General features: G+C 41.5%; 4 protein-coding genes across 8 annotated transcripts in view; 2 read left to right on the plus strand and 2 right to left on the minus strand.

Moving 5' to 3' along the window:
- The first annotated feature begins 562 nt into the window (after positions 1–562).
- On the plus strand, positions 563–30,127 carry pabpc4 (poly(A) binding protein, cytoplasmic 4 (inducible form)). 3 transcript variants are annotated; one of them, XM_017707795.2, is made up of 14 exons: positions 563–1,312; positions 8,503–8,696; positions 9,404–9,519; positions 13,768–13,907; positions 15,175–15,269; positions 16,797–16,934; positions 18,129–18,224; positions 19,935–20,204; positions 22,263–22,476; positions 24,914–25,047; positions 25,518–25,608; positions 27,073–27,203; positions 28,940–29,059; positions 29,720–30,127. In XM_017707795.2, the coding sequence occupies exons 1-13, from the start codon at positions 1,117–1,119 to the stop codon at positions 29,033–29,035; spliced, it is 1,911 nt and encodes a 636-aa protein (XP_017563284.1). In that variant the 5' UTR covers positions 563–1,116; the 3' UTR covers positions 29,036–29,059; positions 29,720–30,127. The 3 variants fall into 3 exon arrangements, with proteins under 3 accessions (XP_017563284.1, XP_017563285.1, XP_017563286.1); XM_017707796.2 differs by having other exon boundaries at positions 28,940–29,038; XM_017707797.2 differs by having other exon boundaries at positions 22,263–22,461.
- Positions 30,128–30,895: 768 nt separating this feature from the next.
- ppie (peptidylprolyl isomerase E (cyclophilin E)) lies at positions 30,896–39,463 on the plus strand. Its single transcript, XM_017707798.2, has 10 exons — positions 30,896–30,988; positions 31,897–31,995; positions 32,082–32,125; positions 32,825–32,851; positions 33,988–34,069; positions 34,885–34,988; positions 35,108–35,231; positions 36,385–36,570; positions 37,854–37,996; positions 39,286–39,463. The coding sequence occupies exons 1-10, from the start codon at positions 30,958–30,960 to the stop codon at positions 39,352–39,354; spliced, it is 909 nt and encodes a 302-aa protein (XP_017563287.1). The 5' UTR covers positions 30,896–30,957; the 3' UTR covers positions 39,355–39,463.
- A 6,299-nt stretch (positions 39,464–45,762) lies between these two features.
- Positions 45,763–52,766, minus strand: LOC108433321 (kelch repeat and BTB domain-containing protein 11). Its single transcript, XM_017707800.2, has 2 exons — positions 52,117–52,766; positions 45,763–50,737 (listed from the first exon to the last, which is right to left on the minus strand). Exon 2 carries the CDS (start codon positions 50,360–50,362, stop codon positions 48,356–48,358), a length of 2,007 nt encoding a protein of 668 aa, XP_017563289.1. The 5' UTR covers positions 50,363–50,737; positions 52,117–52,766; the 3' UTR covers positions 45,763–48,355.
- A 2,696-nt stretch (positions 52,767–55,462) lies between these two features.
- The window catches only part of arhgef10 (Rho guanine nucleotide exchange factor (GEF) 10), a 143,986-nt gene continuing 127,867 nt past the window's right edge, over positions 55,463–71,581 (minus strand). For all 3 annotated transcript variants that reach the window (XM_017707802.2, XM_017707801.2, XM_037542203.1), the window contains 3 exons: positions 59,615–59,737; positions 57,390–57,961; positions 55,463–56,584 (listed from right to left, as the gene is read on the minus strand). In XM_017707802.2, the coding sequence (XP_017563291.1) occupies positions 57,423–57,961; positions 59,615–59,737 (662 nt within the window). In that variant the 3' untranslated portion in view covers positions 55,463–56,584; positions 57,390–57,422. The remainder of the gene's footprint in view (positions 56,585–57,389; positions 57,962–59,614; positions 59,738–71,581) is intronic.

Consider the following 71,581-nt stretch of genomic DNA (forward strand, 5'->3'; position numbering starts at 1 on the left):
GAAATGGGATTGGGCCTTACTGTGGCCCGACTGTGAAGTTGGGAATCTTTTTATGATCCTAAAAATGGCTAAAACGGCTCGGCGTAGCACTAAATGCTGCATAACTTAAGAAACGTTTAGTGCAGGGGAACTCTGTGTGGTGTTGGTTAGTGTAGTGGGTAACACCTCTGGCTTCTGTGCTGTAGACTCAATACCCCATCTGGGTAAGCACCCTACACTATACCAGTAAGAGACCTTGGGCAAGACGCCTAACACCGCCTTCACCTTGCTGTGTAAAATGATCAAATTAAGTCGCTCTGGATAAGAGCATCAGCCATAAATGTAACTCTAGGCCAGTGGTGTATTTTTCTGGGAACGTCCTGCTCGTCTCTGCCCCCAGGGGGCGCAGTAGGAACCGCAGAGCAGCAGCTGTGAATGTGCGCAGCTCCTGCTCCCTTTTACAGCACATGGCTCAGACTTTTCCCTTTTTTTAATCCCCCCGTGCAGCGTATGTGCGTGCGCGACCCTGCTGGCTGCTCTTATAAAGCTCCCATGCGTTTCCCACGCGCCCTCTTTCCCCGGCCACCCAACCGTGAGTGTGAAACTCACTCTTCTTTAGTATCTTTAAAAAAAAGACAAAAAAAAGAGATAAAAACTACAAAATCCAGAAAACATCAATAAAAAAAACAATAAGCACCTCGCGGAAAAAAAAGGAAAACAACTTTTTTTTTTCCCCAAAAAACTTTTTTTCTTTTTTTCCAAAGGAAAAAGAAAGCAAAGCAAAAGCAGGCCTCGGTATTCGGCGACGATTTTTGATTTTTAATATTTTGAACGAAAAAAAAAAGAAGAAGAAGCACCCAGCCCTCTTGGCTGAAAGGCTGAATCTTTCTCCGCGTGGCGTTTTTCTCGTTCGCTCGTGCTCATTTATCGGGTTTCTCCGGAGGGAAACTTTTCCACCAGCGCCCCTCGCCGTGCACAGCTAAAGAGGGGAGCCGAGCTAAAGCTCCACCGGCGCACTCTCCCCCCGCCTCTCTCTCTCTCTCCCTCTCTCTCTCCCTCACTCGCTCGTTCGCACAGCCGGGTCCTCTCGCTCCTCCGCCGCTCCGCTTTCCCACCGGACACCGAGGACTAGGAGCCATGAACGCGGCCACTGCGGGGAGCTACCCCATGGCTTCGCTGTATGTGGGCGACCTGCACCCGGACATCACGGAGGCCATGCTGTACGAGAAGTTCAGCCCGGCCGGCCCCGTGCTCTCCATCCGCGTGTGCAGGGACATGATCACGCGCCGCTCGCTCGGCTATGCCTACGTCAACTTCCAGCAGCCGCCGGACGGTATGTAAGCACGCGGGGACCGAGGCTGAAGTCGGCTGCCCATTCGCCAGCTCCTTGTTCCAGTTTTCCCGTTCCACCTTAAATGATGCAGCAGCAGCGGCATTGTGTCTGTAGTGTGGCTGCTGCACCATTTAAGGTGGAACGGGGGAAACAAGAAGCATGTATGGCTTGGTGGTTGGGAGCACATGTGTATGGAGTGTCAGCTGGTGGTGGGGTGGGGTGGGCTGGAGAGGGAGGGGGCTGCTGCGGGCTGGTGTGTGTGTGTGTGAGTGCTGCATGTATTTATGCCTCTATTCACTTCTAATTAAATATGTATAATATATAGTATTATAAAGTATCTATAAATATCTAAACAAGTAATATATTTCTATACATGTATATGCATTTTTGTTTATTACAGTATATATTTGTATACATTGGACAGTAGTAGTAGTACTGTTATTTAAAAAAAAAACCTTTAATACAGGTGATATTAATCCTAACATAATAACGTATGTACATTATGAGGAAGTAACATAGATATGTCATATACATCCATATGGTTCTAAATGAAATGAAGTACTTTAATATAACTTGGACATAAAGTATTTCTGTTATTAAAATACACACATCATTTTAGATGCTGTATACACTATGCAATATTATTGTTTGGTTCAATTAGTCCTGCTCAGTTATTATCGTTATTTAATTATTGTTATGTGCAAAAAAAGTATAATAATAATAATAATAATAACCAACAGTAATAATTCTTAGTATTTATTTATGTTCTTTAAATATTTATCTTCTAAAATGAGGCTTTGTACGTAAGTTAGGGGCTCGTTAATAGGACGAGCTGACAGCCAGTCCCCCGGGGGGCAATCTGACAGCCTACGCATGCTCTGTTTACAAAGCTGTTATACCAAAACAAGTCACCCTCCTGTGTGGTGTGGTTAACATATCCGCCAATATGTGTCAGTAGAGTGAACTAGTAACTAATGTAGTTTAAATTTGCTCAGTTTAAACTGGTGAAGTGTGAGGGCCTCGGCTTGTGCGGTTGTTCTTGTAGAACCTCCTTTGTGCTGGCGTTCTTGACGCGGTTCGCGCTGCTGAGAGGAACGAGAAGACAACGTAACAATCGTTTGCGTTTTAACTGGAAACTGATGCCAGTGCTCTCCCCAAAGATTCACTATAGCAGCATTGAGAATACAAATTTAGCCCCTAACCTTGACAAATCTTCAGCACAGTGATGAAGAATTAGATGGGAATTTGAACATGTGGTATTTGACCCACATAGACAAGGTGTCCTAGTTCTACCGTATAACCAGAGTATCGGGGCACATTGGCGTGGATATTGGGGCTCACTGACAGTGTGGCGACCCAGGCTTTAGTATTTAAAACGGATATATTTGCAGAAGCTGCAGTCGAAGGCCATCGTGATGGCCCACATTTGGCAACCTGACGTGACCCATTTGCGCTATTTAAAGAGTCATCAAGGGGGAATGTTATCGTGAAATTAATATTTTTCTGCCTTTGCGACAGCTCATGAAGAGAAGGCATAATGAATGACGTCTGAATCTGGTGCAGGTTCATTGCAGAGCTGCAAGGGTGAAGGTGGTAGTTTGCAGGTGTGACTCTCGGCATGAAAACGCGCCTCACCATGTCTCTCGGGTTATTTGAAGAGACGCAACCCGCTCTGGTGGTGTCATGTAGTCACTAAAGGCCTTCTGTGTTTTCCCTAATGGGTTTCTTTCACAGTGTAAAGCAGGGGTGTTTAATTAAAATTCAGTACGGTCCAGTTTGGGACAATTTCCTCAAGCAACATCTGGAACATCATGATGTCTATCTTGCATTATGATTCAGTGCCGTATGCTGTTTACTGAAGTAGCCTAGTAGGAATATTAACATCTTATACAGTCGACAACTGAATATCAAATCAAATAAAGTATAATTCAGTCATATTTCAACAACATTTGTCAGTTTTCTCTTTTAAGATTATGCCATGTGAAATAAATTTCCTCAAGCTTGCTTTCTTCTCCAACTGCTGTGTCTCTCCCCTTCCGTACCTGTGAGTACGTTGCTCGTTTGAGTCTCGGTGCTCATCGTAATGCACAGATCTGAGTGGCTGAGTAGCGTCACATGTGATATTTACAACCCATGCGATTGGTCTGTGAGTCTCCTGGGCCACTAAAGCTGCTGTAAAGGCTAGAAAAGCTACGCCAAATAAAATAAGACCACCCGTCAAAATTGAATAATTTTCCACACTTTATCGGTTATACGTTTAGGTCCACATAGGTCAGCGTCTTGGTCTCGACTCGGCCTGCAGTCCACCTGTTAGTGACCTCTGGGGTAAAGGGTTCTAATGGTTTAACAGGTGTTCCTGTGATCCTGTGATCTTTAAATGAAGTGTTGGAAAAATGGTTTTAATAAGGAACAGAGAAAAGTGGAATTGGTCAAAGTAAACCTAAGTCAGCTACTTGTTATAATGCACTTACTATGCACTGGTTGTTGCTAACATGGTCTTTTATGATCTGGAAATAGTAAAATTACCCTTTATTATAGAATGTGTAGCCCACCTCAAGGTCTGTTTACCTTGAAACTGAGGCTCCAGATAACACATTTTCATATCTTAAGATTTTCTGACCTGATTCCATTCAAATATTTGATATTGTAGTTTTGAAATCTGTCGACAAAGCCAGCCATTCAAGTTGCACCATCCAGTAATACAAACTTCAATCCAGTTGGTGCAGATATTTCATTACGTGGTTCTGCATAACAGCTCCAGCACCACTAAGATCTCCCGTCTGCTAATGACAGCCAGTCCATGACACACAAAATGGTCATGACCCAGTTTGTTGCAGCATCATGAAGGCCCAAAAGCTAGGTCATAGTCATTGACACAGCAGTATGTCAAGCAAGTTGTTAGAATGCAAATTTATGCGCTGAGGATAAGAAAATGGATGTTATTGTGTTAGATTTTGTTTTAACCCCTTTTCATAGCAGCCGAAAATGCCATTTCCTCCTGTTTTGGAAGTAAATGGATGTATTCATGTGGTGAAAAGGGTGTATGATTTACAAAACTGGAAGCAAACTAGATTTGTGTCTTTGTGCGTGAGCAAGTCATCATTTATTTTATTTTGTGGTTAAATGTTACTTTTATCATGGCACTTGTACATGATTAATATGAAGAAAGCTGCAGTTGTCTGTTTTATCTCAGCATGGCCAGTATGAGTTCTCACCCCCCCCCCTTCAACACCCATTGCTCGCTAGCAGCTCAACACAGGGTCGCAATATTTCACACATAAAGAGACAACAGTGTCCCTCTTTATCTGAGAGTAGAGTTACGGGGAAGGTGCTTTAGATGATTATATCAACATAGAGTATGTGGCAGCTTGTTTTCTGCAGTTTGTTTCGTAGTTCATATAAATCTTAAAATCCAGTTTATATAATTATGTATAGAGCTAGCTGACCCAGGTCAACCTTCTCTGTGAAGGGCTTATGGTTGTCCTTGGTCTAAAACCTGTTATCTTTTATTATTCATTAATTTATGGGTGATTCATTACAGCCTAAGGCTACAAATAGGGATCAGCAGTGTGGTAATATTTATAATTATTGTACTAAATCATGCTTTTTGAGCGTATTGATAATATCGTCTGTACTTGATGACTGACCGACTTCTCATAAAAAGATCATAATTAGTCCTGTTTCACTGGCACCTCAGTGTGTGAAAGATAAAACACAAATTTAGGTACTCATAAGAATGGATAATATTCTTAAAATCTGGAACTTTTTAAGGCAAACCAGATGTCATGATGCATATTTTGTATAGAGAAAATTTCTTTAGGTATCGTGATGTTTCTTCCATATCGCCCCCCACCCAAACATGTAAACTTGAAGAATTACAGTAACATCCTCAAGTGTATCTGTTGTTTTAATGCCTGTACGCCCTCTAACAGTAAAGGCCCGATGGTGTGAAGACCCTCGTGCTCTCATGTCATGTGGCACATTGCATTTAGCCCTTAGCCCTTAGCCTAGCCACGTGTAAAATTCCCCAAACCTTTTCCACAATCCTGCAAACACACATACAATGTTGTGCTGTAGGCTCCATAACACCAACCGGCCGCCAGCTCCAGTCCCTTCGATTCACAAGTGTCCTATTCAGAGTGCAGGGGTCAAAAGGTCAGGGCCGAACTCCACGGCCTTGGCTGAAAATGTGGAACGTCAGCTTTTTTTAAAATTCACGCATGGGACAGGTCCGCGGCACGGCTTTGTCCCAGAGTTGACTGGGGTGACGTACACAGGTTAGAGAACTGTAGAGTGACCTGAGAGTGTGACATTAACAAACACACATTAAACGAGTTAACATAAAGCTCTTTTGAGCTTCCCTCAATCTTTAAGGGAGGGTGACGTTGGACGGTTAAATTGTAGATCTTCAAAGACGCGCCCACTCGCTTTCCTTCTGTCTCCCTGAAGATAAAGCTACATCTACGTGCCCTTCCCCCCTCCACGAAAAGGCCAGAAACTGTTGGCATTCCTGCTAAGTTTGAAGGCGGCGTCCTCAACGCTAACCAGCTGTGTGCGTACGCAGTTGTCGGAGCCTCAAAACACATTTTTGTCCAAGGCGTCTGAGCTCCATCAATGGGCAGGGATCTCTCTGCTGGCCCTGGCTGCCAGCGCATAGCTCACAGGACCCCACCGGGCTAAATATAGACCTGCTCAGCTCTCTGGCTGCCTGTCTGCTAACTGAGCTAGCGCAGGATTCAAATGAAACAAATGAAAGCAAGGAGGCCAGCTGGACGCAATCACCGTCTGGCTGTGACATTATTATTGACGTCTTTTAGGGCCAGAATGTTTTTGTTTTTCCTCAGAAAAGTTCAAATCTGCTTGTACTTTAGTCTCTGGATTGGACTAGTGGATTAGCGATGGAAGCTAGGCCTTTCTTTGGCTATTTCAGTCCACAAGCCAAAATCTGATTGGATAACTTTAAAAAAAATCTGCCCCATGTCAGATTCTTGTGGACTGTGCTGAAATGGGCCAACTTAAGGATATATTTTTGACAAGCACCTATTTTTGAGTTAGCGCAAAGCTAGCCAGCAGTTTGGTGTTAGTTAAGCACTAATGCTAGTTGTGGTGTTAGCTTTGCATAAAGCTGAAGATGCTTTGCTCTAGACTAAAGCTAGTGAGGGCAGGTGGGAATGTTCCAGTTTGCCCCCCCACCTCTCTCTCTCTTTCTCTCTCTCTCTCTCTCTCTCTCTCTCTCTCTCTCTCTATCCCTCTTTGCCTCTGAGCTCCATGTTAAACACAATCACACTGCAAACTGCTGATGCCAGCAGAGCCAAGGCTGCTCTGTGTTGTTTATCGGGCATTTCAAACTATGTGAGTGTGTGTGTGCGTGTGTGTGTGTGCGTGTGTGTGTGTGTGTAGTTGTGGAGTGACTGGAACAAAAGTGACGCTGGCATGTGTGATCAAATAGACATGAGAGTGACAACAGAAAGTGAGCTGCTGATCATATCATGTGCAGGGCCTTTTGATTAGACTGGAGAGGCAGCTATAAAAGCACTTGGTAAACTAAATAAATGCTCTCTGTATGTGTTGTGGTCATAAATCTGCCACTGTGTGAAGAGCTCATCATTCCAAAAAGCAGCGTAGTGTGTGTGTGTGTGTGTGTGTGTGTGTGTGTGTGTGTTGGGGGGAGGGTGTCTGGGTCAGTGTTGAGAGAGCTCCTAGCACAGAGCAGTATAAGGTGTGTGCAGTATGATTCCATTGCACAGTGGAGTAGCAAACCATGTTAGCATGCTGTACTAAACTCATTGTGAAGGCATCTACACTGAGTTTGGTTTGTATCCGAGTTTGGATACTTTTCAGCACTATAGCAGTTCAAACTTTCATAAGGTGAATTTAAATACAGTTATGGTTGTAGCAAGGATTCTGTATCCTTATGCTAAGACCAAAACAAGTATTAGTTCAACAATAGATGAAATTAATACAGTTTTGTTGTACCAATACCATATCAGTGGTTATACTGACATTTAAATGCAGTATCGGTATTGCTGATATGGATACCGATATCTGTGACCGATACCACATAGTAGTTTCTGACACATGAATATGTGCCTGTAGACAGAACGTAGCAACTTGTCGGCAATAGACAAGTGTAACACACCCAAAAAGAAACCCTTGCCTCCGTAATCTCTCATTTCCTGCTGTGTCGTCAGTCTGACTTGATGTTAGTTAAGATTTTTATTGTGGGTGTGAACATTAAGAACCATACGGAAGGAACCACTGGTCTGTTGATGTAATAAAAGCCTATACCCTTGCTTTAGCCTTTAGCATAGCAGCCCACTAGCCAGGCCTGTGAGTCCAGTCACACTGCTTGTGGTGTATCAGTCAGCTGCATCACACAGCGGCGAGGTCTCATGGCCTTTTGCTTCAGTAAAGCTGACAAATATGCGAGTCAACCTATTGACTCGTCAACTATTGACAGCGTGAACGATTGTAGTATTCTCTAAACTCCAGCACAGTTTTTATGTTCGATGTTGTAGCATGAGATATTTTGAGATACATTTGAGATAAATGACTTGAGAAATTCAGACGTGAAGAGCATTCAGCACCGTTTTTGCTGAGGTAGTACAGACCACAGGCATATCTATGTATTGTTCCATTCTGTTTTTAACTGTTTTACACAATCAAATATTTTATATTTATTTAATTTGTTAAATATAATTATATGATAGTACTACAGTAGTATACAAATAGTAATATGGTACTATACTAATAGTAACACAAAACACTCTTTTACCAACATAAAATATTTAAAAAGTGGAGCTGTATAAATATCAGGATAAGTTAGTTTTTATCTGTACTGGTTTGTATTGGGACTGGTCTTTGGAATCAACCAATGCTCAAGTACCAGGTAATGGTATTGGTATTGAAATGGAAAAACTGGTATCGGTGCATCTCTTTCTCCGTACCTCAGATGTAGTTGGTCGGCCACAGCCTGTCAATTGTCTGAAGTTTGTTTCTTTAGTTTTGCACAAGGCTAACACAGCTAACAAGTAATTGATATTTATAGCTACCTATTAGCATCATGCAACCTACATGCCTAAAACGTCTCTCTTGCCTCAAACTGTGTTGAGTTGTTATGCAATGTCATATAGACTTGTTCATCTGGAAGCAAGTGTAAAAGCCCAGTCTTATTTGAGTATGTTTTGTAGCGGAGAGAGCTCTGGACACCATGAACTTCGATGTGGTGAAGGGAAAGCCAATCAGGATCATGTGGTCACAGAGAGACCCCTCACTCCGGAAGTCAGGAGTCGGAAACGTCTTCATCAAGAACCTGGACAAGTCCATCGACAACAAGGCCCTGTACGACACCTTCTCAGCCTTCGGAAACATCCTGTCCTGCAAGGTAAGGGGCCAGCAGCAGATAGTCACCCGCATTAACTGTTTCTCTTGCTCTGAGGCACATTAGACAAGCGATTTAGAATAACTGTTCACATCATGTATCATGAGGGGGTCGGGCGCTTAAGAACTTCTCTACTACAGGTTTGATCTCCTCAGCATTTTTCAAGTGAAAAAACACAAGTGTCGAAGTGCATAGTCCAAGGCCTTAGATGAAAAGCTGCTTGTTGTTGAGTATGGTGGATTTTGTGGTTTTGTGCTTATTTTGTGCTTATATACTGTAATAATTTTAGTAAGTTTTATGGAAACTGACTTGTTTGTTTTTGTTTTTTGAGCATTTTTTTGTGGATTTTTTTTTTTTAGTTTTGGCCAGATACGTCTTGAATTTCATTTCTTTTTTTTTAAATTTTGCACATGGTTTTACGTATGACGTTTCAGACCCAAACTAAATATTTTGCATGACTGCTTGACATGCGCACACCATGAAGCAAGAACAGTTAGAGTTACATAGCTGGCTACAATTACCATGAGCACTAGGACATAAAATATTTTAATGGATGTATTTACACTACAAAAGTTCTTTGGCTCGCTGCAATTAATATCGGTGTAGTTTTGCTCAAGATTAATTTCTCCTTGCATGTGCGACAGTATTGTCTGTATAGTGTTACTGACCTCGACACTGGACACTGATCTGACAGCTCTCCCCTTCTGCAGGTGGTGTGTGATGAGAACGGATCGAAAGGCTATGCATTCGTCCACTTCGAGACACAGGACGCTGCTGACCGCGCCATTGAGAAGATGAATGGCATGCTTCTGAACGACCGCAAGGTGTGAGTGTCCAGACAGGGTGATTAAGGGAGGGGAGCAGGATTTAACACCCAGCATGATTTGATGACCCGTTTTGTTTAATTCTACCTATGTGTACAACTCTTTTAAAGCAAGAAAAAAGAAGGTTTACAAACATTCTGCATTATCACAAACCCTGTTGTTAAAAGTGATGGAGCAATGGCCAGTTAGCATTCATTCACTCAGAGCAGGCTTTTCCTAATAATGATTTAAGTTTTCTTTTCCAAAAGCTGATATTGGATTTTTTAAGCTGTGCAATTTCTCCATTATAAAAGCTACTCTTTACTATATAATATAATATATAATTATTTTTCTCTGGAACAGCAAAATATGTACAGTGTCTTATAGAAACTGTCCATATTTGTCCTCTTTCTTCAAGTGGGCAGTACCCAGCTTCAAAAATCAGTGTGAAAGGAATAGTTTGGTAAAGAAAACAACAAATTTACATACTTATTTCTAGATTTTGTTCTAGATCTATTGCTTATAGTATTCTGCAGCACAGCATTGTATCCCTCCACCTCAAAGGATTTACAGAAATTACACTTTTGTTATTATTTTCATGTTCTCATTCAGTGTTTTCACACTACAGTACCCAGCATGCATTTCAAATACATTCTGCTGCCATTGGGAATCCTGTGGCACTCGGTGAACCCAGACCGCTGGCCTGGTCACTGACCTAGAGGCCAATAAATACAGTTGCAGTGTTAACAGGAATTAGAGATATTGCACTGACACCAATAGATTGTCAAACAGACTCATTTGTTTAATTTTCACAGGAATAATTCAGCCAGTCCCAAAGCTCCAAAGATACATAATCAGCAGGGGATTTTCTTTAAACCAGAAAATCTTGCTTTAGAAACTACTGCGGTACTGCTGCAGTAGCCGTGTTTACAACAGAAGTAGTAAAAAAAAATTATTTTGCCAGAATGTGTATCATGGTGGAAATATGAAGAGGCAGGATGCAAGTGCAAGTCGTAGTTTTTATTAAAATCTTTGAAACCAAGGTATCCACCAAATCTGCCACACAAAGACCGAATACTACTGAACCAATACTGAAACATGAAGAAAACAAGAGATCATCAAAACAGGGCCTGAGAGAACAAAAAGCACACACAAAGCACACAAGCAGGGGTATAAATACTCATAGAACAGACCAGAAACACCTGGGACTAATGAGAGGGTGGGCCTACAGACAACAGACAGGTGAGACAGATAACAAGAAGCAGAACCAGGGAGGAGACAAAGATCAAAACAACAAAAAAAAGCACATGGAGCAAGAAAACAAAGGCTGAAACAGAGAAAAACAAAGACAGGGCAAGACGGGCTGTTACAGCATTGCTTTAAATAGGCACAAATAGACTTGATCATGTACTGTATGACTGCTTTCTATTAAAAATGGACAAAAGTTCTTCACAAAACTAAATTTTGTCTGTACTTTTGTTTGTTTTTTGTACTTAACTAAACGCTCTCTGAGTCTTGGACGTCAGCAGTGTGTCAGTCATGTCCGCTGTCCAGCCAGGCTGAGGAGTTTGGAATTGCCAGCAGCTTGATATAATCTAGATATAATACTGTGAAAGAGAAATGTGAGACAAATTCAAATGTTTATGTAAGCTATGAGATTTCATAGCAGTTTTATTTTTCCCAGTGCACACATTTGCACAGTACGTTTCAGCAGTGCATCTGCAAGTCCTGCGGGGTTGTTTGTCCAGATCTGTTGGTGTGTGTGTGTGTGCGTGTAACCATGCTTGTGTGTTGTAGTGATGGCGAATATGCACCAATGCAAAGCGAGAAAGCTCAGCATGGGAGTGTCCTGCACTGCCAGGTACAGTTTAACCTCAGGAAGCTGATGTAATTAGTCTTCTCTCCTCTTCAGCCTCTCACATCCTCCAGTTTCCTTTCTCAGCTCACAGCCATCTCTACAGGCTCTCAGTTTAATGGTGCATTCAAGTAAAACCACATACACATTCTCCACACAGTATATGCATCATCAACACTCATCTGCCACTTTATTAGAAACCCCTACCTTGTAGCTCCACCATGCTGGTGTACGGTTAGAGACTGTTGATGCATTGTTTGTTAGCCATCCTCTCGCCTTTCATCAGTGGTCAGTTTCAGAGCTGCTCTTGGCAGGATTTTGGGTTGTAGCCTGTCTGTTGCACAATTTGCACAATTTTTTTTTATATAAAGTTTTGATATCACCCTTTATGGGGCTCTCAAACAACCAGAGGCCTTGTCCATATGTTTCCAGATGTTTTTAAAAACAGTTTATAAAATTTGCAAACAGTATAAAACTCAAGCACAAAATGATGGAAGTGTGCTACAAACGCAGCACTCTTGACTTGCAGACTGACAGACCTCCGTAATTCAGTATTTCGCACAGACTCAAAGTCTGATTTCTGCCAGAAAATAAAAGCTTAAAGGCTGCTGAACTCTGTGGGTTCTGTGGGAACTCTGAAGGGCATGAAAATGTGAAATATTCCTATGTGATTTTTTTCACAAAGAACTATACAAACTGGATTTTGCTCCACAAAATATAGGGCTAGAATATCTATCAAACGGTCATTGGCTTCTCACAAAATGGGCAAACTGTGACATTGTGCAGATTGCTTTCCATTTTGGAAATGAAATGAGAACAGGGAATGTGTCCACCTTATTTCAAGATCTAAAACTTTTTCATTTGCAACTCAGATCTCCGTACTTTGGTTTGAGCTGAGCAGTAAGTAAGCTCTCCATCACTCCTGACAGAACGGACGAGTGGTGACATTGGGTTGCTGTCCATGATGGAAAAGTGAAAATAGCATGAAAAGCGTTCAGTTCATTCAGAAGCTTAAACGTTGAGTGCTATAGCTTGGATGGTTCAGCCGAGTTTGGGCTCCAGTTGAGCTGCTTTTGGAGATTCTGATCTTTTCAGTGTTTGCGAAAATACACTGTGGTGTAGTATAGTGGGTAACCTCTGCCCTCCACACTGTAGACTGGGGTTGTATCCCCTGCCTGGGTAAACACCATACACTTATACCCTTAAGAGTCCTTGGACAAGACTCCTAACACTACCTGCACCTACCTGTAATGTAAAATGATAAAATTGTAAGTCGCTCGGAATAAAACTGTCAGTCAAGTGGCAGAAATGTAAATTAAAAATCCTAGTTGTTGTCATTCCAACTGCAAAGGCGACTGCGATTGGTCAGAGAGTTCATGCTGGCGTTCAAGAGAGTTTGAGAGCATAACTGGCTTCGCTCTCTCTGGGTGGGTAAGGTGGTCCTCCCACTCCTTCCATCACTCAGCACAGTGCTAGATAATGCTGGCGTCTGTTAGCTGGCATAACATAAGTGTGCATTGCAAGACGTGATGGTGGCTTGATTAAATTGAATTGGCTGTGATTAAATTTGACAGAAAATATGTTTATCAAAATCATCATGTGTTCTGCTCATATTTTAACCAAATACAGGAACACAGAACTTTGCAATGACAAACTAAAACACCCCTTTGTGTATGGTGTTCTTAAAAGCCCTGAAGCTGTAGCTTTAGCATTAGCAAGAAAGCAGTCACTATGTTGGCCTGAACTGTTGAATTATAGTGCTGAACAAAAACACATGGCATTAGGCAAGCAGCGATGGAGATGGAGAGAGTTACACAAAGTTTTTCATTGAAAGAGCTCAATTAATGATGAGTCCTTTTCCCACAACACAAGGACAAGATCATATCCTCTGGAAAATGATCATATGCTGCTCTAGCCCTCCGACAAAGGGCAAGAGTCTGTAATTGTACACATACAGTGGTTCTATAAGGTACATGGAGCTTATAAAGTGGCCAGTGAGTGGAAGCACAAAGTAGATGTTTCTAATTGATGGCAATTTATCAGTTAACAGTCAGGATCAACTGGAAATCAGTGACTCTGTGAATTTACGTTACTTGAATGCACTCCATGTGTCCCCTGTGTGTACTAGTGTGTTGAATGTTGTATGTCTGGTAGTCGTAGTTTAATCTCCCATGTCCATCAACACGCAGGTTCCCATGACCTGGAAGTGGTCATTCTCATCGTCTCTTTGTCACTTTTTCCTCACACTACCTGTTGACCACTAATGCAGTCTCGTCATGCTCACAAATCTACCAAAAAGGAAGTCCTCGCTCTTCAAGGTTTCTAGAGCCGATGGGAGGCAGAGATTCTCTGTAAGGCCGGTCAGATTTCTACATGAGCCGCTTTCACACGAGCCACATCTCTACTTTGTCTGCAGGTTTGTGGGGAGGTTCAAGTCCAGGAAGGAGAGGGAGGCAGAGCTGGGTGCCAAAGCCAAAGAATTCACCAACGTCTACATCAAGAACTTTGGGGAGGATATGGACGACGACAGGCTGAAAGATATCTTCGATAAATATGGTAAAAATGTAGTTTTCCTCTTTACCCCAAATGGAGTGTTACCCCAAGACTGTGTCTGAAGTTTGCTTCTTTAGTTTTGCACTAAAGCTATGATGTTAATGTGGCTAGCAAGTAATGGAAGCTTATGTACACAAATTGGCATCATGCAAACTGCCTTGCAAATCTGGTTGTTATGTAGTCAGTCAGCTAAGATGTGTGTGATGATGTTTGACTTGTGGTTTCTGACACTGTATGATGGATCATTAGCTATAAAAATAGGAAAAAAGTACATTTCATAGCTAAAAGCTGAATTAGCAGACATCTTAAAGGAATTTTTAAATGCCTTCATAATTCAATCATTAGGATGTCAATTAAGTCCTTCAAAGAGGTTTGGTGTGAAATGGTTCATTGTAAGGAAACAATAACAGATTTCTTTACAGTGGTGCTGATAGCAATCAGGGGTCACCATGTCTATAATAAGGGTGCAGTGATTTTCCGACTTATTTGACTAAAATCTCTGACTTAATTAGTGGGCGCCTAATTTAATAGTCGATTATTTGGTGATGTCATCTTGCCAGTTTTCCGCACTTACTAGGAATATTTTGAAAGTACTGCTTACTGGAGTTTACAAAAGCATGATGGCAGCCTGAAAAACATTTTGTTGGGGGCAGTCGTGGGCTGGAGGTTAGGAAACTGGCCCTGTGACCAGAAGGTTGCCGGTTCAATCCCCAGGGCCGACAGCACATGACGGTAGTGTCCTTGAGCAAGACACCTAACCGCCACGTTAATAATAGTACAGTAGTGGTTCATCTGGGAAATGTTTTCTTAGCGTACTTTCACCCCATATATGTACATAAATGTACCTTTCCGCCATTGACAGATTAAAAATATATATATATTTTACGCCGAAGTCTAATGTCTCTGAGCTTTCTGCCTCAGCTTTCTGGTCATTAACTTCGTATGAGGGAGCTTTAATAGTCAATGTTAGTTAATATTTTGCTGATCAGTTGTTTTAAATAATCTTCTCTAAACAGTAATAGTGTGAGGCTGTTATTGTAACTCACTGTCCTCTTCATACATTCTGGGCATATATGTGGGGGCTATAAAGAAAGTCTCTCTTCTCTCCTGAAAAGTTGTTGTTTTGTGTGTCTCCACAGGACAACGTCAGTAGATTTAAATATGTATGACTTTGCTATTGGTGCTGGTTCATTCACTGTAAATGAACTTTTAATCAGTGCCCTGCGGATAAAACGCTGTGGTTGAACGGTCTCCTCCTTCTCACCTGCAGGGAAAACTCTGAGCGTGAAGGTGATGACGGATCCCACAGGAAAATCACGAGGCTTCGGCTTTGTCAGCTACGAGAAACACGAGGATGCTAACAAGGTGAAGCACCGTCAGGGGAAACCCTGTGGAAAAGAGGCAGAAACTGTCGTCTGATGTACCGTATCAGAGAGGAAAGCTGCACTGCCTGTGCTTGTTGGGTCCTGAGATGTGAAGTTTTATCAAACAGATTTTTTATGTGAAAAATTGTTTACATTCTTTCCCTGGATGTTAGCTGTGATAACCTGTAAAACACTTGTGAAAACCTCACGTACCAGGGGTGAAGAATAAATGGAAGGAAGGGTGGATGGATTGTTTGAAGTGTGGATAGTTGAGCTCGAGGATGAAAGAGTGGATTGTAGGAAGGTTGGATGAGTGGATTGAATGATGGATGGATGATTGAGTGGAAGGATGAATGGAGAGATGGATTAAAAAAAAGGAAGGCAAGATTGTGGAGTAGACTGAAGGAAGGTTGAATGTGTGGATTGAAAGATTGATGGATGAAGAGTGGACTGATGGATGCAGTGGTTGGTTTGAAGGATGGTTGTTTGAACAGATATGTGGATGGATGGGTTGATTGAAGTGTGGATGGTTGAGTTGGAGGTTGGATGAGTGGATTGAAGAAAGGTTGGATGAGTGAATTGAAGGCTGGTTGGGTGAATGGACTGAAGGGAGGTTGGGTGAGTGGACTGAAGGGAGGTTGGGTGAGTGGACTGAAGGGAGGTTGGGTGAGTGGACTGAAGGGAGGTTGGATGAGTGGATTGAAGAAAGGTTGGATGAGTGGATTGAAGAAAGGGTGGATGAGTGAATTGAAGGCTGGTTGGGTGAATGGACTGAAGGGAGGTTGGGTGAGTGGACTGAAGGGAGGTTGGATGAGTGGACTGAAGGGAGGTTGGGTGAGTGGACTGAAAGGAGGTTGGGTGAGTGGACTGAAGGGAGGTTGGGTGAGTGGACTGAAGGGAGGTTGGATGAGTGGACTGAAGGGAGGTTGCATAAGTGGATTGAGACAAGGATGAATTATTGTATTGGATGATGGATGGACGAATGAGTCGATGGATGGATGGATGGATGGATTGATTGAAGCAAGGATGAATGTGTATTGAATGATGGATGGATGGATGGATAGATGGATAGATTAATTGAAGAAATGATAGGAAGATGGGGGAGTAGACTGGAGGAAGGTTGAATGAGTGGACTGACAGATTGGTGGATGAAGAGTGGACTGATGGATGCAGTGGTTGGATTGAAATATGGATTGATGGATTGCCGGACAGATTATGTAAAGGAAAAATGACTAGATCAACTGAAGGAAGGATGGCTGTTTGAACAAGTGGATGGGTGGATGAGCAGATTAAAGAGATGAATAAATTGATGGATGTTTGAATGATTGGATGCCTTAGAGTCATTAGATTCATTCTTCATAGATAAAATGAATGGATGGATTAAAAGGAAGGGGATAGAAGAAAGGATGGACGATTGGATTGAGTGAAGAATGCATGAATATATGGATCAATACCTGGACTGAAGAATGGATGGATGAGTATATTTAGATATTGATGGATATACGGACAATAAATGTTGTGTTCTCAGGCAGTGGAGGAGATGAACGGCACTGAGCTGAACGGTAAAACGGTGTTCGTTGGTCGCGCTCAGAAGAAGATGGAGAGACAAGCTGAGCTGAAGAGGAAGTTTGAGCAACTGAAGCAGGAGAGAATCAGCAGATATCAGGTAACTGAGGGGGACCTGCATGTGGTTTATGTTCATCTGTTACTATAGTTTATTTCTATATTTGGTTGAATGGGTTTGTGTCCATTTGCTAATCAGAACTATGCCTTTAAGACAAATATATGCGCTTGAACTCTGTTATGATTGGCTGCCCTGTATTGTGTGATTTCAAAAGCAGTGTGGGCTGAAATGCTCCTTATAACTTAAGGACGAATGGGCAGAGCTAAACTGCTACACCGATGAGGCAATTCATTATGACCACCTCCTTGTTTCTACACTCACTGTCCATTTTATCAGCTCCACTTACTGTATAGCTGCACTCTGTAGTTCTACAGTTACAGACTGTAGTCCATCTGTTTCTCTGATACTTTGTTACCCTGTTCTTCAGTGGTCAGGACCCCCATGGACCCTCACAGAGCAGGTACTATTTGGGTGGTGGATCATTCTCAGCACTACAGTAACACTGACGGGGTGTGTGTTGTGCTGGTCTGAGTGGATCAGACACAGCAGTGCTGCTGGAGGTTTTAGACACTGAGCTGCAAATACAGCCCGAATGCAGTGTTTTTTTGTGATGCCATGAAAACCAACATATTTAACACAGAGTACATCCACCTCTTCAGTCTACAGCAGTTTTGCCCCGCCCATTCACACTGATGTTATAAGGAGCGTTTCAGCCCAGACTGCTTTTGAAATAAGGCACAATACAAGGCAGCCAATCAGAACAGAGCTCATGTCCTAAAGGCACAGTAACAGAAAGAGCCTGTTTAATTCTAATGAATAAAGAAAGGCTGGGAAATAGTTAAAAATAAATTAGGATGGTTTTTGTAAGGAAAAACACACGTTATAAGCGGATCCCAAGGAGGGAATAAAATACAAGAGACGAAGAGGATGTGGACCCTTTAATAAACAACCAGTTGATCAGAAACTTAACACTGTATACATTTGTCATGTTTTTGTTTAAAATATTCACGTATACATTGATGGCCATTTTGCCTAATGTTTGTGTATCTCTATTTAAAAATAACAGTTTTCTGTTTTTCATTTATCTCATTATCACATGCCTTGTTCGAATATGCAATGAATAATAAGTTCTGATATCTGCATATTAGAATAACCACACCCATCTGAAGGGGCCATGAATTTATATAAGGATTGTACATTGAATGCAGTGCTGAGTTTGCGGATGTGTGTTTGCAGGGTGTGAATTTGTACATTAAGAATCTGGATGACACCATTGACGACGAGAAACTGCGTAAAGAGTTCTCTCCATTTGGCTCCATCACCAGCGCTAAGGTCAGTACGAGTTCAACCGTTATCTGCAGTTTTTTTTTTATTAAACTGAGAGTCAGAAAATTGCGTAATACTCTGTAAACCACAGCTGCTTATTCCTTCATCAGCGCCGTTAAAGTGTGTTGAGATTTGGTCCCTGTACACACCGCAAAACCCGATTAATTAAACCAAGATTCTTCCTAAACTTGTTTTCTCTCTGGGATCTCAAACAGGATGTTCCTTAGGCAATTAAACTAAACAGAGCTCTCTTCTTTCTTGTCTTACCATGTCTGTAGCTTCTATAGCACCGTTTGGTATTGATTACATTTACAGGGGGTCCTGGGATAATTTCCTCTCTAGTGGATTATCTAAGTCTATTGTAGGTTTTGTGTGGAATGCTTCTTTAAACTCTGCACCTTATACTGCCACTTGCCGAACTGTGAAATGAAGGATCCTGAGATCCTGCTAATTAATGTGATGAATAAATTGCAGCTGCAGGTATAAATCATGACTTTATGTTGACAATATTATCAGTGTTTTAGCTTTCTATTTAAGCATTAGAACTCGAGAGAGAGTGTATTATCGCGAAATAACTTCACGGCTGTGATTTGGTCGCAGATCAGCGAAAACACATGACATCGAGTGTTCTATTACTTTTATACAGCAGTTAAATAAGTAAAGTAAGAACTTAATAAATTGGGCGTTTAATATGTTTTAATGTTCGCAGTTCCTTCCATCCAATTATAGTTCCTTAACAAGCAGCTCGTCAGAGTAACGAACTCGGTTCCGAATCGGCAGTTCGTTCTCCAGCTCCTTACACTAAATTCCCAAACTCTCATCACCACTGAGCAGCTTTTTCGTCTTTTATTGCGTCAGTTTTACGGCTCAGTCTGATTTGGTCAGACTCTGAAGATCAGACCACATGTCTGGCGAATGGTGTTGGGTTCATTTCTGACTGATTCCAGATTGTTTAGCTGTTCTTCTGTCATAGCTGCCGACTGAAAAGCTCCTCAGTGCTTCACTGATGGTGCGTTAGTAGCACGCCTTCCGTCAAACTGCCAAAAACAAAAATCTAAAAAAACGAAAAGCTTTTCTATTCGAAATCCGTAAGTGATTATTTGTGCCATTAAACCATCTTGACATTTTGGTTTTAAAAACAGTTAGAAAAACTATTAATAAAATCAGTTCAGCCGTTCATTTGATACAGTGACTGCCTAGAGCAGGGGTCAGCTCTTTTACTGCCCTGTTGCGGCTCCACAGCAGAATTACATTTTTAGGTGAAAATAAATGAATCCTCTTTTGCAGTAAAATAAAGCTCTGCTGATCGTTCAACACAGTTTTAACAATAAAGGGTCTTGAACCCTGGAGTTAATGTACAACTGCTAATTCACCTTTTAACCCTGTAGATTGGTACGCAGACCATAGCAACGCAGGCAACAATCCCATCTAGCTAGTATCTAACGAAACGGCAAAGAAAAATAATTAAGACAAACATCAATAATTTGAGGACCAATGGACTTATTTGCGTTTGTAATCACTCCAGCTGGTTTCCTGATGCGTTTAATCTGCAACGATCACAAAGCTGAAGTCTTAATTCTCTTTCGAATTGAAAGGAGAAAATGGCTTTTCTGAACGTTTGGGTTGGCCACCCCTGGCCTAGAGGAATGTAGCTTCATTGATCTTACAAATACTCAAATTATATTTTGTGAATTAAGGCCATTGTGTTTTCTGTAGGTGATGCTCGAGGAAGGCCGCTCCAAGGGTTTCGGCTTCGTATGCTTCTCCTCTCCGGAGGAGGCCACCAAGGCCGTGACAGAGATGAATGGGCGCATTGTGGGCTCCAAGCCCCTCTACGTGGCCCTGGCCCAGCGCAAAGAGGAGCGTAAAGCCCACCTCACCAACCAGTACATGCAGCGCATCGCCGGCATGAGAGCCATGCCCGCCAACGCCATCATCAACCAGTTCCAGCCCACTAGCGGCTACTTCATGCCCGCTGTGCCACAGGTGAGTGGATAGTGCTAGTTACTTTTCCACAATCTTCCTAAAGGAATTAGTTCTCCAAAAAATCATACAGCTTTCCTCTTATCAAAATGCTACTGATTACGTAAGACACGTTCAGTGCTTCTGTAGTTTTACGCTGGAGCTGTGAGGCTACTGCATGCCTAAAAATAATCTCACACTTACCTCAAACTGTTAAATGACCTTAAATTGACTGTGGTTTCTGACACTGTGTGACTTGCTGCTCTCTGTAAAATGTATTAAATTTGAGGAATGTTTAAGTCGTGCAAGATAATTTAGGCCTGCATTCTGCACAGTGCTAACTGGTGGAGCATAAGCTTCCATTAGTTATTTACATTGCTTTGCAAAACTAAAGAAGCAAACATGTCTTGGCTGATCAACTATTTTTGGGCTAAGGGAAAAAACTGTAAGCTTGATTTTTCGCCAAATGTGATGTGAGAGGATCTAAACCAGAAATATTCAGTTCCAGATCTTTAATCCACATATTTGTACCGGAGTTTTTGTTAACTGAACTGTTGATGTAAATGTTTGGCCAACTTGTGTCCTATCTTCTCAAAAAAAAGACTTACGGTCTAATGGCGAGTTTTAGTTCGCCATATTGCCATGACAATCCAGTAAACTAAGGCCCAATCTGATTTCACCCCTCGCCCCTACCACTTAGCCTTTACCCCTCTGGATTACGCGTTCATGCCAGGTAGGGTGTCCTGATTTTTGTTGAGCAGCACTAGTGGCCTGTCAATGAAGTAATGTTCTTTTTTATTTAAGGCTTGTCCCATTTCGTAGGGGAAGATTTCCACCTCTACCCCTTGTAACTCAGCTCCAAGGGGCAAGGTGAGACTTGAAAACAAGGGATAGGGGTGAAAGTAAGAAATGGGATTGGGCCTAATTTGCCTCATCAGTGGAAGTTTATCAAATTAAAACATTTAACCTTAAAAGAACTTTTTCAGCTTTGTCTGAAAGCAGAGTTAGTTACTATAGTAAGACAAAATACAAACATTTTACCACGCGGTCATGTTAGGAGGCAACAAATCGCTAAGGTTGCCTCGACTTTCTCTTGTGGGTGTGTTCAGGACCACTGTTGTTATCACAAGTATGCACATACACTGTTGAACTGCTGATAAGACAATGTAAAATGTATATGAAGGGTCTCATTTTAAGTAGGAATGAAATGCCGGTAGGAACAAAAAGTTCAGTCAAGAGGCTAACTGGGGGTCTGAGAAATTTGTTTGAGCTGTCATTTGTATTGTCACCACATCATAGTTTGTTTGCATGAAGTTGAGAAATTTTCAGCTCAACCTGCCACTTGCTTCACTGCCATTGTGTTGCTCTCTGCTTATTGCTCAATCACGGGTTCAAATCAGAGTGAAATGAGTGGGTCATCTGCTTCTATATCGCCTGCTTTTGAATGAAAGGCAAGTTTGCTATAGGTGAAGAAACCATATAGTTTAGTGATTTAACTGGAACTGAGAAAATGTCATTCTTCTCTTTTTCTTGTAAGGCTGTAACAATTTCAATACAATATTAAAAAAGCTGAATTTGAAAGTGTGTTGAAATGTTAGTTGTACTGAGGATACGCCCTGTGCACTTTCTCTCTTTTTTACCTACTTTTATGGAAACCATGAGTGTCCAAAACCGAGCACATGGGCGTATCCTATTAGGATAAAGAGGGCAAGGAAGGGTGGGGTTGATGATATGCATGCACCCACACTTCATTTTTTTTCCGAAGAGCTTATAAATATTTTGTTAGATGACTGGCAAAGCAAGGATTGATCTGTTTTAGAATTTTATCTTTATTAGCCACACTGATCTATTTTACATGATTCAGTATTTCATAAAATATTGATATTTGTCTTTGTCAGAATTGAAACTCGTATTGGTTAAAAAATGTGCCTTATATACTGCTTCTCTTGTGAGTTTCTCTGGTTGCTCTTGCTCACTCAGTGTTTTTAGTAGTAAAGAGTGAGCGCTGGTCATCTGTATTCTGACCACAAAAAGTACTTTAACTGTACCTCATCATTTGCTGTGTGTCCCACAATCCTGCAGGCCCAGAACAGAACAACGTATTACGCCCCCAACCAGTTGGCCCAAATGAGACCGAACCCACGCTGGCAGCAGCAGGGTGGTAGAGGTCAGGGAGGTTTCCAGGGCATGCCCAACTCACTGCGTCAGCCTGGCCCACGCGCCAACATCCGCCACCTCGGACCCAGCGGTACGGCGCAAGGACCCCGCGGAATACCAACAGGTGCCCAGAGAGTGGGTGAGCAAAGCCCACTGACTGGAACTTGCTTAAAATATGCCGACATAACTGATGTGAATGAAAGCCTGTGTTCATTTAACTTCATGTCATGTGTGTAGTGCCGCCTGGTGATCATCTGCAAAAAAGTGGAGCAAACTCCAAAAAAATTTTTCTGAAGATATTTAGTGCAGATGTACGTGTCTGGGAACCAACAAAATTTACAGGGTGGCCGGTTTACTCTTCCAAATGAAGACAAAATGACCCAGCACTTTTATTCGACCAATAAAAGCGTCAGAATATATATTTAGAATTATTAGTTTTCTGGTTTAAGCTGTGCAGATATTCATTCATACATTCAAAAACCAACAATATCAACAAGTAGGTCAGTTTAAGGCAAACAACAGCAGATAAATCTTGTTTCGGTGGATAAATTGCATTCAGTCAGTATGGAAGTAGCTCAATTTACTATAAATATAAACGTAAAAGACAAAACATTGGTCATAACAGGAGAAAATATGTTGTGTTTGAGGGTGTAATGCCACCTGTACCCATTTTTTTCCAGGTAGAGCTGCCATGAGTATTATTAACAAAGAAATTGTAGAGAGGAGAATTCCCACTCTGCGGTGTCTTCCGATTTTGTCAAACGCTAGAGGGCGCTCCCGAGCGAGTCCACAATGAGTGGGTTGATATGGAGCATTTGAGCAAAATCATAGTTTATAAATGATTAAACATTTTTATGTAAATGAACAGCTTAAAACATTTTAACACTGCTGTTATATTTTAAGAGCTTTTAAACTCGAGCTGTAGGAGTTTAAAACAGCGCCTCATGCATATCCATGATGTCAGTGAACGCGAACAGCCAATGAGCTGCTCCGCTTGCATCATGCTCTAGCAGTAAAGTCCGCCTCCTGCTGCCCAAAACCCATTTGCTGTAGAAAAAAGGAAACATATCGGTGAGATTTCTTAGTTGTGTGTTTTTTTTTTTTTTTGTGAAAATCATCCTTCTGCTTTCTAAAATTAAAGAAATGTTTTGGGTAAGTGTTGAAACTCTTAACTTTTCGTTTTTAGCTGTTGAGCTCCATTCACTCCCATTCATTTGGGACTCACTCGCGGGCGCCCTCTGCTGTTCAGCAGTCCTGTTTTTGATATAACAGGGGGAATAGGAAGTGGCCAGGCTCCTCATAAACCATAGGATTCACTCCATTGAGGATTTGGAGATTTGGAGCTGCAGCTAATGCCAGTTTAGTGAATCATTAACAAAGTTGCCCAGCTTTTTTATACAACAAATAAGAGCAGCAGAATGTAAAATTATAAATGTTTTTGTATAAAGTTTGCAAAGAGCTCTGTGCTTATTAAGAAGCTAATGCTGTTAGCCTCTATGCTAGTGTTTATTTGCCCACATTTGACAGAAAAGAAGTTAAAGCTTTGTTTGATGCCACACATGATTGTAAATGTAGGCATTTGTGTTTGTGTCTTTGCAGAACAGCATGATATCAAAGTCTGTCATCACGGTGGCTATTTTGGCCAGATTGTAGCACATGTTGAATGTACATTGTACAGGAATCACTTGAGTTAATTACTAAAACCTTTCGGCTGCCCTACTAAAGCGTTTAAACGAACCACCAAAACGCACCTCGTCATATTCTTCACAACTTTCATATTTCATAAGCTACATTCAGAAGCTGGGCGTTGTATGAGGCTGTAGCTCTTCTTTACAGCCAAATAGGTGGTGATGTTATTTTAAACCTTATAATAAAAGAACCTGAAGTTTTTTGGTCTACTGAAAGTCGAGCCATTTTTCAAATCTTGGCTATAAACTTGATCCCAGATGGCATCTCTTTGGAAACTGGATCCCAGATGCTCTGTAAAAATGATTTTAATAAAAAAAATTCAAAAAGCGAAGAAGATTTTTTGGCTTTCAGCAGTAAATTGTAAGCATATAGCAATATGTGTATGATTTTAAGGGGAACCTTAAGAAATAAAAATGCATTTATTTCCAGCAGTTACTGAATAATTTGGGCAAGAAAATTTTAAGTGGTAATTCAAACTCTATGCCTGATTCATCACACATTCAAACTGTCTCAGGTTAAGTCATCTCAAACAGATGTGTGATTTCAGTAACTAACCCTATTAAGCTACATGACACCTACATAACCCATAACAACTGACACAAACCTGCATAAACTTATTTCTAATTGTCAGTTGTCTTAAAGGCTTTTTTTGTTTGTTTTGATTTAAATTCACCTTAAGTGTAAATATTCTTGTTGAAATGAGTCTTGAAAAATGTCTATAAAGGTTTCTATCAGTTGTCATGAAAGGCTGTCATGTGTCAACAGCCTAATGATCACTGTATGACTTTCTGTTATCGATTTTGCATGTAGGGAATTGAATGAATCAGAGGTTAAACGTAGGTGCTTTAATATCATCTCTAACGCACTCTCTCTTTTCTGCTCAACAGCTGGTACCGGCCAGCCAATGGGCCCCCGTCCCACCCTGGGCGTGACCACGCCCCGCGCCATGCCTCCATACAAATACGCCACCACAGTGAGAAACACCCAGCCTCAGGTGGTGCAGCCCATTGCCTTACAACAGGTAGGTTCCTCTGAGCATATTACCTGTCGCTGTTACAGTGCAGATAAATAATAAACAACCGTTCTGTTTACAAACGGCTGCTGTCAAGTAAATCATTCCCATTATAAGAATCCATTTGAAAAGGCACTTGTGTGATTGGGGGAGGCCTAACTACCGGTGGAATTGTAAATGACTACATTGGGGGAGAAATCGGGGTAAAAAAGAAGTAAAAAACTGTTTTAAGCTTTTGACTTCGGCAGCACTGCTGTGTAAAGTTACCATTTAGATGGCAGTGGTATGATTTTCCATTCAGCCTGCAGCAGTTCTGCTCCGCCCATTCCCGTTGAAGTAACATGGAGTGTTGTTCCTGCAGAGTTATTGGAGAAGATATGGAGGAAACACTGATTTTTCTGACTGTCAGAAAGCAAATTGGATCAAAGCCTTTTAGTGAAAAATTTCCTTTTCTAAGCTGCTGTGTGTGTTTTGCTCAGGCTCAGCCTGCAGTCCATGTGCAGGGTCAGGAGCCACTGACCGCCTCCATGCTGGCTGCGGCCCCTCCACAAGAGCAGAAGCAGATGCTGGGTGAGTTTTAAAGGCTTTTTACTCTAACTTAGATAAAGAAATGATAGCAGTCATTTTTTCTACTTCCACTTTTATAAATGACCACCCATTAGTTCTGCAGCAGTTCAGCCCTGCCTGATTTTATAATGTAAAGCAAAGCAATGCAGAGTATTGTTCATGCAAATAGGCTGGAGCAGCAGGCAGATGAACAGAGCCCCTCCTGGGATCTATTTTGCCATTAGGCTATAAAGTGCCCTCTTGGTCAGTTTGCATAATAGTTGTCTTCAAACAGCCATTCTTCACGATCTGTTTATATGAGACAAGGCGTAGCCTTAGCCTGGGTGGGAATAGAGCAAGCGGCTCTTGAGTTTCATGAACTTCACCTCTCTCTGGTGCAGAACTGATCAACACAACCTGCTAATCAAAGTTTTGTTACTGTAAAAAAAAAAACATAACCTAGGAATAGCTTCATTAGTTTAGAATAGCTCCATTGAAGTCCTTGTAGTTAGTTACTGAATAATAAGTCTATGTATGAAATAAAGCTGTAGTGTTAAGAGGTTAATTCATGTTCTTATTACCCCTTTTTCCCTTGAGCCCCCCAAAACATATGTTCACAGCCCAGCATAGAGGAGTTATTGGAGTGAAAGACATGGAAATGATTTAATGTTGTGCTGTTCTTTGCTGTCAGGAAACAAACTGTAGCACTGCATGTGCTACCCTGGGCTCGAGGAGGACGCTGGAGGCAGGGTTCAGCGCTGCAGCAGCCACAAAATAAACAAACCAAACAACCAAAACCAAAGCTATGCTGGCCACTTTTCAGTGGCTTAAGCTAGACCTTTCAGTCTCTGTCTCAAGCTTTTCAGGTCTTCAGTCTTTTTCTGCTGCTGTCCCTCCCCCGCTCTGTTCCTTCTCAGCTCTTTTAAAGGCGCTCACGTGAGCACCAGAGCCAAGAGGGAACGAGAGCTCGCCACTCCGCCTCCCATTTACCGACCCCAGCTGGCAGCTCAGCCACCTGGGTCAAACGTAGCGGCCTCGCTGCGTAACAGGGGGCAGGGCCCGGGTGGCAGAGCTCGGGACTCGCTCCTTGCGCTGGTGCCTCTCACGGTTGGCGCCAGCGTCCTTGTCCTCCTCCTTCCGCCGCCACTCTCTTGCCTCGCGTCCGTCTGGGGAGCTCGGGCTTTGCGCTCCGCCCCCTCCACACTCACGGGGTCCTCGCCGAGGTTTGTCGCCGCTGAGTGTTCAGGCCCCGCCTTTCTGACAACTCTCTCGGCCGTCGTTGTCGGGGCCCGGGGGGGGGGGGGTTAGGGTTAGGGCTAGCCATACAAACATATCACAGCAGCCTTCAATAATACTTGTCCATCTAAAAAATCAGTTTTACAAGAAAAAGCATCTCACCTTGACTCATGACTCCCTCTTTTCTTTCTGTTTCTCTATTTCACTCCATTTTTCTCTCGCTCTCCCTTCTTTAACCCCCCTCTCTCGCAGGTGAGCGTCTATTCCCGTTGATCCAGGCCATGCACCCCAGCCTGGCGGGAAAGATCACAGGAATGTTGCTGGAGATTGACAACTCAGAGCTGCTGCACATGCTGGAATCCCACGAATCTTTACGCTCCAAGGTCAGAGTCAGACAGGCTCACTTTCACTCACTCGGTCTTCTGTCACTAGTGCTGAGATAAGAACAAGTCACAGTGCTGGCTCTGATGTTGAGAAGGCCGTGAGCTCTGTGGTTATGAGAATGGGTCTGTGAAAAATAAGATGTACCCAGTTTTATTTCATTCCAAACTCTTATGTTCCTATAACACTGTCTTCAGGCAACATGGTTATAGTCATTCGTAAAACCAGGGCTACAGAACCCATTTTTTCCCCTTCTTACCCCAAAGTGGTCAATCAGATAAAACATGCTTATATATTTATATCTGTGTGCGTTTTAGATCTTAAATACAGTTGGTGTTATCAGTGTTTTTAATTGTTTGTTATTAAAACTGGTCTGGTCTGGTTGTACCGCTCGACAACTACCAGTTGTGACACCTGACTTTTCAGACTAGTTTCAATTTTCAAATTTCACACAGCTGTTTACTTAGATGCCCATAGAAGCCTTTGTCTTTGAATTTGAGTTTATACTTTCAATACTTTCAATGAGTTTATACTTTTTAATTTATTTTCAAAGAAATAAATTACACATTTTTATGCTTTTCCTGAAGTCACACCATCTAACTGAACCTGGTAAACTGAACCTTGTAACCATGACTCAAAAATAACGTTTTTACCAAAATGTATGAAAAGGCTACTGACCTGGGCATTGCACTGTGAAGTTTACTTGGGGTCTCCGGTATGGTGCCACTTTCGTATGACCTTCGAGGAAGGATGAACTTGCAGACAAACGTTGAGTACTTTCGAAGTTGCCTTATTTTAAAAACAAAGTTTTTGGCATCAAATCATGCCAAACTGTTTTATTTAGATTTAATTTAATTTATATAACCAATTGTCCTTATTTGATAGTTTACTAAATGAACATATATGCTTGTATGGTTGCACCACCTGACATTTTAAAACTTTTGGAGGCAAAAAGAAACTAAAGAAAGTCGTGTCGCATTAAAGAAGTATTGTTAAATAACTTGTGTTCTTTATTATTTTTTTGGAGAAAATTTCATGATAGAAACGCTCCAAAATCACTTGGAATAAAATCTTTTTAGATTAACGCAAGTTAAGAAGGTTTTTGCCTCCTCCTGTAAAGGATTTTTTTCAGACAAAGACGATGAACATGCTCTCAGCACTGCAGTGACACTGACGTGGTGGTAGTGTGTTTTGTGCTGGTATGAGTGGATCAGACACAGCAGTGCAGCTGAAGTCAAAAATGCAAACTTTCTTAACTTTTAATGTAAGCTAATGTAAAGACATTGTATTCCAATTTCCATCCATCCATCCATTTCCAAGCCGCTTCTCCGTCAGGGTCGTGGGGGGGTGCTGGAGCCTATCCCAGCAGTCTTCGGGCGGAAGGCAGGATACACCCTGGACAGGTCGCCAGTCCATCGCAGATTCCAATTTCCTGTTAGTCCATTTATTATGAATGTAAAGGGCAGCTGCTGTGCTCAAATTATGTAGGAAAAAAAAGTTTTTTGATCAGATCACTGAAATACACCCTAGACTAATATAAAAGACTAATATATAAACATAATGACAAAACCAAACCTTAAACATATAGAACATATATGGATTTTCATCGTCTGGTCCAGTGGTGTTTTCATTCCATTTCTTTTTTTTCTATTGCTGTTGGAAGTCTTTATTGTGGTTTAAATTTTAGTGCACTGGTGTTATTGTGGTCAGTAACCCATCTCGTCCTGTGTTATTCCAGGTGGAGGAGGCTGTGGCCGTGCTTCAGGCTCACCAGGCTAAGAAAGACGCCACGCAGAAAGTCGGCGTGAGCACTCCCACTGCTGCTACGTCCTGACAAGTAAAGCCCACTGTCAACGTGGTAATGGAGAACAGCTTTTAATTGATTAGGATTAATAATACACATGTACTGGACCAGCATGAGCCCAGGTATACAGCGATCCATAAGGTATACAGTACCGTGCAAGAGCTGGTACTCTACAAAACCTGTTAGTTAGCTGGGCAAGTTACTAACAGGCTACACTGCCCACTTCAAATATATGCTTCTGCAACGGCTCTTTAGCTAAGGCTATGGTTCTGTTTAGAACAGTTTCATGCTTAAATGGTTCTCTGCCAGGTGAAATGGTTTTTTTTAAACAGAACGGGTTCTGCTGTTGCTTTCCTTATGAAATTCCATGCAATGATAGAGGATAAGAGGAGCCTAACCAGCTCACAACTGAGCAACAGCTCCACTGCAAATGTGAAATTCCTGTTTCTGTATTTGTTTATTTGTATTAATATAATATTAGATAGATATTAGATATTAGAAGCACAGATGCACATAAAGCTCAGACAGATGATCTTAAACGATTTAGTTGGGCTAGAACATTTGCACAGTACTGTTATATTTTTGAAAGAATTATGCTAAAGTGTGAACATTGTCTCCCTTCACGGTTATAATACTAGATGCACTTTCTCCAGCATTTCTACTTATGCCTTTATTAAATATGGCTCATTTCTTCCCTTTCTCTTTTTTCTGCAGGCTGCGGCGAAGGCTTGAGAAGAAAACATTACACTGGCTGGTGTATTTTACAAGCCGATATATATATTAAAAAAAAACAAAACAAAAAAAAAAAGTAAAAATGAAAGAAAATCATACTTGAACATTTAAACTAATTTGTTGCAGGGCTTCTATTTTTAACTCTGTAATAATTTTTAAATAAATATGGATAGCCTATTTAAAATTTATTTAAAAAGAGGTTAATTTCTTTTAAGGGGAAAACGCTCCAGAATGTGGCCAGGACTGACCGACCGACCCTTTTTTCTAGTCCATCAGGCTTGGATCATTTTCTTCATTTGAGAGTTGTGTGTTTGCTGGTTTGATTGGTCCTCTTCCATCTTCTAAACCCTGAGTGGTGTGGCCTTCTGAATAAAGGGATGAATATTTCAACTTTGTGGTCGTGTTGCTGTGTCTGGTCATCGATGACTCTGAATGTTTGGATGATAGAAAGACAAAATATAACTGTAAGAATCAAGTGTAGACGATATACTAAACCTAGGGGTGGACAGTATGGCAAAAAAATAGCATTGCAATACTTCAAGACACACAGTATGTGTCGCCATAGTTTTTTTTCTACGGTGTCATGAGTTGAAACAGACTAAATAAAGAATGATTGAATGGATGTTTTTTCTTTAAAACAGAAAAGAAGCTCATGTACAATTATTTTTATTTAACGTTTCACTGTAATGCACTGCTTTTTTTGAAGCTGTAGTTCTCACGTGGGACATTTTAACGCAGGTAGCTCAGAGCAGACGTCATCAAAAACTACAATGACCATGATGCATTGCGAGAAACGCTCGCTTTTATGTAGCAACAAAAAAGCGAGAGGAGAAATTTTTTTATTATTATTATTTTCAGCGTTTACATCTAAGACCAAGACATTTCTTTCTCCCTTTTTTCTTTTCCTTTCTTTTTTTCAAATTTTCCAAGAAGTGAACCGAAAATGATTAGAGCTCAACTTTAACCAGCTGATTTTAAACCGAGTGATTGAATTGGTCTGTGGCGTACATTAGGACGGGTGTTTGCTCTCTCGCCACGTGAGTTTTCTGTTTGTAAGAGTTATCCAGAAGAATTCACGGACGACCCCCACGACCCTTCCACGTTTTCTCTGTGCTCCGCGTCAGCAGGGGGCAGAAGAGTTTAAACAGGCGAGGGGGACTTTTATTTTGTAAAACCGCCGCCGGAGACCGACCACTGCAGACCAGAGGTTAAAAGCAGAAATGGCAGCCGCCAAGCGTGTGCTGTATGTCGGTAAGTCCAGTTACTGAGCTCAGAAAGAATTCGTACATTTTTTATTTAATTTTATTTTATAACTGCACTGTAAGTTGATGAGCCACACCATGAAGGTTTGGGAAAGAGTTGAAGCAAGGCTGAGGCGAGAGGTTCAGATCAGTGAGCAGCGGTTTGGTTTCATGCCCAGAAACAGCAACACAGATGCCATTTCTGCGTTGAGAGTTGGAAGAGAAGTACAGAGAAGGTCAGAAGGAGCTGCATTGTGTCTTTGTGGATCTAGAGATGGGTGTCAGGGCTGATGTGTGACAGAAGGATAGCAGCAAGAGTGAAAGGGAAGGTCTACAAGACAGTAGTGCTTCCTGCTATGATGTGTGGTTTGGAGACTGTGGCTCTGTCTAAAAGACAGGAGGCTGAGCTGGAGGTGGCGGAGATGAAGACACTGAGATTTTCATTGGGAGTGACAAGGATGGACAAGATTAGAAATGAGCAGATCAGAGGGACAGTGAAGGTGGAGCAGTTTGGAGATAAAGCCAGAGAGGCCAGGTTGAGATGGTTTGGACATGTGTTGAGGAGGAATAGTGGATATATTGGGCAAAGAATGTTGGAGATGGAGCTGCCGGGTAGAAGGAGAAGAGGTAGACCTCAGAGAAGGTTTATAGATGTAGTGAAGGTGGACATGGAGATGGTTGGTGTGAAAGTAGAGGAGGCAGTGGATAGGGCAAGATGGAGGCAGATGATCCGCTGTGGCGACCCCTAAACGGAGCAGCCGAAAGAAGAAGACTGTAATTCAAAAAGAGTTGACATGGTCTGAGATGGGCGCTTAGCTGGTGTTCCTCCACCTTAGTCAACAGCATGTAGGACGCGCTGATGTGTGGAGGAGACCACTGGACTGTTGTTGAAAGCTCTGTTTACTGTTATGTTTTCAGGTGGCCTCGCAGAAGAAGTGGACGAGAAAGTTCTGCATGCAGCGTTCATCCCCTTTGGTGATATCACAGACATTCAGATCCCTTTGGATTATGAAACGGGTAAGAATCAGGCTGTGGAGCCGGCGCAGTGTCCACCCATCGCAGTCTGAAATGTGGTGTGAACTCTGTTTTCTCTCTTCCTTCAGAGAAGCACCGTGGCTTCGCCTTCATTGAGTTTGAGCTGGCAGAGGTGAGTGACCTGTACATACACTCTCATTGTCCATATCAGCTCCACTCACTGTCCACCCTATTAGACACTCCTACCCTGCCAGTCCACCTCGTAGATGTAAAGTCAGAGACAGTAGCTCATCTGCTGCTGCACGGTCTGTGTTGATCATCCATCATCTAGACCTTCATTACTGGTCACAGGCTTTATTTTTTTTTTGTGTTGGCTGGATATTTTTGGTTCTCAGTCCAGCAGTGACCCTAAGGTGCTTAAAAACCTCTGTGTCTGATCCACACGTACCAGCACAACACATCACCACCACCACCGTGTCAGTGTTCCTGCAGTGCTGGGAATGATCCACCAACCAAACAGTACCTGCTCTGTGAGGGTCCATGGGGGTCCTGACCACTGAAGAACAGGGTAACAGAGTATCAGAGAAACAGATGGACTACAGTCTGTAACTGTAGAACTACAAAGAGCAGCTATACAGTAAGTGGAGCTGATAAAGTGGACAGTGAGTGTAGAAACGAGGAGGTGGTCATGATGTTATGGCTGTTCTGTGTTTCTTTAAGAATTATGGTAATGCTGCCACCTAGTGTTGAGCTTCTGTACAGCCTCTGCAACTTTGAAATGTATTGATATGTCTGCAGTAAATATTACTGTTTTACTCTAATTGTAAATCTAATGGCTTATTTTGTTCTTTTACCACTGCTTTGCTCTCAGGATGCTGCAGCTGCCATTGATAACATGGTAAGAGACATGTTGAGACTGTGATGTTTGCGTTTACATTTACAGCTTTAAGCAGAAAGTGCTTCGTCTGTCTAGACAACGTGTCTCTGTTTAAGTTACAGTTGATCATAACAGCTGTATAAGATTCTAGAGACTTACGGAGGCTTATCAGACTCCAGATACTGAATGCTGGTCCAGGCTAGTCAGATATACTTTGATTCAGAGGTTTGAAATCACTGTTTTAAACGCTTGGCATCAAGTTTTGAGTCATAAACAGTTTGGTTGCTGCAAAACATATAAAATGATTCTCATTGGTTCCAAATAATTAGTAGAAAACTGTTTTTTTTTTAAACAATTTTACATAATACAGTACAGTTGTTTTAGATTTATTTTTATTCAGGATTTCAAGAATTTTGTGATTAAGCAGTCGATAAATGATGAATAATATTCTGTTCTAATCTGTTTATATACAGTACTGTGCGATAGTCTTAGGCACGCAAGACACATTTTCAAAATGTGTTTATTTGTGTAGTTTGTGTTCATTTGCTGATTAAAAAGTGTCGCTTATTATTTTGGGTGTTAATTGCATCATAACTTCATACTTAATGTTCTTTGCCTTTGTCAGTCATTTTAGAGCATGGTTTGGCTCCATTCTTCATTCTGGACAGTCCTAATTTTTATTCATTTAGATTTTGAAACCTAAATTTTTCACAAGATTTCATACATTTGCTAACAGGTGGTTTTTATAGTATAGTAGTAGTGATACTTTTTTGATCCCACAACCGGGGAAATTCCACCTCCGCATTTAACCCATCTGTGAAGTGAAACGCCACATACACACTAGTGAACACACACACTAGGGGGCAGTGAGCACACTTGCCCGGAGCGGTGGGCAGCCCTATCCACGGCGCCGGGGAGCAGTTGGGGGTTAGGTGTCTTGCTCAAGGACACCTCAGTCATGGACTGTCGGCCCTGGGGATCGAACCGGCAACCTTCCGGTCACAGGGCCAGATCCCTAACCTGCAGCCCACGACTGCCCCCTTTTTTTCTTTTTTTTTTTTTTCTTCTTTTTTTTATATATAACACCTGTATCACCATTATTCACGCTGCCACTTATCCAGCCCACAAGTGAATGTTTTTGGCCCTGTGTGTTACAGAATGAGTCAGAGCTGTTTGGCAGAACCATCAGAGTGAACATTGCCAAACCCATGAGGATAAAAGAAGGCTCTTCTAGACCTGGTCAGTGCGCTTTATGGACCTAGTCCTAAATCAAACCCTGTAGACTTCCCCTAGATTCTCACTGATGTCATAAACATCTTGAATAGCTTTAAGTAGGGATATTCAGCTCAGTCTTTGGGGCTCTGTAGCTTGTCTTATTATTTGTTTGTTTATAAAAATTTTTTGTCCTTTTTCAGCTTCTCAGTGCTCCTAAAAGAGGCTGTGAATTTAGGATGGATTATCCTGCAATTAATTGCTTCCGCTCTGTCTCGTTTTATATGGTGTTTAACTGTGAAATTTAGCACTGCTATATTTGCTTGATCTACATTAACATTTGAATATTCATTACCCTCCAAAACTTTGTATGGTATATTTTTTGTTATTTTATATGCATAACAGTGTATCGTGACTTATACAATAGATTTAACTATCACATGCGTTACAACTCTACAAACTTCACATCAAAAGACTTCATTAGATCTTTTATTCAGTATTTCAGTTTTGTTGGCAAGAAGGTCAAATAATACTATATATATATATATATATATATATACACACACATATATATATATATATATATATATATATATATATATATATATATATATATATATATATATATATATATATATATATATATATATAAATAAATGTTGTTTTTTTTTTTTGCAAGTTCAGTGCTTTTTAGATTTGATCGCTGCTTTTAAAACAAGTCATTCCGTTTATTTTTGAATCATCTACAGCTCTTCATTTCTTCAGCTTTGTACTATTTGCATCCTTGAAAACTTGATTATAAACTTTTGAACTGTAGTGTAAGTGTGACTTGTCTTGCTCAGTGTGGTCTGATGATGACTGGCTGAAGAAGTTCTCAGGGAAGACCACAGAGGAGGCAGAGGAGGCGGAGTCAGCAGGACAGGAGACCAATTCAGCAACCCAGGAGGTAAAATAATAAAAACAACAAGGCACTGTTGACATCCTCAGATATGTAAACTGAAGCAAACTATGAATCACAGTTGCTCATTGTATATTTATAATGCACCGCTCGTTCTGTGTGTTCAGGGTGAGCCGCCGGCTAAGAAGGGCAGGGCAAACCCTCAGGTCTACATGGACATCAAAATCGGCAACAAACCTGCCGGCAGACTGCGCTTCCTGCTCCGAGCAGACGTGGTGCCTATGACTGCAGGTCAGAACAAACGCTCAGCGTAGGGGCTCAGAGATCAGCGAGTCCTTCTCCTGCTTCACCTGCTCTTACAGATGTTGATGATTATGAAAAAGTTAACCTTTTTTGGGCTCCCGAGTGGCGCAGCCGTCTAAGCGTTGCATTTTTCCAACCTTTATCTTACCGTGATCTGTTGGATTAATGTGTTTTTGTTTTTTGTTTTTTTTTTAAGTTGAATTTACTCCATACACTTTGTTCTAACTCGGCTTTTTATTTCACCTTTCTGTTTAGAAAAACAGTTATTAGGTGTAAATACCTCTTTTTCTGGGAAAGTGAATGTAATGTACCTTTTAAAGCTCGTAAGGCACAGTTGGACCTTAAAGGGGAACTCGACCCACTTTTCAAAATTTCTACATAGTTCAGTCTTTGAGTTGTAAACAGTCATTCAGAGTGGTCTCCAAGGAAACTTACCAGAATTTTCTTTACAGTGGTGGTGATGGTAACCAGGTGTCGCAGTGTCTACCGTGTGAATATAGTATTTAATATCTAAAACCACCAGAGAAGTTTTTATATGTAATGGATCAATTTTAAAAGTGACATTTTAGGCCAAAAATGAACATAAAACAAAAATTTGCAATGATTTCATGTAACAGCTTTCTGTGAGGGGGCTTTTTAGACGTCTGCTTCCCATCACCACATCCATCCTCTCTGGATAGGTTTCTTTAAAATGGAGCATTTCATATCAAATCACTCTACATGACTTTGCGTACATTGAATTGTACAGAGGTTTTGAAAGGTTCTGGCATTTCCCTTTATTTTATACTTTTAAGGGCACATCTGTACAGTAGACTTTTTTTCTTACAGTGAATGTAATAATTATTGGTAATATTTGTTATTGTGGAAAACTATTTTGTGATTATGGTTTTTAGAGTCCCACCCTTTCAGCACCTGCAAAGCTGGATACAGTTTCCTCAAATTACTGCTTATGAATTAGCTGCATTAAACACTAACCAAGGCAGTTATACCAATAGAAGTTATCATTTTACACACAGAAGGAAACCACAGCGAGACCCCTGATGAAGTCAGACCCCCTAGACTGTCCGTGCAGGTATGAGGGAGTAAAGGTTTTGGCTCTTATACATTCTGAACAGTGTCTGTTTTCACTCTTTAATGACAGAGAACTTCCGTTGCTTGTGCACGCATGAGAAGGGCTTTGGGTTTAAAGGCAGCAGCTTCCACAGAATCATCCCCCAGTTCATGTGTCAGGGGGGAGACTTCACCAACCATAACGGCACTGGCGGCAAATCCATCTACGGCCGCAAGTTTGACGATGAGAACTTTGTCCTCAAACACACCGGGCCGGGTGAGTTTCTGACTCTGTGATCTTTAAAGTGACAGGTCTGTGAAAAATCAAGCGCACACCTTTCCTCTCTGTGCCAGATCTAATCATTGTGTGCAACTTCAAACTTCAATGAGAAAAAAATAGTGAAAATATGATGTAGTGTTTAGTGTAGTGGTTAACACCTCCACCTTCTACACTGTAGACTGGGGTTCAATCCCCACCTGGGTAAGCATCCTACACTATACCAATAAGAGTCCTTGGGCAAGACTCCTAACACCACCTTCACCTGCCTGTGTAAAATGATCAAACTGTAAGTCGCTCTGGATAAGAGCGTCAGCCAAATGCCATGAATGTAAATGATTTTTCACTGAACTATTGATTCTAGTGCTCCATAGCCATGTTATCAGGGAAAAGTCTGTTTGGTTTGGACATATTAATCCTTACCGAATTGCTAAGTTATCTTCAAGTTCCAGTTATGCATCGTTGCCCGCGATAACATATCTATACGTCCATAATTACTTTGTAAATATTACATAAGCTTATTCATCAAAGTACATAGAAGTATAAAAATCAGTAGAATCGTTTATTCCATCTTCGAAAGGCCCAAACATTCCGTCATTCCATGAACTACATCGTCAAACGTAGAGGAGGACGATATGGCAAAATTATAATATTGTGCCACTTCAGGAATCTTCACGGTACATATTATGTCACTATATTGAATTTTTCATACTTCTGATCAGTTTTATACAGGCTAAACAAAAACAGCAGTGCTACATTTTTTAAAAAGCTATCAAGTTATTCACCAGGGTGTATTTTGGTTTGTTCATCTGAATTTATATGCCCACATCGTAAGGCAAATTATTCAGTAACTGCATGAAATACATGCAAAATTAAATTTTTTAATTAATTTTTTTTGTAAAAGCCCTTCAAATTAACAGAACATGTTTTATGATCACACACATTGCTCTATGCTTACACTTTACTGCCAAAAATCTCAGACGCTCTTTGTATCTTTTTTAATAAACATATTTTTTTACAGAGCAGATCATTAAAAAAACGCCATCTGTTTGTAGTTTATCGCCCAGATTTGGGGACAAATGTGTCGACTTTCCGTAGAAAAAAATTCCGCTTCTTTTATTATAAAGGTTTAAAACAGCATCACCAACTATTTGACTGGAAAGAAGACAGTTGCAGCCTCATATGATGCCCAGCTTCTGAATGGAGCTTATGAAATATGAAAGTTATGAAGAATAAGACGAAGTGCACTTTGCATGTATAATGACCCTCTCTTTGTTCTGCAGGTCAGCTGTCGATGGCCAACTCTGGGACGAACACTAATGGCTCACAGTTCTTCATCACCTGTGATAAAACTGACTGGCTGGACGGCAAGCATGTGGTGTTTGGAGAATTGATGGAGGGCATGGACGTAGTACGGGCCATGGAGGTGTGTGTCCAGTGCCTCAGAAGTTTGGGGACACCCAGCTTTTCAAGTAGTTTTTTAATGAATTAGCTAAGGCTGTTACAGTCGATTTAACTGAATGATAACGTACTATGGGGAGCATTTGAAAGATTCCAAGATATGTGAAAAAATGCTTCTAGCTGACTGGCAGCTGCCAATTGCACAGTAGTAGCAATAGGGCTTGCGGTCTCAAATGGATACCTGGCGGCTGGAAGTAGCGGTCAATGGCAGTTGCCAGTCAAACAGTAGTAGCTGCCAAGCTAAGTAGCAGCTGCTAGTCATATGTGAAATGTAGCAGCCTGTAACAGCTTATTTCAAATTACAGCAGCTGTGGCAACTAATGTATGCATAGAAATTTGTCAGTCAGGCTTTGTTTCTTACTGTAACCAGTAGGAGAATTTTAAAATACACAATTAGGCTTTCTGGAAGTGTCAGCAAGTTCAATTTAATGTTTTTATTTTCTGCCTAAATATTTTTTACTTTGTCGTTTGAATCCGTCACCGCTGTATATCATGACATGGCACTGTTAGGAGCAGAAATCTTAATTTTGGAAGTGCTTTGACTACAGCCTGTATAATTATGCTGATTTCATCTTGTATCTGTGGTATCTATTGGTGGTTGCAGTGTAGTATTAGCGCTTGGCTATTGGTTTTAAACCAGTTATACTTAAACATGGACATTTAAAGCATTTGAAATGTACAATTTGCAAGTGACATTCATTATTCTGTACATCACTTTTTTTATTCTTTCATTAAGGCCTAACTGAGTATTATTGGAGTATCCTGTGAGCCTGTTAGAATTACATCGATGAAACGTATTGCCTTTTAATATGCACTTCTACTTAATGTACACACTGTACACTAGCAAATGTAACATTTTTCAAATGCATTCATTTTGCAATCATGCATGCATTCGTGAGATACTGCAGGTGTTTTCTTCTTTTTCATTCATACCTGCATAATAAGTGCCCGTTTCATTGTCTTTACTTGTGCTGTTGTATGTAGTTCAGCATCAATGCTGTAGCAGGCTGGGAACTCTCAAACAGGGGGGATGTCAGTCCGTTGGTTTATATCATGTTTTGTCTTCAACAATGCTGGATGTTTATTGTAACGTTCACTTTTAGTATCATTCAAGCATTTTTAATATTTTATACTATGCTCCTAAGGACAGCTGTACAGTGGGAAATAGGGTTTGGACCATTTTTGGTCATTCAAATTGATTCATAGTGGTCAGTCCTTGGTGCTCGAATGAACTTCTCTCTGTTTTCTCTGCAGGCCCAAGGAACTAAAGATGGCAAACCCAAACAGAAAGTGATTATATCTGACTGTGGGGAGTATGTGTGAGTGGTAAACTCACTACCCATGCCTGGATGTATGTTTTGCTCATCTGTTTTGTAGAGACCCTTTTTTGTATGGCTGATCTGTAAATATAAAATAAACCTTTTATAAAGAATATTGTCTTTTCCAGTAGTGGTGTGGTGTAACTGGTAAGGCTAATAAAGATACAGGTATGGTCACAGCCAGGGCTGCACAGTTAATGATATATTTATCAGTACAGTGATACGAGTAGCTACCACTGGCTGACGGGCAGAGACGAGTATAGAGATCTGTGGGTGGTGTGGGGGATCCACCACCGGTTAAGGATTTAAAGACGACTGTTGTCCAGTCCTTCACTCTGTGGATTAAGATGTACTAATGCACTCTTATTGTATATTTTCTCTTCCTGATTATTACGTTAATGTTTTTTACATTGAGCATAGTGCACAGGCAGTTTCCCTGAAATTATGGTAAATATGGACTAGAGATGGTAATAGGCAGTAAGTGCTGCCACCACTACTAGCTGGCAAGCCAACTCGAGTACGGTTACTGACTGTTGCTGTGGGCTCTTCACATGCAACATGCACCATGTGACTGTCAGCTGCCAGTTGGCTTGGCAGCTACTGCTAACTGACCATAGCTGCCACTCCAGACTTACCAATGACTGGAACTGGCACTGCAGACTGGCCTGCCACATCAAATCAAAACCAAATCACATTTGTCACATCACATTTACACAGGTGCAAAGGTGAGCGACAATCTTAGGTAGGTAGCCCGCTTGTCGTACGTGAATATAAGAAAAAACAAAAGCTAAACTTGTGTGTGTGTGTGTGTGTGTGTGTGTGTGTGTGTGTGTGTGTGTGTGTGTGTGTGTGTGTGTGTGTGTGTGTGTGTGTGTGTGTGTGTGTATATGTATGTATGTATGTATGTATGTATGTATGTATGTATGTGTATATATATATATATATATATATATATATATATATATATATATATATATATATATATATATATATATATATATATATACATACACATACATACACACACACACTAGACTCTACAGTTCAGTAGTTTTTGTAGAGTAATATGAAACAAAAGCTATGATGTAGTTTGCCATATATGCAATTTGTGAGTGAGGTAGATGAATGAGATGCAGGGAGCACGGTGGATGGAATATATTCTAGATTATACAAGATATGGATCGAAGACGTGCATGATGTCAGTCTGTGTGTACGGGTATAGATTTGCTCCATAGAAGTTACAGTAAGAAGAGAGTGAGTCTGTTTGAGGCAGGGATTGTAGCCAACTAACAGCGGCCACTATGATTAGCAGCTGTAGTTGGCCGATGCAACTCAAATAGGCTAGCCAGCTAACGATGGGGACCAATAGAGTTCATTATCTGGTGACAGCACTTATTGGCTATTATTACTGTTTGTCCTCCATATTTACCACAATTTCAGGAAAGCTGCCTCTGCATTCTGCTCAGAGAATTTAAAGTATACAAGTAAGAACAGGAGCTGGCAGCTGATTGGCAGCCACTGTGCTGTAGTGAGTGGAAGTACAAAAGTAGGGAATTAAATATGTAAAATATTAAATATGTAATTAACTACAATATAATAACTGCTAGTGTAGGTTAACAATACAAAGCATGTAGTTTGCCTTTTCTTTTAATTACAGTTTAAAAACACTTGTATTAGATCACCTTGAATAAGTTTGAGTACCATGGCAACTAATGATGCAAAGTACATTGTTACCAGTGAGTGTTCTGGAACTGTGTTGACATGCCTGGAGGGCACTAGTGCTGCCAAAATCAACGGTCAGTAAGCTTTAGAAAGGTAATACCATTTACCATAAAACCTTTTGGCTGTGAAGATTTCTGAAGCGATGTGTATACTGAGGAATGTGGTCCTGTTCCAGAGGTTTTATTCAGAGGAAGAGGGGGCAGGAGCTGCACAGGCCTCCTGTCCCAAAGCCTCCACCAGATGGGGGATGGGGATGGTCATAGTGTTTTCGTCCTTCATCTACAACATACTTGTGCTGGGCTTCCACAACTCATTTGGCGTCTACCTCATCGCTATGCTGGAAACGTTTAAAGAGACCAGTTCCAAAACAGGCGAGTCACCACCAGAGGTGGACAGCAAATAAGTAAATGTAATTGGTTTCTGTACTTAAGTAGTTTTTTATGTATCTGTACTGAAGTTTTTCCATCTTGGACTTTCACTCCACTACATTTCAGAGTCTAATATCCGACTTTTTCCTCCTACATTTTGAGAAATCTGTCGTTCCTTTTGGTTTCTGTGTGTATAAAAACGTAACATGTCAAAACGAAAGAAGCGCAAAGCCAGAGCACCAATCAGGGCCCAGCGGTCACTTTGTTTAGAGCTGGTTTTGACCTGTTGGTCATACCGACCCAGTGCAGCACGCGGTTCAACGTCAGCGCAGCAGCGTAAAACTTTGGGAGAGTCTGTTCAACATAAATGATGAACTAACCTAACTTTGTGTAAATAGAGCTCAATATAGAAATATGTCCACATATGCAGTCGAGACTGACGCGGCTTTTTTCTGAATTTCTACAAACACCATTTCATTTTATAGTAAATGAGTTTGGGCTGGTTTATGTTTATGAACAGACGCCTACAGATCAACATAGTAAAGGAGCTCATCTGTGATCCTGAGTTTAAAGCCAGTTTTTATTCAACTTAAACTTGGAACTAAGTTGTAAATAAATCTGAAACTGAAACTTTGCTTGTGTGTAAAAAGTGATTTCAGAGCCACTCGGTTCTCCCTGATGGAAACTGTTTACCTTCAGTGTTTTGTGCTTCTGATCATTTTAATAGACGTCAGCGTCACTAATTAATGACGTTCTATTAAAAGACTGGTTTACCAAGAGAGACGCTGGAGGAAACTACAATACTACAATATAATCACTTCCACTTTGTTATAATCCCACTGACAGTCGACTGTGGAATATTTAGTAGTGAGGAAATTTCACGACTGGACTTGTTGCACAGGTGGCGTCTGATCACGGCACCACGCTGGAATTCACTGAGCTCCTGAGAGCGACCCATTCTTTCACTAATGTCTGTAGAAGCAGTCTGCAGGCCTAGGGCCTCGGCTTTATACACCTGTGGCCATGGAAGTGATTGGAACACCTGAATTCAATGATTTGGACGGGTGAGTGACTTTTGACAATATAGTGTATGTAATTTGCACACCACTTTAATCAATAGCAAGACCATCTGAAGAACTAGTTAATGAACACTCTGGTAGTATAGAAAAATATGCAGACCTGCAAATTCCAGACACCAAACATAGTATCTTGGCTGATCACCTACATTTGGGATGAGGGGAAAACTGTAAATGTGTGTTTTCCAGCAGGAGGAGCCTCCACTTTCGAGACACATGAGATATTCTTCCACGACTATATTCTGCAGTCATGAGCTGCAAGAGGTGGTGCCATCGCAGATGTCAGTGCTGGAATAGGAGACTCAGCTGTAGCAGGAAAGATGTCATCAGGGTGAAGTCATCTTTCTTCAGCCCATGCAATGCATTAAACTAGGTTACTGCCGTTGATATCACTTCCAGATGTACTTTTTCATTGTATCACATAAATCGTAGAGCTTGACTGCACTGTATAACTTGCACTTTACAGCACGTGATATAATGAAGTCTACTGGTCAAATTTCTTATTCATAAGCAACTCAATGTGCTGCTGTATTAAGCACTGTCCAGCAGGTGGCGTGCTGAGCTTAAATTTGAGAGGAGTACCAAAGAAAACCCGAATGCGTATTCACAGGCCAGGCCGTCGTACTTAAAAGCCTCATCCTGATGCTTGATATGACAGAGTGGGCTTTCACGTAAGACATTACAATATATAGTATCATATCACAATATATGCAATATGAGCAGCAAGGTGTAGAAATCAGGTAATATATTAATGTTGTTACAGAAAAACCTGGCAATATTTCATATTCACACGTCTCACCCAGAGAATCCATTTAACACCTTGTTCTATAAAAAATGATCAGGTTGGTTATAAGCAGCATTCTTTGTTGTCTCGGCGTAATTTAATGTAAATGTAAGTATCTCTGAGCGGATTGTGGAGAAGGTCACTGAGCCGGACTTGTTCACAGTGGTTTTGATAGGAACCAGACATCTGAAGAGTTTAATACATCTAAAAGCTCCCTCACAGGAAATGATTCAAATCCATCACCTAATACTTGCCACATTGTTTGATGACAGTTTTGAGAAGGTCTTGGCCTGAAATGTATTTTTTAAAATGTGCTTATAATTGAGAGGTACAGGCGCAGAGGTGTGGCCAGTGGCGGCCAGTGCCACACTAGAATGAAGCACGGTGACACTTCTGACCACCCCAGTAAGTGAAAGTGAAACAGGTAGCCATCATCAATAAAGCATCAACTGCACTTTATGGTGGAAATTGCCACCACTGTACCAATCAGGTGTCAGAGTGTGATGATTTAATATCTTGCAGCTGATTGGCTGATTTCCTGAGCAAACAGGCAGGTGACTGTGTACAGCAGTGCTGCTCATCATCTATCATAGCTAGGTTATGAAGTAGGCTATGCCATAGTAAGACAAATTAATAAAAACTAGTCAGCTGTAGTCACTTTTCACTTTTCATACCAGTTGTATTTTACATGCGTGTGTAGACCAAATAAAATGGCCATATTAAAAAATCTCAATAAATCCGTTTTTTATATCATTTTTAATATTTTGCCATGAGCCCCGCAGGCCATTGTTACCCCAAAGTATGCGAAAACTGCGACAGCAAAGTAAGCACTGAATACATTAACTACTTAAAAACAAATTTAAATTAATTTTACGTACAACCTCATTTCCAAAAAAGTTGGGATGCTGCGCAGAATGCAAATTAAACACAAAATGCTAATTAAACACAAAATGCAAATTAAACACAAAATGCAACGATGTGAAAATCATTTAAAGCCTATATTTAATTGAAAACAGTACAATGATAACAAATCAAATGCTGAAACTGAGAAATTTATTTATTTATTTAAAAAATATTTGTCCATTTGGAATTTGATGCCAACAAGTTCCAAAACAAAGTTGGGGCGGAGGCCTGTTGACCACTGTGTCTCGGCGCTTCTTCTTCTAACAGCACTTTGTAAGCGTTTGGGAACTGAGGAGACGCTGCTGTAGTTTTGAAAGTGAAATGTTTCCCATTCTTAACACAGGATTTCAGCCGCTCAGCAGTTCAGGGTCTCCTCCTCTGTCGTATGTTTCATTTCATAATGTGCCAAATGTTATCAGTGGCGACAGGTCAGTACTACAGGTCAGTTTCGCACCTGGACTCTTCCCTGGCCACCCCATTCTAAAAGTTAGAATTACATTTTTTGGCATTTGGTAGATACTCTTATCCAGAGCGACTTACAATTTGATCATTTTACACAGGTAGGTCAACTTAGGAATGTTAGGAGTCTTGCCCAAGGACTCTTATTGGTACAGTGTAGGGTGTATCTCAGGCAGAGATCAAACTACACCAACCATATAGCCACACGCCTGTACACGCAGGGTTAATAGAAAGTAGTTCCCTATTTTAAACTCAGCTTAGACAATTTTACCATTAGCAACATTACATTAGAAACTCTGATAATATACATTGGTCAAAGCTATATTTCAGAGGCCTTCAGGGCCTTCTAAGAATTCTTTCAGGACTAATTTGTAGTTCATTTTTATTTAATACAATCTTCATACTTGTCATGTTTATAGGCTTCAAGTATTGTAGTACTGATCTTAGTCCATTGTTAAACAATTTTGAGATAAATAAATGTCACTCTAGGCCTCTTGGAAGTTTGGGTTATGTTACTGATCGGCAGACAAGACAGACTTATCTGGTTAGATAATGGAAATCAGGAAGATAATGGAGGTGGCAGCTCTAAGCCAGAGCTTTTTACTGAAAACTGAAAAGCCTCATACAAGGTAAAACATATGTTAATATGTCTTTTATAAGCTTCAAATGTTCTAAAATATTTGCATTGCTGTCAGCTTAGTGCAAACATACTATGAGAATCCCACAGGGGTGCTAGCAGAAATAAGCATTACTGTAGAAGTGTATTTTTTCCCCGTTTTTGACCAAGTTTTGATATTTATGACCTGAGCTGACGGCCTCGCAGTAAGTCACGGTTCTCCACTGCTAGATTTGTGTTGTACACATCTCACCCCTGGTTTATATCGGAACCACTGTAAAGAAAGTCAATGCATTTGACTTTGTTTACCTCTGAATTATTCAAAAATTGTGAAAAATCAGCTTTAAAGCCTGTGTGTCACAAGCCCTCAGCTGGAGTTCTGGACCCCACTGCCAATACGACTGCCCACACATGAATTATCAGCATCTGAGCAATGTCCACACACTCACTGAAGCATCCAAGACGGAACATCAACACAACAGTGTTTAAATGACCAGCAAACCCAAAAAAAAATGTTTTATTTTGAGCACTGACACATATGCATGTTAGACTGTTAAACTGAAACGGGCAGTTAGAAAGCTCTGAGCCATAAACCTGCTAAACCCATCAAGCCATTCACTTCAGCAATGCATCAACATCACACTCCAGCACATCTGAGCGATACAATGAAGCCAGCCAGCCAACAGCATACCACACTAAACCAGCCTATTCACATCCAAACGGTCAATGTAATCAACATTTGTCCTCTGAGAAGTGACACAATGCCTTACCAGAAGCATCCAGTCACGTCAAGCACAAATCCAAGCCAAGTTCTGAGTCCAAGTCCATTTTGTTGGCATAAGAAAAATACATCTGTAATTAAAAAAAGATTCAGGATTCTAAGTTTCACAACAGGACATACTGGAGGTTGGACGTTTGTACTGTGCTTTAGGAAACCATTCAGAGTTTGTGCCTTGATCAAGAGCAATCGTGATTATTCTGACGATGTTTCCAGTCTTAAGGAATAATTTTCCCTTACAGCTCTACCATAAATGATGCCAGTCGTAGAGAACATGGTGAGAGTTATAGAGCTTTAGCTCATGATGTACTGATCACAGCATTCGAATAACAATGCAATGTTATTAACAGATGTAGCCTAAATCAAACTGGCTTATTAAATGATGGTAATCTCTAGGGATGTAACAATACATCATATCAAACTGTACTGCAGCATGTTGTCACTGGTGTATCTCCAAAATAGTAACTTTATAGGAAAAGCAAAAAACCTACTTTACTTTTAATGTACGTAAACGGAACCAGATGTTCTTGGAACCGAGTCATTTTGGGCTGTTTGTTTCGGTCTATTCATCATGAAATTTACACACCATATAAAGGGCAACGGGCATTTTCAAATTACGTCAGAAAGTCAAAATTGGAAATACGAGGTTCTTTTCTGACAGCGATACACTGCACTGTATTAAATTGTGCTGTACTGCATCATGACTAGCATGTTATTTTGCTTCTAGAACATCAGGGCACTACACATTACGGCTTTCGTTCCAAATATTTAAAAATTTTTATAATGCTTAATAAACTGAAAATGCAAACATGTTCATGCAAGTCACATTTTCAGCCACGCCTTATCATATCGGAACAAATTGGGAATTTTGCGAATCGTTACACCCCTAGTAATTGACCTAATTATGACGCAGATTTGTTTCCAGTTCACAGAATGCAGCAGCAGATTGGGACTGAGATTACTTTGCTCATTCATTTGCATGACAGCCGCACACTCACGCCATTTATCGTCTCCCAACGACCCCTAGCATCTTATTGCAAGTTGAGGTTGTACAAATCCAGTAATATTGCAAATACTAAATCCAGTAAAAACCAGTCATTAGGTAAGAAGACTGCCAAAATCCAATCGTTGATCATTGCATGACACTGTACCAACTACTTTAGTGAATTTGGCCTAACCCTGGAGTGTTTTGAAACAACTCCTTATCACAGCCATCAATTTTCATATGAGTCACGATTTTGCCCTTATAGTGGAATCTCAACTCAGCAAAGTTATGAGAAAGTGCTTCAGACAGAACGAAATGTCCACCACCTACTCGGATCTGCCTCAAAGTGGCCTAGACCCACACAATCAGCCTTCTTGTCTTTGGCAATGCTTCAATTATGTTATTATTTGCTCACTACAAGGGATAAACCCTTCGTGTTGTGCCTGTTTTTCTCCTCTTCTGCCCTCAACATGGGACTCTTGACCATCTCATCCCGATGGGCATTTGTGCAGCAGGCTATACTATAATATGAGAGGAATTTTTGCAATTGAATTAGTGAATAAACTTGGCGGCTCACTGTTTATCCAGCCCTTGTTAGTAGCTAATTCAAAAGTTACCTACATACATTCTAACTTTCCCCGAGTGATGTCTGTATTCTTACTGCATGCTGCCAAAGACGGAGAACAGTCAAGTGCTTTGTGCTCTTTAACAGCCTACAGACGTTTTGCTCTAGTTAGTCCTAACGTTGCCTTGTTCAATGGCTTTGTTTCAAGTGTTTCAAAGGCTTTCGCTCACAGGTCCAGGTTTTTAAATAGTTTAGTTTTCTGCCTTAGTTATTGTGCTATATTTACTACTTTAATCATTAAATTATTTCTAGTAGCACTCTGATAACTTAATTATGTTTCAACTATTTTAGATTTTACTTGCATAGAATCTGTGGCTAAGCAAAGGGGCAATTATAGCTTTTTCATTGTGCTCTGGTGGCCATCATATGACACTGGGTATTCTTTGCTGCCAGAGAACTCCTGTTCAACCATCCGAGTACAAAAAAGTGCACAAAACAAATGGAAAAATGCATTGAGGTTGTATACATGTAACGTCGCTATCCCACAATGCTGAAACAGAAGGGCTTGTCCGTCTAAGGCGATCCTATGGACACCTCCATCCACCATGCAGAGAGAAACATTCCTATTTCGAGCAGTTTAACTGGGCAACTTCACAAGAAATAAAGCTTTTTATTGTAATCATTCATCATGCTTCTTCACAGTTTCCTGTCTGCTGTTTTCCTTGGTGAGTCACATGAACGAGAAAATATCACACATTTCGGTCACCCCTGTTTGGCAAGCTCAGAACGAAAGGAAACAAAACTCCTTTGGCCTCCATGGGAGCTTTCAGAGGTTCCTCCGCAAATCTGGCACCGTCTTCCTCCACAATGAACTGGAGAGTCTGGGTCTTGTTGACGCAGTAGATGCAGTTGCCAATGACAGCGCACCTAAAAGGCAGCGGGCTCCCTTGCTGGTGGGAGGCGCAGTCGTGCCACATCTTGACGATGGTATTGTATTTGAACACGTTGACGCCTTGTTCGCGGTTGACGTCGAACCTGTAAATGAAGCTTTTCAGCGCCACCATATCAGTAGACTTCTTCCGGCTGTTGTTGTACGGACACTCCTGCCACTCATCCCTCTTGGGGTCGTATTTCAGGAGACGGTAGAACAGAGAACCTCCTGAGACGTACAGCTCTCCGTTGCAAGTGGTTGCCTCATGGGCAACTGCGAAAGCTCCTTTGGGCAGAGGAGCAATGGTGGTCCAACGGTCCATGCGAGGGTCGTACTTCTCCACCGTGAAGAGACATTCCCCACCAATGGCATAGAGGTGTCCGTCCATGGAGACCAGTTTGAGTTGGGACCGAGCTTGGTTCATGGGCCGTATCTCACTCCAACGGTCCGTGATTGGGTTGTAGCAGAAGACCTTGTCCGAAGCCTTCCCTTTCTCCCCGTACCCTCGGATCCCACCTGCCACGAACAGGTAGTTGTACATGCAGCAGATACCACAGCCCTTGGTGTTGATATCCTCAGGCATGATGGTCAAAGTGCGCCAGTCCTTTGTGCTCTCGTTGTAGTAGTAGATCATGTGGTTGTCCTCAAAAGAAGCGGTGGACAGCGGGCTCTGGGGCCGGCTGTTATTCCTGCTCGGGGGCCTGCTGCCCACACGGTCAAAAACATCATTGATCTCTGCCACCATCAGGCAGCTGCGTCCTTCCATGCGATTCCTAAGGACAAGGTCCCTCTCAGAGCCAGTGAGACGCCCATAAACCGCGGGGTCTCGCAGGACCTGCAGGAAATTGTCGCTCATGAAACGGTATGCCGTCTCCTTCAGTTCGCTTAACCGTTGCTTTTTGGCGATGGTAAGGATTTCGTAGCAGTTCTCTGCTGTGAGCTGCATGGACACGGTGTCAATGGCGGCCTGGACCGCACAGGGGATCTGCAGGATTTTTGCCCCTGTGATGACATCCACAACATTGTCCTTGTTTACATTCATTTTGGCGGAATAAACATAATCTATCAAAACTGATAGCGTCTTATAACTCATCCCTTTCACCTTCAAAATGTCCCGAGAAAGTCTGGCCTTGAAATAATCACTTTTTTCAGCTAACACAGACTTGTGTGCTTGGATCTTCTGTCCACCCACTTCAATGACTAAATCGGGCTCCTCTCTGACTGAGAGGGCGTTTCTGAGCCCGTTTCCACTATGTGTTACATCTTGTGCTGGTTCCAGTGGAGACTGTCTGTAGGTTGGCCTATATTGGGTTGCACCAGCTCCCTGTGAGGAAGTAAACAAGTGACCCAGTGCTTGTTCCAAAGACCTTGAGTCCGGTGGCATAGCAGGGACATGCGAAGGAGCCAGACTACAGGGCACTTCAGCTCTAGCCCCATTCGCCTCTTCCTTTACGCCGTTCTTACTGAAGCAGTCACTCTGCTTAACGCTAAGGTCCAGTGCTTCTGCTTTAGAGCCACCCAGTGACTGAATGTGATCCTGAAACCCGCTGTCACTGGAGCCACCATCTTGCAGGTAGTCTCCTACCCCTGTGCTCTGCTGTCCCAAACTGCCAGTTTCCGTTAGACTCCCAGATTCCACTGTATCCCAGGATGTCTGCTGGCACAGAGCCTGACGCTCGGAACCAACAGTTTTTCCTGTCCTTGGAATGACATCATCGTTTCCTTCGGTAATGATGGATTGTTCTGAGGCATCGTGGCTGGCGGCGTGAAATATGATGTCTGCCTTCACGGTGAAGGTGTTTCTATCTTGCAGCGAGCTGTTCATCCTTCCTCAGTCAGGGGCTGCACTCTGAGAGCACAGCGTATTAAACAAAAAAAGAAAAGGAACAATCTAATTTGTCAGAATTTAGCAATGCGCATCCTTTGACACTAGCTCAGACAAAACTCCCAGTGGGTCCCAAAGCTGACTGAGGTCTGTTAATTATCTGAGTCCAGCAGAAAGTCATTCACAGCCAGCCCTGCTTGATCTATCGTAATCGGACCACCTCAGCATAGCAGTCTGGATCTTTTGATTGCTTCCCAGCCCCATCAGATGGCTTCATTCCTGGCTTGACAAGTAAGTCCTTTGTTTTTCCCTTGCATCACTTTTGCTCCCACTGCCTCTGTGTTCATCCTCTAAGCAGATTTTCTTCCTCTAGGCCTGTGTCAAAGAGAAAACAACTACTTTTAGTCTTTCATGTTACATATCTCAGCTCTATGAGACATAATTATTAAATTAAATTAAAATATGATGTACAGTATTGATCGAAAGTTTCAGCATATCAGACAGTTTATTTTCCATTCTGATTTAAACACTCATGTTTCGTAGTTTAAAATGAGTTTTTAAGAAACTAGCAGAAATAGCAAAGTTGATGTCTATTTATTTATTTCCAAAACATTTTAAATGATGCCCCAAACAAGTTCAGCAGCCAACAAGGTTTCAACATATGTGCATCTTTTTCAAGCTTACTGGGAAAGTCTGCAAAGCAAGGCTGAAAAGGCTCAAAAGAGGGGTTACTTTGAGGAATTAGAAGGTTTTGCTTTAACAAAATTTTTATGGAACTGAATAATCCCATATATCATCACTGTCCAAAGAAAAACAAGCATCTCCAAAATAGTAACTTTACAATGCACTTCAGTGAATAGGGAATTTATTCAAAGCAATTTTGGGTCATTTCTATTGGTCCAATAATCATGAGATTTTTACAGATTTTAAAGAACAGCTGATGTGTTGAAATGAGGCAGAAAAAGCGTTAAAACTGGACAGCAACAATGTGCAATTTCAGTTTTAAAATCATTGTTATTCCAAAATACGTATAAATAAAATACATAAGAGCAGAGATGAGTAATCCAGGTCCAGAAGGTAAAAACCCTCTTCAGGATTTTGTTCCAGCAGCCTGAATAGTTTGCTGCTGATTTGAACAAACAAGTGAGGACTAAGCAGTTGGAACAAAATCCTGGGGAGGATTCTTTTACTTTTTGGACCTTGATTACCCACCTCAGCATAAGAGAACCCTTTTCTTAGCGCGTGTCCAAACCTTTGACTGTTACACTTGACTATGCGAGAAGGGACCGAGAGGGGGCGCTGTTTCTCACGAAAAGTCTTTAAATCTAAATTTTTTTTGGATTATTTATTACATCAGTGGGGGCAGGAGATGATGACCCCGTTTCCCCAAATATTAATTGTGATTTTCGTAAAATTGAGACGTCCTGGCGCTAAAAAAAAACGAAAATAAAAAATCGAAACATATGCGAAAGTGAAAACGAGGAGCAAAACACGAAAAAGGAGAATGAGAGAAAATTCCCACAGATTCCCTTTAAGTGGAATGCTGGTATCGACCTCCTAAACCTCTCTGAATAACATGAATCCAGCCTGAAGCCTTTACTGTCACTCCTCGCCAGCTTCTCGTCCGAGTGTATCTGCCGCACCATTTAAGGTGGAAAGTGGGAATTCGAGCCAGAAGCTGGCGAATAGGAAACGGACTTCAGGGATATTATCTTTAGCAGCAGGAATACCGTCTAAAAAACGGACATACTTACATGTTGGCGTGAATTTCCCTCACGAACCGTCTTCTCTGAGGACATTAGCGTTCCCGTTAACACAAAGCCCTCTTATGTAAGGCAGACACAGCCTTCCCCTCAAGACGGTCCACACTGCAGGTGATTTTTCAGCGGGGCTGCTTCAATTCCTCCTCACAGAAAACGAGCTCGTCCTCCAGCAACGTCTCAGGAATAGAAAGTCAATGGCGGTTTCATTCGCCGAAGCCTCGTTTCCCTCCGTGTGGTCCTCAGCGAGCACCAGCATCTGTTTTCAGTCACCGAAGCGTTTGAAATAAGAGCTTATCTGACTGCAGCTCGCGCACAGGCTAGCCCACGGAGCGTGTTCGGTCTTTTTTTGTGGCCAAAAGAGCGGAGACCTCATCTCCTAATCTTCAAGTTTGACCACGCAAGGTCGCTGGGCTGCGTCGCAGGAGCTGATAGTATTTTAGTTCTGCTCTAAGCCAGGGGAGTTATGGATGAAGCCACACCCCCTTTTGTGTTAACCCTACACTAAAGCTACTGTAGGCTGTGAAAGAAGCATTCCTTCACTCGTCTTGGGTCTGGGGGACTGAGGGTGTGCTGGCAAAACGAATGTCTCCAGGCCACGTCGTCTCTAAAATCAAGCTTCTACAGTGAGGAGTGAAGCAGTAGGAATCGTATCTGCGCTACATTAGAGCCTCCACATTCAGCAAACCCCAGATAAGGGCGAGTAAGGATGTCCAGCCAAGGGAAAAGGTGGTTCTCTTGTCAAGACATCTCCTGTCTGTATGTTTAAAGTGCAATTCCACAGATTTCTCCAAAAAACAAACAAACATAAAAAAAACTGCTGAATTAAATCATCAGGATGTAAATAGTCATTCTGAGTGGTTTGGTGTGAAATGCTCAATTCTAGAGGAACCTAAAAGTCAGAATTGCTCCCAGCTATGGTGATAGGATTAAGAATCCAAAGTACTGTGGCATCAGTGCACGCCTAGTATCCCACTTCTGACACCACTGTAATGTCAGATGTTTTCAGAAGAAGTGCAGACGGCTCAGAGTTCAAACCCATGACGCAGCTTTACATCACAGCTCTTACTGTTAAGCTGGCTCTCGCTCTCTCTAACTTTGCTACAACAACAACTACCTTGGCAGAACCTAGCCCTGCCCTCCAATAAACAATAGAAACAATAACCCAAAACTATGATGAGGAAAACCTCTTTTAGAACTGAATAGAACTAAGCGTGCTCGGACCCCACAGTAATATGTCTAAAAGCAAAACAGCACATTAAGAAAACTATTACTATTTTAGCATTTCTGTCATCCCCACTGTAAAGAAATCAACATCAGTACAGCTTCACGTCACGTGTTGTTTACATCTCAACCGCTGAATTATGCAGGCATTTTTGAAATTTTTCCATTTAACCTTTAACGCTCCAAGGGTGAAAGGATTGTTAGTTCCAGAAATGGACAAATCTTTTGACACAGGAATATTGTACAGGACAGCTGGTCTTCCCTCCTTGGTCTCTTGTGCATTCCCCAGGGCAAGCACTGTGTTAAGCAGACAAAATGCCAGGGCTGAGGTGCTCTCTGTGCTTGACAACACATGCGTTGACAGCTCTGTCACCGAGGGGGCCCTGTTAATACAGACATCAGCTGTTCAGACATCAACATTCAACAAGGGTATTTCTGTGCTAGCAAAAAAAAAAAAAAGAAAAAAGCTGGTAGGGAGCAAGGGTTGTGTATTGACCTTGGATTGAATTGTCAGACATATCAGTTGCTCAGCTTGGTCCCAGGAGACTGGAAATTGCGGCTTAGATTTTCTGTGAATTATATCTCTCAAAACTAAAGTGAATTTATTAACAGTATAACATTTTATTATCATGTTAAAAGGTGTTCTTCAGGGGTCCATACTTGGTCCTAATTTATTCATGCTATAAATGAGTAGTACTGTGCACTGAAGTCATGTAAGGTGTTGTACTCAGTCCAGTGATGAGTCTAACCAAAGTTATATGCTAGCAAACTGCCACCAAAAAGCACTTCAAGTATCAAGTGATTTACTTTTAAGACATTTTCCTTGCTTCCATTAAATTGTAATGCCTACAAAAAGACCTGTTTCCAAATCACAGATGGGAAATGTACATACCATTCGCTTCAAAAGACATCATAATGTGTCTTATTGACACATAATGGAACACATCTCATCATAGTAGCACAAAATCATGCTCTTTTCTAGTAGACATAAGTCTACAGAGAAAAATAAGAGCCTGCTGGGAGAGTTCCACATGCTGTAATCACCCAGGCAGCTCCTTACTTCCATTACTTCATGCGCTTCAGGCAACAGCTTGTTCAGACGCGTTATGGGATATTTCAAAATGTGTCATAATATATGGAAAAGGCAAATTTGCTCCAGAGAGTTAAGAAAATAACAATGGGATCCCCCAATTGACATAAAAACGGGTTTCATTTACTATGAGTGGAAGCTTTGCCAGTAAATGGAAGCCACTATGACAATGCACACAACTTTGAGAAGTACATCCAAAAATATTCATATATATTATATATAATATAATCTGGCCTTTTAAGTAGGGATGCATCAATACCATTTTTTTCAGACTAAGTCAGTAATTACATGTTTTTTAGTACTTACCAATGCCAATACCATAATGAGTAACCTATTAAGAATTTAGTAGTTGTTAGTGTAAATGAGTGCAATGTAATGTAAAGAGTTAAATCATTAAAACCGATCTGTTTTTAAATCAAGTGCATTAACTACTTATGCTACATTAGTTACCTAGATTGAATAACACTGCAGTGGAGAAAAGTGTGTTTTGTTACACATTTGAAAAAGCACTTCTGTACAGCTGCAAAGTAAGTTTCATAGTTTTGATCCCCACCCAATTGATATACTATTTGAAATGCAGCCCCTACACACAGCTCAGTCTACAATTATCAATAAAGCCATTTCATTCATAACAAGAAACCGTGCATCCGAGTACTGAGCAGAAATGCTGAGAAATTGTGCTACAGCAGCTATGCTAACTTGCTCCACACTGTTCAACGAAACTGAGAGCAGACAGTGATAAACAGGGTAGGAAAACATGGTCTCTCTACATCATCTTTTAGAAAGACAATTTTAAAAGTCATTAAAGACATTTATATATGAAAGTTTATACTTTTTAAAAAAGTTCTTTTCAGTCACTACACTAGACTCCGAATGTATGCTAGCCTTATGGCACAGTATCGTGCCGATACCCAAACCAGTACAAGTATTGACGTACCCCTACTTTTAAAATTTCATTACTTTTTTGGTAAAGCAAATTGAAAGACAATTCTTTTAATGTAGAAAAATAAAAGGCGAACAATGTAATAGTGGCATACTTCACTTTTCATTTTAATAGAACTTCTCATCTCTCTTTTCATCCATGTTAAGGCCATAGAGTCACAGAAAGCAGCTTCCAGCCAAATCCAAAGCAATTCACTTTTCTTTTTTGACAATTAATTTATGTGTTTGATGCCACGTTAAACAACAAATAAGGGTGCAAATGAGAGACAAATTAAAAACAAATGGGTTACATTTTTTGGTAAGAAAAGCATGATTATCACTTAACAGATACACAAGAAAAAGGCTGGACAAAACTGAGATAGTTGTTAAAAGACATGATAGGAATACATACTGAATGGCACCATATCAAGCTTTCTTAATCATATTAAATATCCATACATGACAATTAATTTAGGAATATGAAACATCCCACTAGTGTCTAATAGGATTGGTATATGTCCACTTTGATTTAGGAGCAATGGAAAATCTGGCCAGCCAGAAATCCCACCAAAGTCTCTCCTTTACAAAATATCAGCTAGAATGTTTTTATTTTTTGGCTTCATAATTTCAGTTAAAACCATCTGATGTCTTGACCTTGGAATACCTGGTGACTCCAATCAACTCGAAACTTTGGACAAACAACAATGTGGGAAGACAACAGATGTACTCTCAGTCCCTGGACATTCTGGACCTTTTGTGAAATACTGATGAAAATAAAAACTGAAAACAGAATTAAGTGGAGTTAGGAATTACACATCGCCAAAATGTAAGCACGCAGCAGCTAAAGATGCATAGGAATATTTTGCATTAGCAGTGTTACTTTATTTTAGACACTTCAAAAACAGCTGAGTCGTACTGGAGTATTTCCCTCCATCCAACTTCCAACTGCCATCAACAACGATATTTCAAGTAACATGAACGGTCCAAAACCATGCAGAAGTGGTTATGCTGCTGACATCACGTCCGCAGTATTCGAGAATGACCTTCGATTTAGATTGTGTAGTCCCTCCTCGTATCTCTGTTTCCCTTTCATTCAGCATTAACCCATTTTTACACCACGATGAATCTGTCGCTCCTGTGCATGTGGAAAGATGAGGAGAATGCTTCAGAAAAGCACAGGGAGGGACACTGCACAACAACCCTGTGCCATGTAATGCCACCATCACCCTGGAGAAAAAAAGAAATAAACAAAAAAAAACATGAGATAAAGGAGGAAACATTATTTTCTACTCTTGTCTAGGAGCCTGGTTTTTATCTGTGTCTCTAAAGACCAGCTCCTCTAAATATTGCATGGCTCAATTTATTACACTGAAAAATCTATATACACCAAAAAAATACTGATGGAGGGTTTCCCACCCTCAAATATTGAAAAAATGTGCCATTAAAAAATCGCTTCAGAAACCTAAATTCTTATAGGTTTATCAACCTTTCTATACAAATAAACTGATTAAAATGAATCCTAAATAGCACTAAAGTCTAGTGGTGAACCATTACCGCTAAACCTTCAGTCCTAGGCCTTAAATGCCAAAATTTGGTGAAAAACAAGGAATTTCTGCCAGCTCCAAGCTAATATTGGTTCACATGGATTTTTTCAGCTGTTCTGATCTGAAGCTTACAAAAGACATTTTATGTTAGAAACTTTACCTTCTACCTTGTATGTCGCAGTTTTACAGTGATTCTTTCTGTAATAGAGCTGCTGCTGTTCACCATTTCCAACAACTGACTGAAACCTGTTTGGACTATCGGTCGTTTTCACAGGGAGTGACTTATCTGGAACTTCCAGAAAGCTTAGAGAGACGTTTTTTTTTCATGAAAAATTGTGAATAGTTCATTCTGTCTGTAGTTAATCGGTCATGATGAACTCCTGAAGGCCTAAAAATGAGACAGCTTGGTTGTATCTACCTAGCAGTACCATTTGTGCTTGAGCGTCAAAGTCTCTGGTACAGGTGGGACCCTGAATCCTCTCACTCACCTTTCTGTACTATATCTGTCTCCATCTCCACGTTCATACATTGAGGATGGGGATCTGCCATACCATGATGGTGGACACACTCTCCTCATGCCGTGCATGCTTGGTCTTTCTGTTGACCCGGCGGTGACCCAGCCCACCGGAAACCACCAGGAGTGAACTCACGTCCACCCGCTGTGCTCGTTTGGCCTTCTGGGAGTGTGCGGGGTCGTTCAGAAGGTCGTAAATGGCCCCATCTTCTGGTCCGTGCTCCAGAGAGCTGTGGGATGGTGCCAGTGAGCCACAGGAGGAGGAGAGAGAGTCCTGGAGGACTGGAGCAGGAGCAGGGCCAGGGCCATATCCAGAGCCCGTACCAGGTCCGGGGGAGCTTCTGCTGCTGTCGCACAGCCACACGCCTCTGTCACTGGACGCAGCTGGAGCAGAGCCTGGCCTTTCCTCCTCTAGAGGACCGCACTGGCTGGAGAAGTTGGCAGAGGCTGGAGCTGCAGCAGCCGATAGCAGGTTACAAACAGGCATGGCTGCAGTGAGGAACTTCACAGGGCCGTGATGAGCGTGGAAGGACACCATGCCTCGCCCTGTGGGGGTGGCAGTGTGGAGAATGAACATGTAATGTTAACCGTTAGAAGTCCAGCACTATTAATGTTATTTGCTGTATATTTACACAACCACATTTACATCCTGTATCAACAGCTTCTGACTATTTCCCGGTTTATTTTGATTTCAAAAACATGGAAGTATCTCTCCTTCTACACAAACACAAATGTGGTAATGACAAAGTTTAGAATCTGCAATTTTGTTTCAATAAGCTGTGAGAAATAATTTGAGGGAAAATCCAGCCAAAAATGAGAATGAGATTTTCCACTTTAAAGTCTAGGAAAACCTATACTGATGATGTGTTCTGAAGGTGAGAGGAACCATGAGCACTCTGGGGTGGATATTTGAGTGTGCGCTGCTTGAATTTTTTCCCCACTTACTGGCAAATGCAGAAAGAAGCCCGATAGCTAATGGTACTGTTAATAAGCTATTAGCCTATATATCAGTGGCCGTGCGAGCAGTCAGGATACCTTCACCACCTGATACTGGGAGGTTCCCAGTGATTGTATGACATATTTCCATAATGCATGCTGGGTATTACAATAAGAGAAATCTGATGGACAAAAACACTGAATTCTGTCGAACTGTTGAGGCTGAAGGATGCACATTAAATGCTAGTTTTAGGCTGGAATAGACCTTTAATACCATATTAAACACAAGCCCTCACTGTCACCGATTTCTGAGAGTTAAATGTGAGCCAGTCTGCTCTGAGATGCTTTATGCTATAATTACAGAAGCAAACAGTGCCTTCTGCTTTATAATTATACTTGATGTGTGTTCAGCACAATAAACACACCCCTCTGCTGAGGACTTGTACATCGGTTTATGTTTAGACTGTCGTTTAACTGAAATGTTCATTTATAGTGCAGCAGTGGCCTCTTCAACCACGCAGAGTTCTAGGGCCACACATTAATCCCCAAAGAGGTAATTACACCCATATAACATGACAGAACTTGGTTCGGACTCTGAAAGTACATTTGTCTCCTGAGAAACACTATTTACCTCATTAATCTAGATAAACAATCAGGCACTGTTTCAAAGAAAAGGAGCACACATGCACTGCGTCAAACGCTGTACAGTCATCTTGACTCAGAGAATAGTGGTTTATCTAAATCTGGGGTGTGCTTGATTTCTGTGTCTGTCCCGGACGGCAGTATCCGGAGGCCCCCAGGTCCTAATTAAAGTCTGATTCATGTGCTGGGAGTGTGAAATTACTCGGTTTCAGCAGAAACGGCTGGGGAGTAGCTGAAGGCCTTTGGCCACCAAACCTATCTAACAGTCTTTAGTGCAATTAAGATACAATATCTCTTTGAGAGTGCAAATAAGCATGCTGGTCTGGCCTGGGCTCTGCTGAATAATTACAGGATCTGCAAATTAACCCCTTCAGCGCTGAAGGTCGAGCGCTCCACAAGATGGAAAGCTGTTCAGTAACAATGGATACAAAGCAGCTTTGAAACAAATTAAAGCATGGTTTATTTCCTATAGCCTGCGGATGAAACAACTGTTCTCCAAAAGGTGAAAGATCAATCACTCAGCCAATTAGGGCTGGGCTGAAAATCCTTTGGAGAGTAGCGTTAATCTCAATGATCCTATTTAAAGGAAAGACTCAATTTGCTCCTAAAGTCTAAACCCACCTGTGACCTTGGGAATCCCCTGTAGTCTGGGCACAGACAGAGCTACTGTCACTCCGAGATTTGTCCCCACTAGTAGCAAACCATGACACACCAGCAGGCTGCTCACAGAGACCCTCTGGTGACCTGGACGAGGAAATAAACAACGAGTTAAAACACTTTATTTTATTGACACAAACGTCTTCGATAAGCACTTAATTACAGCAACACTTCAGTGAAAAATCGAGCTTGCATAATCATTTCTTTACCCAAAATGCAGTCTATCAGTATCTATGAGACGAGGTCGGTGTCCAAAGTTTAGTTCTTGTATTTTGCTTTGGGTAAAATGCCTACAATCATCTCACGCCTGTCTCTAGCATAAAACTAGCATTTAATATAATATTTATTGTGTTATGCAGCATTTTGTAGCCCCTCAGCCTTATCGGTTTGAGAAAATTCATGATTCCCATCACTTGGTTCAGACTCTGAAAGCATTTATGCATTACCCAACATGCATAATGCAAATTCACCATGCATTATGCAAGCATGTCATATAACCACTGGGAACTGCCACACGGCAATAAAGAAATCCTTACTGCTAGAAAGGCCTCTGATCTATAGGCTAATAAATATAGAGCAGTAACACTAACTGGCTGGCTTCCTTCTGCTTTAGCCAGCAAGTGGAGGAAAATATATATATATATATATGTCAAACAACCCACCCTTAAGCATCTTAAGTGCTTGTAGCTTCAATATGCATCATCTAAAGGGGTGGGGCAGGGTGGGCTCCTAGCCTTTAACATGAAAAATCTTACTCAGGGCTGTAAGAAGTGAGTAGGCATGTTTACAACAAGCGTAGCAATGGTTACAGTTTCATTTCATCATAAAAGCCCCTTAAAGTAATCTCACATTGACGTGCCTGTGTTTCTGGCATTAAATGACATATTGTTATCTACACATCTCATAGAAAACAGGCAGACATCTTGATACCTTTTACTTATTCTTTTCTCTTTTAAAGTTATGAATAAATAACAACGATGCGGTTTGCGTTAGTGGAGTACAAGCTTTTGTTATTTGTTAGCTTCATCAGCCTCACAGCTTGAGAAACCTCACACACCAAACATGCTTTGGCTGCTGAGCTACATTTTGTGTAAAGGGAAATTGTGTGAAATAGATTTTCTTGCCACATTATCTCATTAAGCACTTTTAAGGATGATTTTCCAAACCTATAAAGTGTAGTCCTGGACTCCAGATGATTTTTAGCAGTCCAGCTCAATGTGTGTCCAGACAAGCACGCCTGAGACATTACTTCTTTATTTTGGAATGCATGTGACATTTGTGAATAGGCGTCAGTGTTGGCTATGGAGTACGAAGTGCTAGCTGTGTAAAATAGCAATGGCCACTCAAAGCAGGCCGTGTAGGAGGAAGCTGGCTCTAGAGCATGTGTGGGTACGTTACTATGGCAATGGGCGGTTGGTTTCCAGGGAAACCGTACACGATTTGCTCTGCGGAGAGAAAGAGAAGACTCGTCGTTCTTGTCTTCAATGGAAAAAAAAAAAAGGAAGAGTGCTGCAAGTGCTTTACCCTTCAGGGTTACGCAAACCGCTCCAAATGCTGAATCTGAACGCACTGAGAGGAGTGGATTGGGCCTTGTTTTATAAGGAGTTGGCAAGTACTTGCAAAACTACAATACCTGCAATCTATTATAAAGATGGAGCAATGTGAGCGCAGCTCCTGCGGTCAGCATTGGCATCTCTGAAAAGCACAGTGAAAACTATTCTGAGCTCAATAGAGATAATTTGACCAAAAGTGACCTGCAGACCCAGGAGTCATGCTTTGCTCTGACGGTCCACAAGCCCCCCCATGCTTCCTTAACCACAAGTCAGTCCCCAAACGGCCAGTTTGTTGTGCAAGACAGAGGCGGTTAATGGCATGAATCAGGACAAGCGGTTCTACTGTGCTTAATCGCTCATTAGGAAAAAGTTGGCTCATATTTTACAGCATCACACATCATTAATTTGACCATGGGAACTCTGCTCAAGCAAAGAAAACCAAACAGACAAAGCACACGTGTTTGCAGACAAGGCATTCTTTATGGACACACAACTTAGCGGCTGTTACGTATTACCAGTTACACAAGTGTCACAGTGTTACAGCTAAATTAAGGACTTTTCACCAGGTGTTCAATCGGCCATTCACATGTGACACGGAGACGTTGCATTTAACCACTTCAAGCCACAAGTCAGTCCCTCACTGTCATAACTTACATGGTGTTTATTTCAACCTTCGTGAGTTATAAACCACCAAAAGTGGTCCTTGGAGGGATTAACCCCAACCAGCCACCCCCTTCACATACAAAGGATCAAACAAGCTCTGATATATTTGGAAAGCATCCCTCAAAGCAGCTTTTACACTTCCTGACCTCCCTCGCAAATTCCAACTGATTCTCAGATCATCAGAACATCAAACGCCTGAAACAATAATGGAATTGTGCAAATGTGTGTAGCATGAAAAGGTTTTACTGGATCCAAATACAACACAATATTCGTGGGCTGTATTTTCCAGACGGACGTGTCTAAGATCATTGCCCTCCTCTGCATGCTTCTCTGTACCCACAGCAGTGGCCAAAGACATAAAAAGTCGTGACATCCTCAGCAGGCAGGAATAGATTCAGCTGCAGTGTGCATCAGCCTTTTGGGTTGTCACAGTAATATGCAGTCTGGTCTTCTGGACGAAAGGACACAGTGCATAAATAACCAGTGGTAGGCAACGTTCTTGCTTTCTTGTATGTTGTCCCTCAAAATAAAGGTCTGCACTAGGGGGGTCCTCCTGTGGATCCCATGTGACCTGCAAAATAATTTGCAGGTGGGATTCATTTTGAGGAACCATGGTCACAGCGGGTAAACGGCAAGATGTTGTGGCCTTACGTGGGAGGGTATTGTGGTTTGCTGGGTGGGGCAGACTTGGACTGTTCTTGACTGTTTGGGGAAGCGGACAGGCGGGCAGCAAATAAGCTGCAAGTGAGCCTCAGAGAAAAACACGTCAGTAATTTTCACATGATGAAGCTATATGCACCGATCAGGCATAACATTCTGACCACCTCCTTGTTTCTACGCTCATTGTCCATTTTATCAGCTCCACTTACTGTATAGCTGCACTTGGTAGTTCTACAGTTACAGACTGTAGTCCATCTGTTTCTCTGATACTTTGTTACCCTGTTCTTCAGTTGTCAGGACCCCCATGGACCCTCACAGAGCAGGTACTGTTTGGGTGGTGGATCATTCTCAGCACTGCAGTAACACTGACGTGGTGGTGGTGTGTTAGTGTGTGTTGCGCTGGTATGAGTGGATCAGGCACAGCAGTGCTGCTGGAGTTTTTAAACACCTCAGTGTCGCTGCTGGACTGAGAATAGTCCACCAACCAAAAATATCCAGCCGACAGCGTCCTGTGGGCAGCACTGATGAAGGGCTAGAGGATGACCAACACAAACTGTACAGCAGATGAGCTGTCGTCTCTGACTTTACATCTACAAGGTGGACTGACAAGGTAGGAGTGTTTAATAGAGTGGACAGTGAGTGGACACAGTGCTTAAAAAACCTCCAGCAGCACTGCTGTGTCTGATCCACCAGTCTTTAAAATGAAATAATACCTGATCTGTGATGGTCCTGACCACTGAACAGATGGACTACAGTCTGTAACTGTAGAACTACAAATTGCAGCTATACAGTAAGTGGAGCTGATAAAATGGACAGCGAGTGTAGAAACAAGGAGGTGCTCATAATGTTATGCCTGATTGATGTAACTTCCACTAAATATCTGACAAAACAAATCTAACTGTAATTTTTCCAAGATACAGTTTTTCCAACTTGTGATGCCACAACAACCATTTTGGCTTTAATTCTGGCCGACTAGATGTTTTGTAGTAGAATTAGCTGTGCTGATGTCACACAATGTGACGCTCTTACAGTTTTGTTTGGCCTAAACCTCCACAAATTATTTCTTTCTGGCTTCCAACACTGAAACATTCCTTTTCGTGGTTGGGTTTGTGGAGGTGCAATGGGTCTGGAGGTTGGGCTGCCAGGTTGATGGGGTTTGTGTGAGCATGTTCTATGGCTGTGGTGTGGATTCCAGAGGCTAAACATGGGCAGGTGTGGACAATAACCATGGCCCAAAGTAGGCAGGTCCAGGTGGGCATGACTTGTGGTTTAAGCAAGCAGGTGTGGGCAGGAACGGCAAAAGGTTTTGCAGGTGGGTGCAAGCAAGAACAAAAGATTTTGTGGATGTAGGCAGATGTGATATGCAGTTAAAACGGGCAGATGCAGACATTAATAATCAAATTTGTGCAAACCTCAACACCAAAATTTAATTGGAATTTTTCAGTTCTGGGCAGCTCCCCCTCCTCCCCCCGATGAACAAGGATAGAACTAACGAACAAGGAGGAAATAGAGCTTTTTCACCTGAAACGAAAGGTAGAAATGGAACTTTATAGCTAAGTTCGATAACTAGGAGGAGCTTCTGGCCTGATTCTCCTCCTAAACTTTAATCATTTCATAACCCCATGTTGCAAGTTTAGACCACTCCTTCAGCACATGCTTGTAGTATGAGAGAAGATTCTGACTGCAGGAGGGGAGAGAACTCTGAGGACTTGGCCTGAAGTTCTGGACAGCTTCTGCTTTTGGCAAGAAGACCAGGCACCCCCCCAAAGAACTGAGCTTTCCCAAGGTCATGAATTGTGTCCCCATGCATGAGTGGTACTCGTGAGAAGACCTGGACATGAGCTAGAAGTGGCCCAGACATCCCTGAGCTGTAGAAGATGCTGCCTGATCACTTCATCACAAGAAATGGAAGGTACAGCTGTTTAATAGGAAAGATGGATATGAAGCAGAAGGAGTTTAGACGTCTCCTACCAATCTTTAGTTATTATCTGGAAATGGAAGCAGAATCTGGAACTCTTGAAGTAGAAATTCAAGCTAGAATCCATTTTTTCTACCTGCTAAATATTCTTTGTACACAGTGTACTATGACTACATGCAAAGCATTAGCATTACTGGGACACCAGACCTCTCCCAGCATGAAACGTGCGAAGATCAGCTTAGCTCGGTCAGTGTGGTCCCATAATCCCCTACTAGATGAGTGACATCACAGTTGATCTCTTTGCCACCCCCACCTACAGACGTCTACACAGACACAAACATTCTCTGACAAATCCTCTAGTATTATAGAAGTTTTTCAAGGTCTTAAGTTCCTCATCAGTCAAGGTCCATTGACAAAACCAACATATGAAGGGAACAGCCACTGAAGCAAAATTACCAAAGGCCTACTCCTTGGAACACGGCTGGAGAAAAAGCTCTGGATATTGCTGACTAAGCAAATGACCTGCAGAACCACACAAAGGATCACTGTATACTCTCCCATTTCTCTCTCCTCAGTAATATTTGGACTTCCCAAGGCACGGCTCAAACCAAAGCAAACTCCAACCAATATCAACATGCCTGGAGTCCTTCTCCAACCCAACAATAAAAGCTTTGATCTCAACACGCTCGGGGCCAAAGCACTGGGTGATGTTCTTGGGAGTAGTGAAATAAAAACAGACCTACATTCTCTGTTTTTTAAAAAAAAGTCATGAAGGAGATCATATTGGCTGACCTAGGAAATATCTGGGAGTGGAACTCTGAGCTGTCAGGTTAATGTAGTGTTCATTTCCAATGACTCCAAGTAGTTAAAGGAAGATCGCTTCATCCAATTATGCTAACAGTGAGTATACGTGCACTCAATAATCCGCAATATCCACAATAATAATTTCTGCAGATATCCGATTATTCAGTCATGTAAACACCATACTCCGATCTAGAAATCATTAAGAAATATGATAAAGAGCTGGATTTTAGCTGAGTAATCCGATTTCTCAGCACATGTAAATTTGTACTCCGATTTAATCGGATTTCTCGGTCTGCGCATGCATGAGATCAGACGGTGGATGTCGCGAGATGCAGCAAAATCCTGTTGGAGCGGCGCTGTAACCAAAAACTAAATAAAGGATTTGAATATTCTTAATTTTCTAGATGATGTAAGTTCATATTTTTACATCATGTGTGACTCATGTAAATCCAGAGTTTTCCATTATCTGATTACATGGATTGAAGTTCTTTCAGTTCTCCCAGGCTAAATGCAGGTCCACCAGTGAGGCTCACTATCAAAATGGCCCATGATGTATTTAGGAAAGATACATAAATTTGGCCCATTATTCAGAAAATAAACAGAAACTGAAATGTATGTTTTGAAAGTTGTGGGACTTCACAATAAAAAGTGACTGGAACACCTGAATTCGATGATATGGATGGGTGACTGACTACTTTTGGAAATATAGTGTATATGAAAGGGGAAGAAGTGAGTCGAGATTCAACTGTTTGGACTGTTTGGCCAAAAAGGGTTAAGTATAGGGAAGGAAGTGAGGAAGAGAGCAGCGGTAAGGCTATGACAAGGTGTCATCCGCAGGCCGCTATCTGTTTGTGGCGTTACTGCGCACATGGCTAAGTATTTGGGTCACACGAGACAAAGCCGTCTAAGACCATCCCATCTACTGTGTCACATACACATACACACGCACACACACAAGCCTGAGTCACCCAGAGTGTTCACTGGACACAGGCTAAGCTTGGCCAATCTTAAATACAAAAAAAAAAGTCACATATTTAATCAGTTCTTTTCTGTGGGGAAAGTGCCTCATCCTCATGTTCCTCAGTTCCTCATCTCAGCAGGGCCAAATGAAAATACCTGATCATTAACACGTTATTTGAAGCAGCATCCATGTGGGAAAGGTTCAAAAAGTATCTGAACAAAAGAAAACCAAGTAATTTAATGACCAGTGATAGACTGCGAAATACGCAAAATATTCTGACGTGATATTTTTTTTCGCATCAAAATCAAGGTGTGAAATATAGTGGGTCCTGGGGGGTCTGAGACCCCAAACAACCTTTTGGACCTGCTAAATGTCTCAAAATCAAAACTCTGGGGTCCCAGAAAATAACATACTACAAAGTTATGCTGCTTGTTAGGGAGAAACAGACGCTCAGATTAATTTAGGGGGAGGTCTTTGTTTAGCTGATTTAAAAAACTCCACTAAACTAGGGGTCAGCAACGGTTCCTTTGCACCAAAATAAAGCTCTGCTGATCTTTCTGACACAGTTTTAAACGCTGGACTAATGTAGTCGATATCCGCTAATTCCCCTTTTAACCCTGAAGTTTGGCCCGCAGACTGCTGGTCATCATAGCAGCGCAAACAACAGTCTCTCCTAGCAAGTAGCTAACAAAAAAGCAAAGAGACATATTCAAGACAAACACAGGTAAGCTGGAGTCTAATCGATTTATTTGCATTTATAATCATTCCATCTGGTTTTCTGATACGTTTAATCTGCAATGAGAAACTGTCACCTCAGCTTCTCATTCACCAGCTTCTTGTTCGACTTGTCCTGTTCCACCTTAAATGGTGCAGCAGTTACATTTTGGCGCCTCAGGCACCATTTAAGGTGGAACGGAAAAAGTGACTTCAGCCTCGTAAAAAGTTGAATGTTGAGAGACATTTTACGAGAGACTGTTCCACTTCTACTAGTGGATAGGTTGGTTGGGATAGTGTAGTGGTTAACACCTCTGCCTTCTATGCTGTAGACTGGGGTTCAATCCCCCACCAGGGCAATCGCCCTGCACTATACCAATAAGAGTCCTTGGGCAAGACTCCTAACACCACCTTGGCTGTGTAAAATGATCAAATTGTAAGTCGCTCTGGATAAGAGTGTCAGTCAAATGCTGTAAATGTAAATGGATATGAAAGAATGTGCCTATAGCTGAGTTAAGGCTTAAAGAGGAGCAAAACAGGATTATATTTTTTTAGCCCACACTAGCACATTAGCACATACTGAGGCATATTTACAGACGGTAAAACACACATAAAATGTGGCTCCCAAACAAACAGACCAAGTGTCCTCAAGAACAAATAAGATCTCCTTTGCACCGCACAGAACAAGCAAACATATTATCGTTGTCCGAATAAGTCGCAAAGGCTTTTAGCTCTTACCATCACAAGCAATGTACTGTCAGGCTACTGGTTTTGAGGCCCTAAGACTCGGCACAGCCTTTACAGAGATCAGTGGAGGACGATGTCATTGTAACCCATCAGTGAGGTAAACCAAAATGTCTAAAAGCCCTTTAGCCTTCTGGGATGGTACATCAATACTGCAAGGGTCATAAAAAGAGCAATTAGGGACTTAAAAAGGGACATAAATGTTAAGCTTAAAGCCACTCAAACAGACATTAGGTCTATTTTAAAGGACACCAATGGAGCAGCCCGAGATCGTTTTTGCAAGCACTGGATGAGGCAAGGAGAACCCTTTTGGCCGCTCAGGGTTGAGCATGGAAAAAACAGGTCCTGCTGGGCTTATGTTTGTATTTCTCCTCCAGGACAAGAAAAAAAGCAAGTAAAATCTGGAAGTATTCTGCAATAAATGACATCACCTCACGTCCAAACCCCCGGCTCAGTCTTTCTGACCACAAAAACGACAGGCCGAGTTCGACTTGACCTTACAATCATTCTCCATTTGTTCTCCCTTGTGTTATACACTATTCTCTCCTTCTGCATCTCCCATTCTCTTCCTCTCCTCCCTCTCCCCCCCGACTCTCTCCTTCTATGAAAAAACAATTCTGCTCTTGGTTCTCAGCTCCCCTGCAGAGGAACCCCTGCAAGAAGAGAAACTGTATACAGCCACAAACTCCCCCACGGACCCCTAGCTGCCAAATACAGTTGTGTAAAGCCAGGCTCTTATGAGCCACACAAACGGCCAGAACTGTCCCAAGTCCTGGAGGATCAGATCAGCGTTCCACAAGTTGGAAATGATAGGACAACCATGATTGCATCTATCTTCTGAGCTTAAAAACCTCTTAAAACTCAGAGAGCATGCATGAGGGACCAAACTTCAGCTTCTCAATTGATAAACAATGTAACCGACGGATTAATTTGATAGTAGTTATAGGCTGCAACAATATATTGTTGCAATATACAAATAAGCCTACAATATACAAACAAGTGACAAAGGGCCCATTGTTTTAAGATTTTGGGCAAGTTTCAGGTGGAATCGGACGCATTCTGCTTGTGTGTTATTTTTTCAACTGGTCCATGAGCCTAAATGCACAGCTTACAGGCCACATCAGTAGAAAAATGCCAAATGCACTTCACTGGTTGCATTTTCTGCTGGATATACTCACATTTGAGCTGCTCCCAGCTGGTTTTGTGTACATCCTTCAAGTAGTGGTGTTAAAGTTTAAGATGATAAATAATCAATGCTGCTAATTTTTAAATGCCTTTAACACATTTTCCCAGATTCACTGTCAAACCACCTGTAGTTCCAGCCTGAAGCCCAGCTGCTTATGCATTGATAGGACTGTATTCCTCTCACTCAAACACAGCGAATGGCAAATTTTATTGATGGCTCTCTTGACTAGCTATTTCCAGCTGCTGCAATGCCCTGAATTTGTTTGTCACTGAATTATGTTGAGTCCAAAGTATCATTTACAAGCGAAACACAGTGCTGAAGGATGTAGTATGAGTAATACCAGTAACATTAGCAACAAAAGATGCCTTTATCATATTATACTGCACAGTGCTCTTGGGAGAAATAGCAGTAAGACGTAAAAGTGTGTGAGCGAACTACAATAAGTTTAAGTGGTTAAAAACAAGAGCCAAATCGCTTATTTACATCTCAACTACCCACTAATGGTCAGTCTATTTGCTTTAAAGATAATTCAAGTAGTCATCAGGTTAAATATCACTGGGACATTATACTAGTCTTTGTGACGTAACTCTCGAAATCCCAAAAGAGTTTTTCAGCGTCTGAGGCATGCAGGAACAAGGCCCAGCGGGCAACACACATACCTTACTGTCTTTAATGAACAGTATCTGAGCCTGCCCTGACAAACCACTGCTTTAGAAAAGACGTGGCGTGATCCACCACTTTAAATAAACTTGCGGTAAACGCTTTTCTTACTGTTAGTGGTTGAAACAATGCAAACAGAGAAGACCAAATACTCCGCGTAAACCACTCTGTGGTCTCGCAGAACCCCCAATCACACTCAGACAGGAAGTCTTTACCCAGCCCAGCGATGCCCCACACACCGCATGCATGGCAGTGGAAGGAGGAGCCAGTCAGCGATGTGGGAGTCCCAAACTTTAACTGACCCCAACTGATTTCCTGTTTTCTTTTTTAACTTGACCTTCTTAAACACTCCCCACCCAAACTCAATACAGCTGATATGCATTTTCCATGCAGGCAGAGCATTTAAAAGAACAGTGGCAAAAAAAATGTCAAATCATTTTTCAAAAACTTTGCATAGTTCAATCTTTGAGATGCAAATAGAGACATTCAGAGTGATTTTGTGTGAAATGGTGGACTGTAGAGAAACCAGGCTCACAATGTCTACAACACAAATATAGCCATTATATTTAACATCCCAAAATGACGAATGAACCAGTGAACATTTCTTCTAAATTTAATATGTGATGTTGATCATTCTAAAATAATGGCAAATCTGAAAAAATACAACCCTTATTCCACACAGTTGGGATGCTGTGTAAAATTTAAATAAATGTAAATAAAACCAGAATGCAATGATTTGCAAATCCCACAGACCCATATTTTATTCACAATAGAACACAGAACATATCAGATGTTAAAAGTGAGACATTTTACCATGTCATGAAAAACCTGAACTCATTTAGAACTTGATGGGGGCAACACATCTCAAGAAAGTTGGGACAGGGCCGTGTCTACCACTGTGTAGCATCCCCTCTTCTTTGAACAACAGTCTGTAAATGTCTGGGAAGTGAAGAGACCAATTGCTGGAGTTTTGGCAGAGGAATGTTGCCCCATTCCTATACATTCTGATGTAGGATTCTACAGTCCTGGGTCTTCTTTGCTTTACTGTTCAGCCTTGATGGTGCCTTTCCAGATGCGCAAGTTGCCCGTGCTATAGACACTAATGTGCACTGATAACAAGCTGGATGGTTTCTCTCCTCGAGTCCATGGGACACGGCATCCGTGGTTTCCAAAAAGAATTTCAGAATTTTTTTAAAACTGAGCTTTGGCCCAGAGAAGACGGTGGCGTCTCTGGATGATGTTGACATACGGCTTCTTCTCTGCATGACACAGCTTTAACTTGCATTTGTGGACTGGATGGGCAAACTGTGTTCACAGACAATCATTTCTGGAAGTACTCCTGAGCCCATGCAGTGATTTCCAGTACAGAATCATGCCTGTTTTCAAAGCCTGAGGGGCCGAAGATCATGAGCATCCGATATTGACTGTTGGCCTTGTCCCTTGCGTACAGGGATTTTGATGATATTCTGCACAGTAGATGGTGGGATATCCAAAGTCTTTGCAATTGTACGTTGAGGAACATTTTTCTAAAATTGTTCCACAATTTTTAGATGCATTTTTTCATCTAAACCTCTGCCCATCTTTGCTTCTGAGAGATTCTGCCTCTCAAAAATGCTATTTTAATATCCAGTCATCTCAGTTAGTTGCAAATTGCTCCTCTAGCTGTTTTTTTATCAGAACCACCTACTTTTCCTGTCTTTTGATGCCCTGTCCTAACTTTCTTGAGATGTGTTGCTGCCATCAAGTTCTAAATGAGCTAATGTTTTTCCTGAAATGGTAAAATGTCTTACTTTCAAAATCTGATATGTGTTCTTTGTTCTACTGTAAATAGAACATGTGTCTTTGAGATTTGCAAATCATTGCATTCTGTTTTTAATTTAAATTTATTTACATTTTACACAGCATCCCAACTTTTTTGGCATGTACATTTTTGGGGACTATTTTGTCTTTCAACATCCTGTATGACAAAATCTTCTTAAAAATATTGTAAAACAATGTCATGGGCATAAATAAATATATTTATAACCATTTAATGGAATAGCTTTTTGTGACGTAGCTTTGGGAGGCA

The sequence above is a fragment of the Pygocentrus nattereri genome, chromosome 10 (genome assembly GCF_015220715.1).
Source record: "Pygocentrus nattereri isolate fPygNat1 chromosome 10, fPygNat1.pri, whole genome shotgun sequence".
In the NCBI taxonomy this organism is placed as follows: domain Eukaryota; kingdom Metazoa; phylum Chordata; class Actinopteri; order Characiformes; family Serrasalmidae; genus Pygocentrus; species Pygocentrus nattereri.

Bases quoted from the DNA above. Each gene is read 5' to 3' on its own strand.
- ppie (XM_017707798.2), top strand. From the start codon at position 30,958: ATGGCAGCCGCCAAGCGTGTGCTGTATGTCG. The intron at 32,852-33,987 runs GTAAGAGACATG...TGTGTGTTACAG, and splicing joins CAGCTGCCATTGATAACATG to AATGAGTCAGAGCTGTTTGG. The intron at 35,232-36,384 runs GTCAGAACAAAC...CTTTAATGACAG, and splicing joins CGTGGTGCCTATGACTGCAG to AGAACTTCCGTTGCTTGTGC.
- LOC108433321 (XM_017707800.2), bottom strand. From the start codon at position 50,362: ATGAACAGCTCGCTGCAAGATAGAAACACCTTCACCGTGAAGGCAGAC.
- pabpc4 (XM_017707795.2), top strand. From the start codon at position 1,117: ATGAACGCGGCCACTGCGGGGAGCTACCCCATGGCTTCGCTGTATGTG. The intron at 20,205-22,262 runs GTGAGTGGATAG...ACAATCCTGCAG, and splicing joins TCATGCCCGCTGTGCCACAG to GCCCAGAACAGAACAACGTA. The intron at 27,204-28,939 runs GTCAGAGTCAGA...GTGTTATTCCAG, and splicing joins ACGAATCTTTACGCTCCAAG to GTGGAGGAGGCTGTGGCCGT.